At 42.6% G+C, this 72,089-nt stretch overlaps 1 protein-coding gene across 3 annotated transcripts; it reads left to right on the plus strand.

Annotated features, from left to right (window-relative positions):
• The first annotated feature begins 21,113 nt into the window (after positions 1-21,113).
• Positions 21,114-56,052, plus strand: BMF (Bcl2 modifying factor). 3 transcript variants are annotated; one of them, XM_075129712.1, is made up of 7 exons: positions 21,114-21,264; positions 23,295-23,348; positions 24,376-24,693; positions 25,888-26,051; positions 44,213-44,310; positions 53,383-53,490; positions 54,843-56,052. In XM_075129712.1, the coding sequence occupies exons 3-6, from the start codon at positions 24,381-24,383 to the stop codon at positions 53,393-53,395; spliced, it is 588 nt and encodes a 195-aa protein (XP_074985813.1). In that variant the 5' UTR covers positions 21,114-21,264; positions 23,295-23,348; positions 24,376-24,380; the 3' UTR covers positions 53,396-53,490; positions 54,843-56,052. The 3 variants fall into 3 exon arrangements, with proteins under 3 accessions (XP_074985813.1, XP_074985811.1, XP_074985812.1); XM_075129710.1 differs by lacking the exon at positions 23,295-23,348; XM_075129711.1 differs by lacking the exons at positions 23,295-23,348; positions 54,843-56,052 and having other exon boundaries at positions 53,383-53,497.
• Positions 56,053-72,089: the final 16,037 nt, after the last annotated feature.

Genomic DNA, 72,089 nt, shown 5'->3' on the forward strand with positions numbered 1-72,089 from the left:
GGCCCCCCCTTGCCCAGACACTCCTCCCCCACTCCCAGAGCCCAGGGATCCAGAGGGAGAAACAGCCTGATGCTCAGTCCCAGGTTTGTACAGAGTTTCCTGCCTGTCGCCCTCTCCTTCCCTCAGGGCATGCTGGGAACTGTAGCTGCTGGGAACCCTCTAGTTCCCTCTCCCTCCCCACAGCAGTGTCTTCTATGTTCGGGCTGGGCTCTGCTGAATCCAGTGGCCCCTAGTGGCAGCTATCAACATTGCAGCTCATTTCTGTCCGGGGAAAAGGAAATTCTGCATGCACAATGTTAATTTCTGCAAAATTCTGCATTGCGCAGGGTCGCAGAATTCCCCCAGGACTAAAACTTGTTTTTGTCAGTGAAGTAAGTCTCTCATGAAAACTGGGATCATATTCTGTAGACTAAGAAGGTGTATTTCTACACATACAAGCTCCAACTAGAACAGAGATCACTGAGAGAATTGATTCGATGGAATGTCCAGTTCTATTCTAGATGAAGTCTGCTGTTGAAGGAGAGCAGCAGTGGGACCAAGGGTCCACTTCAGATCAAATCACAGATGTCAATAAGAGGACAGCATTGTGGGAGCAGCTTGTGAGGTACAGAGAGGGTAAACTGAAGCACATGGTACAGTGTGCTTGAATCCCAGCAGCACACATCTGCTTCACAGATCTGGCACAGCCCTAGACCTCCAACCAAAGTTTGTTTTAGCTCCCATGAGAGTACCTCAGAGGAGAGTCCAATAAAAGTAGAGTTCACTTCAAAACTGTGTATAGACAATGATATTGGAATAACATGAGGTGGAGCAGGAATTTTTCTGTATTTGGAATAGAAGTTCTTGCTAACTCAGTTTTCCCAGACTAAGTAAAGCTCAACCCTCATATACACCTCCTGCCCAGCATTACTTGAACTTGCCCAATAACTGAAGGAATGTTGCTTTTGGTAGAAGCCTGGGATTTTTAGAGCAACTCTTTCTAAATCTCCAGCTTTTCAAAGTCTGTGCACCAGCCCACCCTGCCTGCTTTGGACATAAGAATAAAAAACAAAATATTGTATAACACCCATGACTCATGTCTTGCTTACCCAACTGATCACACAATCTGATTGTTTCTGCCACCCTACCCTCATATTTGTCATGGGATGCATAAACAGGGGAATCTCGAATAGTAGAGAGATTATTTTACTTCTATATTTGGCACTGGTGTGACTACTTCTGGAATACTGTGTCCAGGTCTGGTGCCCACAATTCAAGAAGGATGTGGTACAGAGAGAGAGAGAGAGTTCGGAGAAGAGCCACAAGACTGATTAAAGGTTTAGAAAACATGCCTTACACTGACAGACTCACGGAGCTTAATCTATTTAGTTTAACAAAGAGAAGATTAAAAGGTGACTTGATCACAGTCTATAAGTACCTACATGGGGAACAAATATTTAATAATGGACTCTTCAATCTAGCAGAAAAAGATATAACATATTCCATGGCTGGAAGTTGAAGCGAGACAAATTCAGATTAGAAATAAGGTATAAATATTTAACAGTGAGAGTAATTGTGATCAACTGCCGGAGAGTGTGATCAACAGGGAGCCGCACTTAGGGTCTATGGGAGCTGCCACTGGCTCATGGGCCTTACAGTGAAGAACACTGCCGTAGAGGCTCGTGCATTTAGCTGCAGCGATCCTAGGTTTGATCTTTCCCGATGACAACTGAGGTCTGTTGACATTACAAGTGGGGGCTCAACTGGGAAGTCTCTGAAGCGCAGGATGTGCTTCCTCAGCTAGGGGAAGTATGTAACCACACACCTCCTGGGTGTGATGCTCTGTCCCCCTCTAATGGCACCTAGACCACTTCAGATTAATGAGTCTGCTACAGCCTTAGCTAATAGTCACATGACTTTTAGTTCACGCAGTAGAGACTCATGCATTTAGCTCCAGAGATCCCAGGTTCGATCCTGGCTGCTGACGACTGGGATCTGTCAGTGTTACACTTGCAATAAAATCATGAGAGCTGACAACATTGTGTAGCTGCTTACTAGGTTATATAGCCATTTACATCTGTACAAAGTGGGTATAAAATGCAACTGGATCAGAACATAGGTGTAAGTAACATAAGAAGATGAATGGTCCACTGGCTAGGATGCTGGCCTCACACTTGGGAGACCTGGCTTCAAGTCACTTCTCTATCACAGACTTCCTGTGTAACATCAGACAACTAACAGGTTTGCCTCAGTTTCCCCATCTGTAAACTGGGGATAATAGCACTTCCCTTCCACATAAGGAGTGTTGTGAGGATCAATACATTAAACATTGCAAGTAATTCAGATCCTACTGTAAGATGTGGAGACTCAGGGTTTGGCTAGATTAGGCAATCACAGACTCAATAACTGACCGTTAAAAGTTCCAGATGTTCATCTAAACCAAAAACTGCTCCTCATGTTAAAAATGACTCAGGAAGCCACAAAGTAACAGGCACTCATTTTTTTTAATGCAAAACAAAATCTCAGCTAGTAAAGTCTGCCAAACATTGGAAGCTCTGTTGGGCTTCGTAATGGGTTGCCATGTGTCACAGATGGTTATTGCTTCCGGGGCAGGATCTACTTGTTGGGCCAGATTCAATGTTTACTCACACTAATGTAAAGTCAATGTAATGCAACCCCCTGCTCCAGATTACCTAAACCTCCAAATGCCAGAAGCTGAGAATGGATGACACGGGATAGATCACTTGAAATTGCCCTGTTCTGTTCATTCCCTCTGAAGCACCTGGATGGGTCACTGTCAGAGACAGGATACTGATCTAGGAGGACCATTGGTCTGACCCAGTAAGGCCATTCTTATGTTCTTAACTTCTTTGAGTTCATTGGAGTTATTCTTGATTTATACTAGTATAAGTGAAAGAGACTCAGGCCTAAGATGACCAGATAGCAAGTATGAAAATCCAATATCGGGACTGTCCCTATAAAATTGGAACATGTGGTCACCCCACTGGTCACCCTGCTCAGGCCCCTTCTTCTTCTAGAGAGTAAGGAAAATGGTTGGGACAGAATGTTAGAGAAAGCACAGATCAAAATGCAGCAAAATATCCAAGAAACATATGTTACAATGAATTTTAAGGAAAACTTGTTTGTCTTTTAAAAAATATTCTGTTCTGAAATATTTTTCTAGTGTTGATTACAAAAGTAAAGTAGCTACAATAGCACTAACACCTTTATTGAGGTGTAGTGTAAAGCTGCAGGGCTGATGCGAATTGGTGGGCTCTCAATTTACCTCTCTTCCCCCAAGAGTCAGTAATGATTGTGGGTTACAACTATATAGTGAAGAAGGATATGGAGAGAAAAGATTTCAATAGTCAGTTCACATGGTTCAGTATGGCTTCAAAAGATACCAAATTTAATGAAGGCTAATAGGAAAAATGCCAACAGACCTTGACAACCATAGGGCCTGATCCTGCGAAGTGATGACTATTTCATTGAGCTCAGGGCTATATTATAGCATTACCCCTCCAAACAGTTCACTCTATGTTCTGCAAGGAAAGGAAACCACAGAGCTTTGGTTTTGTAAAACTGTCAACTGAGATTTTGCTTTGCAAAACCAAACCCCAGAGTAATGTAGAGCCAGGTCCTGTTTTCTAATCAAACCTCCAAAGTTTTTGTGGATTCACAAAACGGTCCCAGTTTTGACTCATCTGTTGAAATCAGCTTCCTCACTGTGACTACCAAAAAGGTGAGCCAACCCAGTCCTGACCTGCAAGCCTGTCTGATAAAAGGCCTGAATCAATCCTGCCTACCCAATTCTGAGGCAAAGTGGACACTGGTCCTATTCTCTATGGTACGGGCACACAGTTTGTCTATATGCTATATGGCTACGTAAATATTCTTAATGTGAGACTCTGAACATGACCAGAATTCTGAGAGAAATCTCATCTGTGTCCATGTCTCTCTATCTGGTTAGAATGAATCCTTGGTGCTGGCGCTTCTCACCAGTCACAGACAAGCTCTAGAGAAACAGCTCATTTGATTGACAGCTCATTAGAAACTGCAAGACCGGCGAAACCCAAACTACAGACCATCTCTTTCTCTCTCTCTCTCCCTCTCTTTCCCCCTCCCCTCATCTGTCTAGTCTGGGAGTCGTGCTGGTCAGCACTGGCCTGAGTGGAACAAAGAACTCAGGAGACACAGGAGGAAAACAACATCAAATTTTAATAGCGTTCTAGAAAGGCTGGGTGTAATGGATCAGGGCCAAGGGCTCCCCCGCCCCTTCTGCCTAGATGCTTATATTTACTTACCATATATAGACATGCAGAGAGCATAGATTGTGCCATGCTGCACGTACACACGTGTGTACACACGTGAATACACAAAATCCTAGCTTATATATTCTGGAAGGCACAGTGCTATATAAACCCACCTAAAAATAAAGAGTTATGTATAATACAGGCATGGAGCAAATACAATGTTAATAGAGGAGGCAGCGGTAACTTTGGATGAGGTCACACAATGGGCCAAATTCATCCCTGGTGTAAGGCAGGGAGTTACACTTGGGGTGAATTTAGTTCAGTGTGTCTGTCTACAGTATATTATCAAAGCTTGTTTATGCAAATCCTATTTATCCATCATGAGATCATAATCCCCCATATTTAGAAGACTTCTACTAGTGATAAGCCTCTCAAGTCCTGAACCCATTAACTAGAATGCAGTTTCTTCACCTCCCTCAAGGATCCTCCAAGGATCTCCCAGCTCACTCTAAGGCTCCTGCTCTTCAGGGGAGAATGAAGCTCCCTCTGGAACATACCAACTCTAAAACTGAGTAAACAATTCATAACCTATAATGTGATGCATTATGTCATTTTTTCTATTCAGGGGATGTCCCTGCAATGGCCTCAAATGGACTTGTTATTTGAAATTATTCGGTAGCATTTTCCACAATTTTCCTTTACTCCTTAGCATGGTACTTGAGTTACGTTGCTTAGTTGTGATTGGTTCCCAAAGATACATGGTATGGTTTCTATTCTTGACTGCATGAGTGTAAGTCATCTACTGTAGTCAGGTTTCTGGTATAAATTCTCAGAGAAGAGGAAATTATAATCCACCCTCCACGAGTATTCAAATGCATGAGCTTCATCTTCTGAGAGTTTTTGTGTTAGAAAAACTGAATCATACAACTATTAGCAGACAAGAATTAAGTAAAGAAAGTAGACACAAATGGGCCACAAACACAGCCAAACTGAATTTGTTTAAAAATATTAGTGAATATTTGTAGATTTATTTATTTTTTGCAAGATTCTCCCAGCTTTAGTCAACACAGTGAAAACTGAAAGAGAACTTCAAAATAGAGCAAACAAGTTGAGGGGACTAGAGGATAAATGTTGTAAGACTATTTAAGCTTAGAAAGGCTGTGACTCTAATGGAATGTAGGTAGAATATTTGCACAGACTACATAGAATTAATGGAGGTATTAATCTGTGAAAGGGATGGAGTGAGAATGCATGTGTTATTGTGGCACTGCATTCATTGGTAAAATCTGTGACCATGAGCCTGATTCTCCTTTCAGACTAGTGTAAATCAGGATTCACGGAAGTCAGTACAGTTACCCTGCTATAAATCTCCGGTAAGTGAGAAGATTATCAGGCCCTTTATTCCAAATCTAGGAAAAATTACCTTTCCAGTGACATAATCATAACAATAAGGTTTTGTACTTATATATCACCTTTCATCTTTAGATTTCAAAGAGCTTCACAAAGGTTGGTAGGTAAAATTATCCCCATTTTACAGATGGAGGAACCAAGGCTTGAAGAGGTGATGTGACTTGTCTAAGATCACATAGAGGTTCAGTAACAAAGCTCAGAAAAGAACCCAGGTCTCCTGATTCCCACTCCCTTGCTCTAGCCATTGGACACACTAGGCCTGATTCTCCCCTCACCTACACCAGTGACTTCATATCTGACTGTTCAGAATCATCCCCAAGTTATTGTACATTAAGATAAAGTACTAAGCACTATGGACTTAGATGCTGTAAGGTCTTTGCATGCAGAACTCCATTTACTTCAGTGTTTGCAGGATTGGGCCCTCCAAGAAGAGCAGGTGGTTTATAACTATTTTAAAAGGATTTATACATGTGTTTGGAGGACAACAAACTTTCCAAAACTAGGGGGCACAGCTACAGTACTGACTCAGTACAAAGAGAGAGCTTAACCTTCCTCCAGTCTTAAAATACACCCCTTTCCTTAGTAACTGCTCCCCAAGTTCATATGAATCAAACTGCAAGTGCTTTTGGATTTTTGTCATTTAGCTTTCCTAGAGCACTATGCAACACAAAGGAAAGTAGGATTCTACAGGTACCCGGCATCTTAATGGGGTTTCAGACAGAAGCCATCTTATCGCTCAATTGTAATTTCTCTTTAAAAAGAAATATATTATTCTACAGTAAAGATCCAAACATTCCAGCTTACAATAGTGTTGCTACAGAAGCTTGGACCAGTAGACTATTGGAATATTTTTTTAAAGGTTTGATATTAGAGGCAGCATTATCTATTGAACTGAGCACAGGGCTGCGAGCCAGAAATCCCTACATTAGTGTTATTATTTATTTGGTTTTGGTAGCACTCAGACTTTGCTAGGTGCTTTCCAGACATTTGAGTGCTTGCTTCTGGAAGCTCACAATCTAGGGACAGACAAATCCTAGATAGAGGCTAGAGGAAGGAGAATCACCAAACACTGTGTACTTTCTAATCCTGGTTCTACCACAGAGCCATTAAGTGGTCAAGTCAGTTAAATCACTTATGGTGCTTAGATATTAAGGTGATAGGAACCTTAAAAAAATTCAGATAGATACAGCCTAATTTTCAAAAGTGGTTAACTATTTTGGGTGCCCAATTAAAGCATCCAAATATGGAGGCCCAGAATAAGTGGCCACTACTGAAGATTTAACCTCTCTGCCTCAGTTGCCACATCTGTAAAATGGAGATAAGATATTTGCGTCACTACCTCACATGGACACTGTGAGGTTTCACTAATGTTTGTAAAGTGCTTTGAAGATGGAAAGCACTAAGTATTATCATTAACCCAGATGATTATCATTGGAAGTGAGCATCTCCCAACCTCATCTCTGGAAAAATTATTGGGAGTAAGGGAAAGGTTATGTGAAAAATTGAGCAGATGGAGGGAGAAAAGGGAGATGACCAGGAAAAAAGGGGGTTGAAAGGACAAAAAATTACAGAAGAGAAGAGAGACAGCAGGAGAAAACAGAGAAAAAGACACAGGAGAGAAAAACTGAGAGAAAACTCTATGAGAAAGGGAGAAAGAACAAAGAATGTGAAAATGTATCTGGCCAGAAATAGTCCCTAATGTTAGTCCCCAGGAGTAGTTCTGCTTCATGATGGATGAGGTCAGGTGTCAACAAGTGCAGGAGCAAGCAGGGAAGCCAGATTGCTTCACAAAAGGCAGGCAAGCGGAATAAACAATTTGTGAGTAATAAAGCAGAAGGAGAAGTTTCTACATTTTATTGTCATTTACAATTATCTCTGCCCCCAACATTACCACCTAGCAGTGGGATTCAAAACACCGTCTGATTTGACTTCTTCCTTGGCATCACTTCTTTCCTGTCCTATTTCCTTTGGAATCAGCTGTAACTCCACAGTCTGTTTAAAGCCCCCTGCCAAGGCTTTAGTGAATGCTGCCCACAAGTGCCTATGCAGCTTTCAGCCTTCCTCTGAACTGTAGAAAAGAGTCAAAAATGTTCTTGTTTTGTTCTAGGCCCGTTCGTGCTCCAGAAGTTCGGGGCCAGATTTTCAAACATGGATGTGCATGTTTGTACGTGTCCAAACTGCACACCTGAAAACTCATATAACCCCACATTTTTGCACCTATGTGCTGGGCAATTTGCACACGCATATTTGAAAATATGACCTTTTGGGTTTTGCTACATTTCTTTGATGTGGCTCTTTGCAAATGCAGCAAGGTTTTCATTTGCAAAATATTTTTTGCCTAGAAATGTATATTTTGAAAATGTCATGTTTTCTTCTAAATGAAACTCCCTTTTTGAATGGTGGTAGGCTCATTCTCCATTCCAAGATGGCCCTACTTTTAAGCAAGAACCCCTCAACATTTCATTGTTCTTGTCACAAAAATGGATCATTTTTAAAATTCAGATCAAAACATGAAAACCACTTTGGAGGGTTTCACATTTCATTGTGAATTTTCCACACGATTCTACGGTCCTCTCAAATTACTAGCATATATCTGGATCTGTACATCCACAACAGTGAGCAGTAAGAAGGGAAGGAGTTCAAATGAAGATCACCTCCCATTCCTCAGTCACCACGTTTGGTAAATCTCGATGACAACAATAATATTTTGTACTTTCATAAGACCTATCATCAGAGGATCTCAATGTGCTTTTATATCAGCAGTGTTCTGTACTGTACCACGCAAAGGTTTGGAGTATTATTATCAGCCCCATGTTACAGATGGCAAAACTGAGGCACAAAGCAATTAAGTGACTTTTCAAGATCACACAGCGAAACAGTGGCAAAGCGCAGAACAGAACCTACATCTCCTGACCCCAGGGCCCTGTGTTTTAACCAACAGACAATGCTTCCTGCATGGGGAAACTTCACTTCCATCACTGGACATGTTTTAAGATTTGCATGACAGAGATGAGGAAATGAAAAGAGATTGAAAGAAAGAAGCAGGCCCAGTGAACCTCTTGCCAGATTTAAGGAGGAGTCTTTACTTGGGTTTTGTAAGAGGATCTCCTCGTCTCTTTAATAAATAAAGAATTTGGGTGACACAGGACCTTCTTGTCTCCAATGGAGGACATTTTTTCCCTGGGAACCTGAAGCTCAGTTATTAAAAATGAAAATCTGTCTCACCCTTTCAACCCACTTCCTAGAAACATCAGGTAGTATAAAGGGAAGAGGAAGAAAGGAGCCAAAGCGAAGGACCTTTTTCTGATGAAAGCATTGCTGCCATTGGGATCTCAGCATCAGAAGTGCAGCACCTGAGTACAGAGGGGAATGGGTAAGCTATGATATTTAGCATATTTCATGTAAGAAATATCCAGTTTCCTTTTATATATACGGTATAGCACAGGGGCTGCTGATAAGAAGCTTCAGTATTATAATTCAAAGAAAAACTTTTTGAAATTTCTAGCAAATCTGCTGCTTATTCCTCTTGGTCTGTGTGAGGCTCGAAGTTTTCATGAGGGGGGAAAGGTTTCATAAGGAGTTGGTGAATATTAGCTGCAAACATTCAGGCAGGAGAATTCTGAGATTTCATTTTTGATCTGTGTTTTTTTTTAATTTTGTTTTTCAAGTTTATTTTCCAGGATTGGGGATTTTTGTAGGAAAACAGTTTCCTCTAAAAATGAAGGGTCTGATCCTTCTCACATAGAAGTTTAAGGGGAGACTTCAGTGGGAGCAGGATTAAGCCCCTAGTTTTTTGCTAATCCTATTAATTATCTGTCTGAGAGAAAATTATACTCAATTTACATTGAAAAAGGTGGATAAAATCATTATTGTACACAAAAATTCAAAGGAACAAAATGAGAATCTCTCCCTATGCCACTTCAGAAATAGATATAGTGTCTTAATAATCAACCTTTAAAACCTCTATTATAATAAAATCTTCTACACTACATAGAGTAAATACTGCAATTAGCTAAAAGCAATAGACACTTTTAAAAAATGGTTCTAAGGGATGCCCATAGGTGATGAAAAAGAGAAGATAATTTTACATGGACAAATATAGGTCCTACAAAGCCTTAAGCAAATTCTCCTGTGACTGGTTTGCAGGATTGGGCCTATAGACTATGCAACAGGCTGGATGCCCTCCTTTGTGAAATTGTCAGGAAAACACAGGATCATTGCAACAAAATCAAACCATGACATATTTCTTTTCATCTTCATTTTAAAGAAACAGACCAGAAATGTTAATCATCTGGCAGGTATCAGAGATAGATGATTCCTTCAGAATATTAGCAGGACTGGGCAATAATGGTTCTATTTTTACTTTGCTGTCTCACTTTGGCTTTGATTTTATTGTCTTAGGACCTAATTGTGCATGGTGCTGAATACCCAGAGTGCTCACAAACTTCAGTAGGAAATTAGGGTACTCAGCACTTCCCAGGATCGAGCCTCTATGATTTAATTTTAAATTTACAAGAAGGAATCTACAGCAATGCTGTCATTAATACCCAAAATATATTTTCTGGTATGAATGTTATCGTAGTCAATCTGAAAGCAAATGGTTACCAAAAAAAGCAAAATACTACCATTCTCCTGATTTGTAAAATGGGGATAACATTTCCTTACCCTAACGGGGGGCTGAGGTGAAGTTTAATCCATTAGACCCTGATCTTTCAAACACTTACATATTTTATATACTGTGAGTAGCACTGCGACTAATCAAAATGCATAAAGTTAAGCAGCCACATACGTGTTTATAGGCAAGTGCTATAGATATGCAAAATATTAACTGTTATTATTGTTAATTGACCTGGAGGGAAATAAAGTAGACTGGGGAAATTTAAAAAATCTATTTAAAATATTCCAATTGTTCCCTTTAAGCCTGTCACTGTTCTTAAACCAGATTTTTCTCTCCAACAAGCTTTTCAGTTAGGAAGAATTTTTGGGCCCCCAATTTTACAGAGCTTATGCAGGCAAAACTTCCATGGAAATCAAAGTCCGGGGTACAGCGTCAGGCCCCATATGTTAAGCATTGTCCAAATATGACACCTAACAACAATGTATTTTTCTATATTCAGATGTAAAGAGCCTGATCCTGAGAGGTGCAGAGTGCCTCTGGCAAGTGCTAAGCACCTACAATTCCCATTTTTAATTTTTTATTATTTGTTGTACAGTACCACAGTTAGGGCCTGATCCAACACTCACAGACAGCTGCAGGAGTCTTTCCATTGACTTTAATAAGCATCTAATCAGGCACCTAGAGAGGGAGGATCCAATCCTGCAAACATTTATGCACATGATTATCCTTAATTCAGAAGTAGTTTCTTTGAAATCATGGTAGCAAAGTTAAACCCTTATGTAAGTGTTTGCAGGATTAGGGCATAAAATGAATTTAGCTTGCAGGATTGGGTCCAGACAACAGCAAGGTGGGGACAGAATAGGCTGTCAGATGAGAAAAGAGACAACAGCTAGTAAGAAGGAGAAGTGGGATAGTAAAAAAGGATGAGACAGGTTTAGAGAAGCAGAAGGTAAAGACAGGAGATGGGAAACAGAATGAGATAGATGAGAAAGGGGAGGGGGAAGAATAAACTGCAGTTTATATAATAGTAAGTTAAATGTAAATGAATCGTTTGCAGATTCCAGATTTTTTCCATAGGTGAAGTAAATGATGAGAAATCTTTACTTTCTACAGAAATCAGTAGCATGCTATAGAAATTCTTCTCTATAGAAAGTCTCTACAGAATTGGGCCAGTTCCCTAGAGAAAATGGAATTCTACAGCAGAAGTCTGTGAGAATAGAGAGGAGAGAAAGAATAGGCAGAGGAGGGAAATCAATCTGACCGCAGGGGGCAATGAATGACATGTACCACCCTGACACACACACACACACCACAATCAGAGTTGTATAACTTCCTTCAACAAGTTGCTTTTAGATTTTTTAGGCTGTGAGCTTGCACTGTTGCAGAAGAAGAAGAGAAATGCTGAATGGACATACAAGCTTATGTTTGCCCAGCTGACAATACAAACTGAGGGCCACTGCTCAGGTCTCATTTATCACAGGGCTTTCTGCCTTCCTTGGGACAGAATGAATGGCCTTTCAAGGGGATTTCCATGGCCTTAGAAAAATTAGGGATGCCAACTTCCTAATCACACAAAACTGAACACCCTTGCCCCACCCCTTCCCCAAGGCCCTGCCCCTTCTCTGAGGCCCCACCCCCATTCACTCTATCCCCCCCTCACTCCCTTGCTGGCTCTCGCCCACCCTCACTCACTTTCACCAGGCTGGGCAGGGGGCTGGGGGTGTGGGTTCCGGAGTGGGGCCAGAAATGAGGGGTTCAGAGTGCAGGAGGGGCGCTCCAGGCTGGGGCAGGGGGTTGGAGTGGGGAGGGGGGGAAGGGCTCCAGCTGGGGGTGCAGACTCCGGGGTGGGGCCAGGGATGAGAGGTTTGGGGTACAGGAGGGGGCTCTGGGCTGGGACTGAGGGGTTCAGAGTGCAGGAGGGGGCTCAGGGCTGGTGTAGGGGGTTGGGGTGTGGGAGGGGATGAGGGGTGTGGGCTCTGGAAGGGAGTTTGGGTGTGGGAGGGGCTCAGGGCTGGTGTAGGGGGTTGGGGTGTGGGAGGGGATGAGGGGTGTGGGCTCTGGAAGGGAGTTTGGGTGTGGGAGGGGGCTCAGGGCTGGGGGGTGGAGTAAGGGCTCTGGAGGGGGGAGTTAGGGTTCTGACCTGGGACAGGGGGTTGGGGTGGGCTCTGGGAGGGAGTTAGAGTGCAGGAGGAGGTTCCAACCTGGGGCAGGGGATTGGGATGTGGGAGGCGGTTCAGGGTGTGGGCTCCAGCCAGATGGTGCTTACCTCAGGCGGCTTCCAGTCAGCAGTGCAGCGAGGCTAAGGCAGGCTCCCTGCCTGCCCTGGCTCCACGAGGCTCCTGGAAGCGGTGGCATGTCCCCCCTCCGGCTCGTGGGTGGAAGGGTCAGGGGGCTCTGCGCACTGCCCACGCCCACAGACGCTGCCCATGCCAGCAGGCGCTGCCCCTGCAACTCACACTGACCACAATTCCCAACCAATGGGAGCTGCAGAGCTGGCGCTCAGGGCTCAGGCAGCGCACGGACCCCTGTGGTTGCCTGTGCGCCCAGGAGCCGGACTTGCAGGCTACTTCCGGAAGCCATGCGGAGCCAGAGCAGGCAGGGAGCCTGCCTTAGCCCGCTGCACCGCCAACTGGACTTTTAGCGGTGCTGACCAGAACTGACAGGGTTCTGGTCAAAAACCAGATGCCTGGCCACCCTAGGAAGAAAAGAGTGTTTTTATTTTGCTGTCAGAAACATTTAAAGAGACAGAAGCCCCTGAGACCTATGTCTTTTAAAATGTGGCTACGTTCAGAAAAAGGCCCAACAGAAACACCATCTCAGTGAATGTTTATTCTCTGTAAATGACTTCATTATCAAACTTGCTCAGTTCAAAGTGAGCAACACTTTTTTCTATCTATCAGCAAGCCATGCTGAACCCAATGAACCCTGCAGTCTAATACAGACCAAACTCCCTTACCTGGGATGGAAGTTTAGCTTGTGTGAGGATTGCATGATCAGGGTCAAAGCCTGAAAATCAAGCTTGGTTTTTTTCTGCTTCCCACAACACAAGTAACAAAGATTCTGAAATGACAGAACTCAGATGGCAATTTGATTGTGATAAGGCAGAGCATAACAGTATTTGCCAACCCCAAGCAATCAAAAATCATGGTCCAGACCCACTAAAATCATGAAATTTCTTTAAAAATCAAGAGATATTTTAAAAAATAATGGGGCGGTATTTGCCTTCTGATTTCTGAGTGCTTTAAGCTACACTCAGTTCATGTTTTCAAGCTTCTCACCACAGCCGTGAGGGCTAAACAGTTCTTTATGTCAATGGAAGCTGAGATGCACATGCAATCTCTTGATTCCAGTAGGTGGGGCTTGAAGAATAAACACCAAATCACAAGCCATGCAATAAAAACATGAAACTTAGTCACACTGATTAATATAATATAATAATAACATTACTTATTACTTAACAGATAATAAAGCACCAATAAGTTTGGCCCAATCCAAATGGCATTGATAGCTTCAGGTCCTGCTCCTGCAAGCTCACCTGAGTGAGAGGACCTGTGTGCCGGCATGGAGCCCCACTGAAGTAAGGATCCACCCATGCAGAGCAGCTTGCAGGACTGGGGCCTAAGAATACAACTTATTCTGCAATTATTTTGTGCTGACAGTAGTATCAACATGTTTATTGTATTAAAATAAGCAGAAATGGCTCTGAAGATACATCATGGAATAGATATGGGCAGTAGATATATAAAAAAGCTGTTCTCCCACCACTTTTCTAAGCGTCACAGCAGTCTACCACTGAATGATTGTTCTCCACTGGTCAGAATGGAATTTTGGGACATTTTTCCCTACAAATGTCTCAGGGACGCCATCACACATGATTTCAGATAAACCTCCGTGTATAAAAATACCATCATGTACGTTAATGAGCAGAAATTACTGACAGAATGTCTACCCCAGGGGGTCCAGTTCCCAGGTAAGGAGTTTGTCTCAGTGCTATTGTGGCAGCTCGATTAGCAGAATGCAGCAAGGTCACTGGTATAACTTGCCCTCAGTTCACAAATTTCCATTTCAGACTCTCTGTCTCTGTCTTGGTTTCGGTCTATTTACTCGGAGCCATTTCTTAACAATGTCTAATTTCCTCAAGGAATCCCTCTGAGTCCATTCTCTCAGATACGCTGCCATATCTTTTTTTTAAATCACTGAAAGGCACAAATATCCTTCCCGAGCTTTATAACCATCTAGCTGGATTATAGACATGAATTTCAGTTACCATACATTTTTGCACTGCTGGGGTTCCAAAAGTGCAGCCTTGGGGGATCTAAAATGTGGCCCCCTAACCGCCTTCACCCACAAGATGAGGGTAAAGTAGATTGATACTGTTTTTTACTGCTAATAAGAACAATCAACAAGCATTTTTTATCATGGAAGATACAAGCTATGGGAATTGTGGTGCATTCATTTTTTATTTATATCACTGCACATGCAAATTAGATGCATCCCTCAGGTGTCTGGCAAGTTGCTAATGTCTGACAGTTGGTGTCGCAAAATTTGTACATCTCTAATAAATAGAAAGCTTTATGTTGCTGTTTTGTAGCAGTTTCCTCCAGGTTGTCTGATTTTCTAAGGTGGGGAAGTAGGCTTAATTAAATTAGGATTCAGTCCTTTATTGAAAATAAAAGGAATCAGTCCTTTCTCTTTCTTACTTGATAAGGATACACAACCCAAGCAGAGGTGCCTTAATCCCGCTGTAATGAGGAGCAGGATCAACCCTTCATCAGGCAAATAAAAGACTATGGAATGGACTTTGGAACTGGAGCCATAAAGAAATGTATCAGTGTTTCTTGGAGAGAGTGCACATTATTAGCACATAGATCTAGCCATGTCACTTGTAAATAGCCTCTCAAAAATCACTGAGAGTCTGGAGCGTTAAACCAAGGGGAATGTTATATTAAGATCTCACAGTAACTTGCCTCACCTTTCTGATAATCGGTTCCCAATCTAACCCGTCTCCTGAGTTTAGGTTACAAACCTCAATAACTCTGTGGCAGTCTTGACAGCAATTAACATTACTCAGCAGCCAGCTGGGTTTTAAAATCTCCCTTCCAAGTGATCTTGTTACCTAGGTTTTAAAGACAGCATGACACGGTCATTTTGTATCTAGGGGTCTGATCCTGCACTTTTGAAATCAATAGGAGTTTTACTATTGACTTCTATGGAAGCAGGAGCACACTCCAGGAAAGCAATCCTACAAGCAAGTAAAACAATAGTAAACTGCTGACTGTCTCCCAAATCCCAAAGTCTTTTCCTACCTGGTTTTGATATTGTTATGGGAAACAAAGGATGGAGGGGGGTTGCCCAAAGGTACCTTCTGAGAGCTTTTCCTCGGAAATTAAGCCCCCTTTTTCCTCCTGATTATTTAGTTTTGCATATTATGCACAAGTATCACAACAGTGTATTTCAGTGTTTCTCTTACCCTACTGTTGGAGCACTCAGACTTCAAAAGCCTATGGGAGTCTCATAAGTCATTTAAAACAAACAAACAATGGTTTTGTCTGAAAATAACTAGCTGCTGTTGGACTCTCACATCACTTTCAAACCCAGCCAACAAATTCCCAGCTCATCTGTTATAAGGACTCTACTGTCAGAGTCAGAACCACTGCCATGGAAGTGGCGGGCAGTGCAGGGTCCTAAGCACAGTGGGGTTTGAACAGTAAGATTGAATGAATGTAAAAATGAAAACATGATTTTTGGAAAAAACTGTTTCTCTGTAGTGTCTCTTTGCACCCTGTTCCCCTAAAATTACACAGTGTATTTATTGCTTTACATGCGTTAGAGATGTGAAAGACTTACTACTTCTAGTGACTCCATTCTCCTACTTAACCAACCATAGCAGTGGTTCTCAACCTTTTGGGGTTCAGGACCCATTTGTAAATGTTTATGGCCTATCATGACCCAGTAAATAGTCTGGGGGTTGAGGCCCTGGGGTGGTTTTGATTGGAGCCCACCCCCCAGAGGGGGGTGGGATTGGGTCCTGCAAGCCACTCACCCCACAGTAGCAGCTCCTGTACTGCGGGGCTGGCTGGGCTTGGCTCTCCGTTCCAGGCATTGCAACCTCGAGGGTTGCAGCGCCACTCAGGTTTGACCCCACCACCCTTGCTAGACCAAATTTGAGTGAGTGGAATTGTGACCTGGCTCATGGGATTGCAGTGCTATTCACTCAAATTTGGCCTACGTGGACTTTCATCATCATGACCTGAGTGGTGCTGGGACCCCACAGGTTGCAATGCCTGGAGCAGGAAGGCAAGATCAGCCAGTCCCACGGGACAGGAGCCACAGGAACTGCCACATGACCCTTTGAAACATTCTGGTGACCCACTTTTGGGTCCTGACCCAGGAATTGAGAAACCCTGCTCTGGAGAATATTCTTGAGCAGTCCAGTCTAGTTGGGAGGCAACATGGTCTAGTTGATAGGGCACTGAACTAATAGTCAGGAGATCTGCATTCTCTTCCCAACTCTGCAGCTGACCTGCTGTGCTACTTCACCTGCCATCCTTTGTCTGTCTTCTCTATTTCGACTGAAAGCTTTTCAGGGCAGGAGCTGTCTGTTACTACTTGTCTATACAGCACCTGGAACAATGGGGCCCTGTTCTTGGTTGAGGTCTGTAAGTGCAATACAAATAATAATAATAATAATAATAATAGCTTTAAATGACTCAGGTAGTAGGCTCAGGGCTTCCACCACTTCCTTTGGGAGATTATTCAACACTCTAAGAGATCTCATTCTTAAGAATTTTCTTCCCAACGTTCAACCAAGATCTGGCTTTGGTTTAATTTCATGTCACTGTTTTTTTTTTTGGGGGGGTGGGGGTTGGGGCGGGGAGAGTTGGAGGATTTTTTTTTTCAGTATTCTTAAATCACAGGAATACTGACTATTTCTTGCGTGTGTGTGTAACTCTGGTAGTTTGGTTGTAAGAAATTTCCATTAAAAATAAACAGGGGGAAAAAACAAAACCCCAGAATAACTCGCTGAATGATGAAAGCGTCTTAAGGAATTCCCAGACTTCTCCAATAGGCGAAGAACAGGGCTTCAGCCTCATCTCCCCCCTCCCCTCCCGCCACCGCTAACGTACAGATGGCATACAGGCTCTTCCATATAACTGCAAAATGTAGCAGGTCTGATTCTGATCTCACATCAGTTTTATGCTGTAAACAGCAAGATGAGGCCTGGCATGTATTATCTGCTTACATCTCATGAAAGTTTATTGACTTCGGGGGAGTTCCCCTTTCTGAGTGGGTAGACTGGCTAGGATAAGCATGATGAGAGAGAAAGGAAGTGGAGCCCTCTACACACTGACCTGAGAGCCCAGCAGTTACATTTTGTACCATGCAGTGTATCTGGAGAGCCCCGTATTCATGATATGGGTGGAGGCAGCAGTTCTCTGCAGCAAGCCCTGAGGGCCGATTTCTCTACTGCCCGCCTCTGGCCCCTAGAAAATACCCTCAGCACAGAAGGCCACACAGGTCAGCATACAGGGTAGGTTGGAGGTGGGCCAAGAGGAAACAGCTGTGCCAAAGCATTGCCTGCACATGAGCTATTATTCAAGGGGGCCCTTATCTACACTGGGAGCAAGGCAGGTCCCCAGATGGGCCCAGAATAAAGGGAATGCAATGGTAGTCCGAAGCCACTTTTCCCCTGAAGTTTGCTATGCTGAGCTGAGTGCAGAAATGGAGTACCAGAGACTGGGTCCCTAATTGCTATCCTTGGCTAGAAAACTCTGCTAAAAGGATGGATTGATTCACACCTGCTGCAGACAGTGTTGTGTCCTGGTACAAAGGAGGTCAAAGGTCCCAAAGGAAAAGCACCACATATCAGAAGGCCTTTAATCACCTCCTCCAAAGACTTGAACATTGTTCTTGACTGGAGGTTTAGAATTTTCCACAAGAAGCCCTTGCTGCCAAAAGTATGTAAAAGGACAAAAGCACTCCAGGTGTAATGTGGAATTGGGGAGATATCAGTGGCAATCCATTCCTTCATAACTTGGGCCTGATTTTCAAAGGGGCTAAACACGTCACAGTTCCCACTAAGTTCAAATGGGGTTGTGAATGCTCAACATTTCTGAAAATCAGGCTTAAGGTATGTCAAGTTGGATACCCAAAAGCTGAGATACCTCAAGTAGGGTGACCATTCATCCTGTTTTGGCTGGGACAGTCCCTTTTTTAAGCCCTGTCCCAGCTGTTCGGATTTTTTTGGCAAAAGAGGGCATTTGTCGTGGCAAGAGCAAAGGGGACAAATGCCCACATTTGTCAAAAAAGTGAGGTGTGGAGCGAAGGAACGTGCAGGGGCTGATCAGCAATGCCAGCCTGGTGTGGGGAGTGGGGGAGGCAGAGCTGGAACAACCTGTAACAGCATTGCGTGGTGGGGGGGAGGTGGGTAGGCAGGGCTGGGGCGAGTGGCTTGGGCCAGCCCCACGAAGGCTGGGGGAAGAATTTGGGTCAGCCCCATGTGGTGTCCTGTTTTCCCTTTGGGAAATATGGTCACCCTATATCTCAAGCCACTATCGACTTTTAAAAATATTGGCCTTGACTTTTTGGTGTCTCAGTTTCCCCATCTGTAAGAATGGGAATACTATTTATTAGTGCTGTCAAGTGATTAAAAAAATTAATCGCGCTTAATCGCGCTATTAATCACACTGTTAAACAATAATAGAATACTATTTATTTAAATATTTTTGGATGTTTTCTACATTTTCAAATATATTGATTTCAATTACAACACCAAATACAAAGTGTACAGTGCTCACTTTATATTTATTTTTGATTACAAGTATTTGCACTATAAACCCCCCCCCAAAATAGAATTTTTCAATTAATCTAATACAAGTACCATAGTGTAATCTCTTTATCAAAAAGTTGAACTTAGAAATGTAGAATTATGTAAAAAAAACCCAAAAAACAAACCTGCATTCAAAAACAAAAAAAAAATGTAAAAGTTTAGAGCCTGCAAGTCAACTCTGTCCTACTTCTTGTTCAGCCAGTCACTCAGACAAATAAGTTTGTTTACATTTGCAGAAGATAATGCTGCTTGCTTTTTGTAAATGTCATCTGAAAGTGAGAACAGGCATTTGCATGACACTGTTGTAGCCCAAGTTGCAAGATCTTTACATGCCAGATGTGCTAAAGAATCATATGTCCCTTTGTGCTTCAACCACCATTCCAGGGGACATACATCCATGGTGATGATGGGTTCTGGTCGATAACAATCCAAAGCAGTGCAGACCAATGCATGTTCATTTTCATTATCTGAGTCAGCAGAAGGTTAATTTTCTTTTATGGTGGTTCGGGTTCTGTAGTTTCCACGTCGGAGTGTTGCCCTTTTAAGGCTTCTGAAAGCATGTTCCACACCTCATCCCTCTCAGATTTTGGAAGGCACTTCAGATTCTTAAACCTTGGGTCAAGTGCTGTAGCTATCTTTAGAAATCTCACATTCGTACTTTCTTTGCATTTTGTGAAATCTGCAGTGAAAGTGTTCTTAAAATGAACAACATGTGCTGGGTCCTCATCTGAGACTGCTATAACATGAAATATATGGCAGAATGCAGGTAAAACAGAGCAGGGAACATACAATTCTCTCCCAAGGAGTTCAGTCACAAATGTAACTAATGCATTATTTTTTAACAAGCATGGAAGCATGTCCTCTGGAATGGTGGCAGAAGCAAGAAGGGGCATGTGAATGTTTAGCATACCTGGCACGTAAATACCTTGCAGTGCTGGCTACAAAAGTCCCATGCAAATGCCTGTTCTCATTTTCTGGTGACACTGTAAATAAGAAGAGGGCAGCGTTATCTCCTGTAAATGTAAACATACTTGTTTGTCTTAGCGACTGGTGAACAAGAAGTAGGACTGAGTGGACTTGTAGGCTCTGAAGTTTTATATTGTTTTGGTTTTGAGTGCAGTTATGTAACAAAAAAAATCTACATTTGTAAGTTTCACTTTCACAACAAGGAGATTGCACTACAGTACTTGTATGAGGTGAACTTAAAAATACTGTTTCTTTTGTTTATCATTTTTACTGTCCAAATATTTGTAATAAAAATAATAGACACTGATTTAAATTACAACATATATGAAAATGCAGAAAAACATCCAAAATATTTCATAAATTTCAATGGGTATTCTATTGTTTAACAGTGTAATTAAAACCGTGATTAATTTTTTAAATCATGATTTACTTTTTTTAGTTAATCGAGTGAGTTAACTGTGATTAATCCACAGCCTTACTATTTATGCCTCTTTCCATGGTACGTCAACATCCGTGGATGACTGCAAGGTATTACCATTGTTGTAGCAACCCCTGTCAGTTTGATGTCATTCCCTAATCTTACAAGCATACTCTCTGCTCCATTAGCCAAGTCATTAATGAAAAATAATGAATAGTACCTGACCTAGGACTGACCCCTGCAGGGCCCCGCTAGATACACCCTCCCAGTTCGATGAGGATGGTCTTTCAACCACTTGCGCACCCCACCTTATAGTAGTTTCAGCTAGACCACGTTTCCCTGCTTTGCTTATGAGCCCGTCATAGAGGACTGTGTCAAAGACCTTATCACAAGTCTTCCTGGCCCTGCAACCCCCCGGGCTAGCTGTAGCATAACAGCAGACGGAGCCTCCCTTCACCAGCCCTGCTGTGCATTGTGCGCTTCATGAGGGGCTGGGGATTTGCCCTGCCTCCCTTACTCTGGTTTACATGGAAGGCTGCACATCAGCGTCTGTCCCTGCTGCGGAGGCAGCGCGGGGGGGGGGCGCTCTTTCCGTATTGGCTGGTTGGCGTGTACGTCACTGGGGGGCGGGGCTCCTATCAGCTGTTTGGGGGATGCCAGGAAGCAAGTGTATTTTGGAAACAATGCGGCGCGGCGGCGCCTGAGGCTGCAGCTTGGGGACTCCTCGCTCTGCCCGGACTCGGCGCCCGCGCCCCTCCGGCGGTGCCCTGCCCTGCCTCCCCTGCCACAGGTGAGTGCCCGCCGGGCCGGGGGCTGCTGCCGGCCGCCTTCCCGCTGCGGGCATGGAGCGGAGCGCGCCTCAGCTCTACCGCGGAAGGTGCTCCCGGGCGGGTCAGTCAGGAGGTCCCTTTTCACCCCGTGCTCCCCGGCTCCTGCCCTATCCGGGGGGCAGAGACCCCGCACGCTCATGGCAGCGGCTCCGGAGCTGCTGCTGCTGCATGGGGGCTCAGTCCTGGCGGGGTCTGACCTAGCAGCCCGCCTCTGGTCCAGGCGGGGCTGGCTGGAAGGGGGCCGTGGATCAGGAGCCCGAGGGTGGTGGGGAGAGAGCGAGCCTGTGGCAGCTTCTCTCTCTGGTGCCTCTTGGCTGGGCTTGGGGCCGAAATCGAGCCATCCCGGTTGCAGCAGTTTGTGCCATAAGGGCCAGGAGTCAGGTAGGGACTGAGAAGGGTCGGGACCTGCACTTAAACCCATGGGGTTTGCAGTTACCCGCCTGGAGCGGGTGCCTTCCGTTCTCCCCGGTCTGGGTCCTGGAGACCCCAACCCTCATCACCTCAGCATGGAGAAATCCGCACTCTGTTGGTACCGTTTAGTTCTTCTAGTTCACTACGCTGAGTGACCTTCTTCCCCCATCCAGGAAATGGCTTCCCCTGTTGGCATCAGGGAGATATTTATATTGTCCCCAACTGAGCCTGGGTGACATCTGTTTCTCTCTGTTCTGTGAGCTCATGAACCCCAAACTGGTGAGGGGGAACCTTCTTGCCAGTTACTCTCTGACTATAAACTGTACCTCTTTCACCAGAAAAATATTTGCAGTATCCTCAGTCCTAGTCATCTTGGTATCTGATTTACTTAAAATAAATAAAACTCCTCTTCTGTTGAGTTTCCTCAACCTGATGTGATCACTTCCTTATAGTTAGATTCATGCAAGTAGCTGTTGAAAAATACTTGTGCCTCTTTGGCAGTGAGCTAATTCAGTGAATTGATCACAAAGCAATTATTCGGGCACTTGCCAAAGGCAGAGACTTTTAAAAAATGGTGATTTGCATAAATGTTAATAATCATAAAGAAACAAGTTAGTGCTAGCATTATTCCAAAGCATATTGCTTTTTGGAAACCGTTACCTCTAGTATGAAGTGCCTGTATAAGACCATGGCTCGTACATACAATGCTGAGTACACTTGTGATGCTAGAAATTATGGTAGTGTCCAATAGCCCAGATAATGTGTTTCCACTATTGAATCTCTTCTGGGGTTTAAAGTTTCTGTTTTAAACCTTGCTGGCCTCAAACATTGTATTTAAGTCCTCTGTACGGGTATAACTTTGCAGTACGTAAGCCCACAAAGGGAAGGAAATGAAGGAAAGAAATATGGTAGTCCTAAACTTAGACCAGCCAACTTTGTTTTGGGAAGCAGGCAGAGGCATGTGTTTGTTGAACCCTCCCTCTGTTTTTACTGTCTGCTTATCTTGAGAGTAGCCTCTGATACTGTAATGTATAAGAATTCCACTGTCAGTGTGCTCAGGCTTTCTCAGATAGCAGGTTTTCTTGTCTCCTCAGGAGAAAGCAGTAGGCAGATAGAAGGTATGATACTCCATGCATTTGTGCTCCCACAGTCATAAACAACCCTTGCAAACTCTGATTTGTTTGGTGCATCTCCCTTTGAGAAACTCTATTTTTGCTGTTCTTGTTTTTGAAGGAGCTAGCAAACTTTATTTTGGGGTCACGAAGAAATTAAGTGGCTTTAGGGTAGGTGATGCTCTGGACTTGTCAAATGTCTTCTTCTTTGGGCCTCAGAACAAAGCATGAGCTCATCTTGGCCCACCAGAATAGGATGTGGACTAAGATTTCTGACTGTTCTAAAGCCCCTTTTGTTAAATGTTTTGTGTACCTAGTAAACTTCCTGGCTTTGGGGTTTGTCACATTTAGCTTTTTGTACCAAATGTAGCTATAACTCGAGTTATACATTTAAATGCTATTTGCAGTTGTAACCTCTTTTTGAGAGTGGAAAACCTTATTCCTTCCCATCTCTGTATCTTCTTTAGGACAGTGGTGTCCTGAGTTCATATTTACATGGGAGGAGGTACATGTGGAGAACGGTGAGGGAAGTACTGGATAGATTGTCTTTTTATTTCCTTTAAGCGTAGGATTCCTTTTACTAGTCTGCCATTCTGTTAAGTTTTGGTCAAAACCAGAGCAAAGGAGATGTGAAGAGTTGAACTTCACTTCCTTGTTAAAAACTGGGTGGAAATCCTGGGGATGGATCTCTTAGGAGACTGTCTTCAAATAGGGTTAGATGCACAGATAACAGGAAAGGATTGCTGGATTCTTTGGCCAGGCTGCTTCTACTTATCCTGTGTTAGCAGAAGCTCTAAAAGAGTGGTTTTCATTTTCCTACCCTCTTTTGCCTGGTGTTAGGACATAATGGGGCTCAGGAATATACTTTGACGTGTATAAAAGCACTGCTTGCGATACTGACCTGACCAAACACTCACTGACTTCTGTAATTCTAGGGTGAACTAAAGGAAGGGTGTTTTGGATAGATTCTGTAGTAGTGAAGGGTACATGGGGGTAGTGGGGCTGCATGAGTTTTGGGCATTTGCTTGGTTAGGTTGTGGGGCAGGGAATGAAGTAACCAGGGGTTATGGAGTGTTTGACAGAAAGCAGTATTGACAAGACTTATGGTTTAATGGCAAGTCTCTTACTATTTGGTGTAACCTAAAGGTTCTGAAATCAGAAGGCAAATGTAAAGATTCCCAAAATGTATGTGTGTGTGGAGGGGGGTGGCTATGCAGGTTGGATTTGCTTTTTAAAACAATGTCCCTCTGTCTCACCATGACTATTCTTTTATTGGGGAGGGAGCAGTCTTTAAGACTTCCAACCATATGTGGAGCCTTTTTGGCTTGCAGAGCTGTCTCTTCAAGGGCTCCAGAACTTGACCACAAGGTCTTAATCATCAGCTTATTTCTGATCTTTTCAGGTCATGTACGCTTTGTTTTAGGAGGAAAAAGCTTGGGGAAGTAGGGAGAACTGTGTGTTCCTGGATGGAATTGGGGGTGAGGGGGTTATTCTGGACTGCACTCTGGTTGTATCTTAGCCATTTTTTCAAGTGTTCATTTGTTGCAGGAGCAATGGATCCCCCCAGCTACCTAGAAGAGGACTATTCCAGCTTGGACGGGCTGGACGATGACGTGTTTCACTCTGACTTTGGACTCACAGGTCAGCCTGGTGAGATGACCCCTCCTGGCATTTTCACACAGAACCAATCCTACAGCTGCCTGCTGGGGAGGTTTCAACTGTTCCCACTCACACACTGCTGTGGTCCAGGTATCAGGCATGCTGAGCAGCAGGACAAGGCAACCCAAACACTCAGTCCATCCTCTTCCACTCAGGATGTCATGTTGCCATGTGGAGTCACTGAAGAGCCCCAGAGACTCTTCTATGGTAAGAGCACTCCAGCATCACTAGCTTTGCAGAAGGGAAAACTGCCCCTCTAGCGCTTCCCCTCTTTCTCCCACTGGACAAGAGAGGGTTACTTATTCTGCTGCACCTGAAAGAAAGACAGCTCTCTCTGCTTCTCACCCTTGCCTACTCACTGCAGGAGCTGTCCCTTTTCTCACTGCTTCTGCCATCCGTTAAACACCAGCTCCTCTCCCCCCCCCCCCCCAACTCCATTATAAAGCAGTTGAAGTTCTTGCTAGACACCTACAGCAGCACTTAAGGCTGAGACCCTCCTGCAGGCTTCAGAGGGCGATCAAGTGCTTCCCTCGCCTCAGTGCACATTCTGCCAATTTGCCTGCAAAGAGTTAAATCTTCCCTTTCTCCAGGCTGCCCAGGTGAATCTTGTCATGTGGATGGGACTGCATGAGTGTTGTCAGTGCAGAGACAGTAAACACAGAGGTTCAAATGTTGAGAGTCTTTTGTTGGGCTCTTGGCTGAGAAAAAAGTTGTCGGATAAATAACATGAACAGACAGTTTTTCAGTGGTAAAGAGGTAATTGGCCTGAATTTCTATTAAAGCTGAATTGGCGACATGAATCATTCCTGACTTACATTTCAGGTTTTAAAAAAAAAAAAGCCATTCTCTCCCCCCACCAACAACTTTGAGTCAAATTCTGCCTTTGTATCCTCACATGTGGCACCTGTTATAAAGTGTATCCCAAGGTGAAACTTGGTCCTAAATGCTGGGCGGTTATGAGTGATGCCTGATTTGGAAGCTGCAGCAAGGATTATGCCAGGAGATTATTGATGTTTAGGAGGGACATAGGTACTGCATAGGTGTAAGACTGTCATTCCAGATAAAATCCCAACGTTGACTGAACTATAAACAAGCCTGATCCATGTGTGAGAGCTTTCCCTATCTCAGTGTGGTTTTTTTCTTTCAGGTCACTCGGTTATGGGAGGAACATAATACACTCTGCTGGATCAATGTAAATCTACTTAAAACTCTGAGTGAATGTTTTACTGAATACTTAGTATGATTAGTCATTGTTTAGGCTGCAGAAACTGGACTTTAGCCTGAGTCAGAAGTTTGCAGTTACACAGGTTTTCCTTCATGATGTGTAATGGTGAGAAGGGGAACCAGGCTTTAAGCTGGGAGACCAAGCCATTGAGCCTTCTCATCTCTAATGTCTTGCAGGGAATGCTGGGTACCGTTTACATGTCCCCCCAGTTGGCTTTGCATTGAATCCACATCTCCAAGAGGAGCCTCGGGAAGGTCAACGGGAAGCACGTGCTGAGGTTCAGATTGCAAGGAAGTTACAGTGCATTGCAGACCAGTTCCACAGGCTCCACATACAGAGGGTAGGCGCTCTTTTTGGGGGGAGAAGGGGATTTGGTTATCCAGGTATGGCATCCAGGAGCCTCTGGCTCATCTGACCCTTCACCTCCCATCTCTGTTTAGTCATTGTCCATGCTGAATACACACTTGTGCCACTTGTTGTGGCTAGAGTCTGCACCGTGAGCCAATCCTAATCGAAGTCTGTCATATTTTGGCTAATTTCCATGCCGCAAAAGGAATCTGTATGACACCATTCCGCCCTGCCTTCTAATCTCTGAGTAAGAGGGAACTAGAAGTCCCTGATCATCCAGGGTTTAGAATGGGCATGTCCAAAGTGCAGCCCAGAGCTGCCCTCCTCTTTGACATGAAGGTAGCTAACAGAGTGCACAGGCTCTAACGTGCAATACCTCATCATGATTTGAGCAGACTTCCACTAAGATCAAGGAGTGCTACATGCTGGGACTGGTAGCTGCTGATGCCTTCCTGTGGTCTTCAGAGGGCGAATGCTTCCCTCACCCCAGTGGAGTCATTTAAAGGTGGGCGCTGCTTTGGTCTTACTCAAGTTAGGTGAGGAATTTAGCTCCTGTAGAGTTGCTGGGATGGCCCTCGGTTGGGCAAAGTTTGGGTTCACTTAACTTTTGGAGATGAATGACCCAACAGCAGAATTATTAAGGGAATGTTCTAGAAAGATCAACTGAAGAAATGTGAAAGTTGGCTGTCTGGACTGTAGGATGTCATTCTGACATCAGAAATACCATATCACAAGTTATTTTTGTGCATTGTTTGTTTATTTCCCCCCCTTCTAAATAGCACTCTCTTACTAGCTGTCCCTGTCTCACTGCGTGCTTGCTTCTTACAGCAAAGGGAAGGGTAACGATCTTTGCTGTCAGGGAAGCAGTGGAACTGGTTGTAACTTGACCCTTTCCATCTGGGGAGTGTAGCTATCCGATGTCTTTGTCAGGGAAATGCATCCAAGAATGCCCCCCTCAAAAAAACAAAAACAAACCCAATAGAAAATCTTGGCCTGTTCCCTCCCCTCTCCCCCAGGCAAGAAGCGTGTGCTGCTATGGCACTGAGAGAGCCATGCGACTGACTGCAGTGCAGGACATAGGTGGGGAATGACTGAGCCAGGAGAATAGAATTGAATCGGGTGTCAGCCAAGCTTGTGGGAGAGTTAGTAAACAAAAGCATCCGCCTGCACTACCAGCTCCTGCAGCCAGCCAAGGAGGAGCTCCTGTGTCTTTGTTTGAACTGGAAGGACAGACAGTTGAAAAGGAGGGGGAGCTGTTCAACCATTTAAAAAACAAAACCAAAAACAGGTGTGAGAAATCTCAGCCAGTGGTTCTGCAGGACTTGACACTGGGATAGGTATTGACATTTAGAACTGCTCAGGGATTCTTTTCCTTGGGAGAGGGGTAGTACTGAGCCCTTGTGTTAATGTGGAGCTGTGCCTTCGACCACATAGAGTTTTAATGTCCTATCTGTGCCAATGCATTCTCTTCCCTACTGACCCTGCATGGAGGACTTCCTTTGGCTGTTGGCACAATCCATAAATAAAGTCCTGTGCTCTTCTGTGCCTGCTGTTTAAAGGGCAGTTAGTGCCTAGAGACACACGAGCTGGCTCATGATGGGCTGTGGTTTGTCCTTTGGGGCAGTGGAAGGGGCAATCTCTGAGAATAGGAAACCTGAGCTGCCATTTATCTGTAAAGCTTCTATTTTGCTGTGAAACTAACCCCAAAACTGGGCGCCCTGTTTCAACAACTCAGAGTCTTGGTCACAGCCCACGATTCCAGGGTTATAACAGGAAACATTTAGAATATCATAGCATAGTCACAACCATACCTCCTGAACACCTGGAACAAAGAATAGAGCCAGTGGGATGTTCTTCCAACAGATATGAGTGTTTGGTGGATCCTGAGCTGGCAAAATAGGTGCCAGTTGCTGCACGAGTATGTAGGAAAAACTTCCAGTACTGGAGTTATTTGTCCTTTTAGCTGTTTGGCATATTCAGGCTTTTTATGCCTTCATTTGATGCAGTGATATATTCAAATAAAATAATTGCGTCTTCATCCCCAGTATGGAGTTACTACAATGATGTGATAAGTTTCAGAGGAACAGCCGTGTTAGTCTGTATTCGCAAAAAGAAAAGGAGTACTTGTGGCACCTTAGAGACTAACCAATTTATTTGAGCATAAGCTTTCGTGAGCTATAGCTCACTTCATCGGATGCATACTGTGGAGAGTACAGAAGATCTTTTTATACACACAAACCATGAAAAAATGGGTGTTTACCACTACAAAAGGTTTTCTCTCCCCCCACCCCACTCTCCTGCTGGTAATAGCTTATCTAAAGTGATCACTCTCCTTACAATGTGTATGATAATCAAGTTGGGCCATTTCCAGCACAAATCCAGGTTTGTGCTGGATTTGAGAAAACCTGGATTTGTGCTGGAAATGGCCCAACTTGATTATAATCTGTAGCTACAGGGAGCGGGCTGGGCTCAGCTGAGCTGCTATAGAAGGCTCTGAAGTTGCTCCTGCAGGAAGCAGGACCTCCAGGGAGTGGTAGACTACAAGGGGGACACCAGGAAAACCAGTGTGGGAGTCGATGCTCTGGAATAAAGCAGGGCAAGACTTAAAGGTGCCTCATACAGTGCTAAGTTTCAGAGGAACAGAACAGAGGGTGAGAAAACCTGGATTTGTGCTGGAAATGGCCCACCTGTTGATCACTTTAGATAAGCTATTACCAGCAGGACAGTGGGGTGGGAGGAGGTATTGTTTCATATTCTCTGTGTGTATATAAAGTCTGCTGCAGTTTCCACGGTATACATCTGATGAAGTGAGCTGTAGCTCACGAAAGCTCATGCTCAAATAAATTGGTTAGTCTCTAAGGTGCCACAAGTACTCCTTTTCTTTTTGCGAATACAGACTAACACGGCTGTTCCTCTGAAACTTAGCACTGTATGAGGCACCTTTAAGTCTTGCCCTGCTTTATTCCAGAGCATCGACTCCCACACTGGTTTTCCTGGTGTCCCCCTTGTAGTCTACCACTCCCTGGAGGTCCTGCTTCCTGCAGGAGCAACTTCAGAGCCTTGTATAGCAGCTCAGCTGAGCCCAGCCCGCTCCCTGTAGCTACAGATTATAATCAAGTTGGGCCATTTCCAGCACAAATCCAGGTTTTCTCAAATCCAGCACAAACCTGGATTTGTGCTGGAAATGGCCCAACTTGATTATCATACACATTGTAAGGAGAGTGATCACTTTAGATAAGCTATTACCAGCAGGAGAGTGGGGTGGGGGGAGAGAAAACCTTTTGTAGTGGTAAACACCCATTTTTTCATGGTTTGTGTGTATAAAAAGATCTTCTGTACTCTCCACAGTATGCATCCGATGAAGTGAGCTGTAGCTCACGAAAGCTTATGCTCAAATAAATTGGTTAGTCTCTAAGGTGCCACAAGTACTCCTTTTCTTTTTACAGTGATGTGATATTATGTAGCACTTCATGGTTTTACTCTTCAAAGTGCTTTTCAAATGTGGGCTACTATAGAAAATATTTCCACATGCAGGCTCTGCTACTTAGAATTGCTATGGTCAGTCCATGGTTCTGCAGGGCCCTTTTCAAACTATGCACAAGGGACCTTTAGTTCTCTCCTCACTCTTGCATGCCCCATAGTGCCCTCCATTTGTTTAAGGCTCCATACCTTCTGGTAATCTCACCTCTTACCCCCCGCCCCCCAATGCCCCCACCATGTACCAAGAAACCAGGAGGTGGAGCTAAAACGCAACTTTCTGTGTGCAGGAGAGACACTGGAGAACTCTCTTCTGGTTTACTGGAGGTAGACTGGACATGAATGGGAAATCTGGGATGTTGCTGTGATTGGTAGGTTGCGTGCACACATATATGCTGTGCTGCTCGTGTGTGAGCACCTAAGTCACTTAAACCTGAGTTTTACTTGCTGCGATAACTCAGTGGAACACTTTAGCAATTTCCCACTGAAAAGGCACTTACTGAACAGGCTGCAATTTTGTGGGGTCCAGTTTTATTCTATCCCTCCCTCATCCCTTAAATCCAACATTGGCTACTGTGGACAACTGTAAGATCATGTCACAGAAGGTAAAATTGTCTCTTTAGGAGTAAAGACCTAGTAGCCCAGGACAGTTCTGGGCTTTATTCCAAGTGGAGCCACTGACTAGCTACATGTCCTCAGACAAGTTTCTTGACCTCTTTGTGCTCCAATCAAGTCAGCTGGAAGACTGGGTTAAAAAAAGCAGCACCTCAATGAGAACCAGATGTTGAATCAGAGCTGAGCTATCTGGGTAAATAAGTACATTACAACCAACAACAAAGCCCCCTTCAAACACATCGGAAATCCCACCGTTGATTTAGGTGTGCTGACCATGTTCAGAAAACAATGGGACCTAGCAATAGAAATTTATTGCTACCCTATTTGGAAATTCCCCATGTATGTTAACAAATTGTCTTGATCTAATTGTGAGGAAGAAAACTGTGATTGGCCTGAGCATTGGCCCTGTGTATGAAACGTTTAGGACTAGATCCATACTGGTTGTGGGCAGGTCTCTGGAAATGAGCCCATTGCAGTAAAATTAAAAACAGCAAAATAAATTCTTCCTCCTGAAAACTTTCCACTTGAAAGTGAAACTTGTCATGTTTCACATATGTTTTTTCTTATACAAATTCATCATCTGAAGCCTTTCTTGAAACATTTTGGATTATCCATCCATTAGGGAGTCTGTGGTCTAAGACCCTCCAGTATAGGCTGTAGGCACAGGACATTGTCCAAGATTTATCCATCCCTTTCTGCATCACAGTTGCTCACGTGTCTAGTGATTTTTTTTTTTAAATTTTTTTACTAAACATTTTTCATCAAAAATCCTGATATGTCAAAACTGAAACTGTTCTGGATCATTTTCAACAAATTTCCAATTTGGGGGATTTTTTTTTCAAAAGTTACCAAATTGTCAAAACATTCTACTTTAACACTTTCAAAATGAAAAGGTTAATTTTTGGTTCAAAACTGCTATAAATATAATATAAAATATTTTTAGAAATATAATATATAGAAAAAAGCTTGAAATTAAATTTTTTTTAATGTTATCAAAATCCTTCAACATATTTTGATCTTTTTTTTTTTTTTTTTTGGAGGGGTGGGGGTTTGTTTTTGTTTTGCAAACATTGGAGACTTTGACTTTGTCTTGATTTGGGATGGGGGAAATTCTAGACCTCTCAAAATTCTCTTAGGATAGGGAAACTGTTTCCTGCTCTGTTCTAATTGCCAATGAAGCAGTGAGTAGAGGGTAAGAAAAGGCCTCGCTATGGGAAAATTGAGAGTTCTACATAAGTAACTGCAACAAAGGTTTAGCTTGGGATAAAAAGGGCCTAAGGGGGTGTCCTGGGGAACTCTGGAATAGCAATGGGATTGCAGCCTAATTATATGGTGCTTCCCCCACAGTAAAATGAAATAATAGTGCAGGACACCTCAAATGATGTGGGATGAATTTCAGAAAGTGGAGGAAGTAACCAGGGGACAGCCATTTTAGAGTTGATTCTAGCCAGCTGGGAGGAATTGGTTGCAAATCTGAAGCAGGAAGGCAGTTTGAGTAACGTGATCATGAATTTATAGATTTCATGATTCTAAACAAAGACAGGAGTGAGAGCTGCAGAATTAGGACAAAGGACTTGAAAAAAGCAGACTTAAATGAACTTGGAGAACTGTTAAGTAAAGTCCCATGGAAAGAAAATCTAAGGGATAAAAGAGTTCTGGAGAGCTGGCAGTTTCTCAAGGAGACCATATTAAATGCACAGCTGCCAACTATTCTGATGTAAAGGAAAGATAGGAAGAAGAGAGAAAGGCCAACATGGCTCCATCAGGAGATCTTTAATTTTCCAAAAAGTGAAATCACGGAAGAATTGCTAGGGAGGAGTACAAAAGAATAGCACATGCATGTAGAGACAAAATCAGAGAGACCAAGGCACAAAATGAGTTACACCTAGCAAGGGACATTAAATAACCTCTTCCTTGTTGCCTTTAAATACATTAGGAGAAAGAAAAAGATGAAGGAAAGAGTAGGTCCTCTACTTAGTGAAGAAGGAAAATTGTTAATTGATGACATCAGGAAGGCTGAGATGTTTAATATCTATTTTGCCTCAATCTTTACTAAAAAGGTTAATGGTGACCAGATACTCAATACAATATAAACAACAAGGGGGAAGGAATGCAAACCGAAATAGGGATAACAGGTTAATTAAGTTAATGTATTGAAGTTGGAAGACCCTGATTAAATTCACCATAGGATACTTAAGGAAATAGCTGAAACAATCTCAGAACACTAGCTATTATCTTTGGGAATTCATGGAGGATGGGTGGGGTCCCAGAGGACTGGAGAAGGAAAAACATAGTACCTGTCTTTTAAATAGAAGACCAAAGGGGACCTGGGGATTTATAGAGCAGTCAGCCTAATTTGATACCTTGAAAGATATTGGGACGAATTATTAAATGATCAACTTCTAAGCACCTGGAGGATAAGACATTTTTACAGAATAGCCAACAGAGATTTGGCAAGAACAAATCATCCTAAACCAACCTAATTTCTTTCTTTGACTGAGTTACTGGCCTAGTAGATGGAGGGAGCAATAGACATAAATCTTGATTTTTTGTAAGGCTTTTGACACAGTAATACATGACATTCTCATAAGCAAACTAGGGAAATGCAGTCTAGATTAAATTACTATAAAGTGGGTGTATAACTGGTTGATAGACCATACTCCGAGTAGTTATCAATAGTTTGCTGTCAGACTGGAATGGCATATCTAGTAGGATTCTGCAAGGGTCAGTCCTGAGTCTGGGACTAGAAAATGTTTTCATTAATGACTTGGATAATGGAGCAGAGAGTGTGCTTATAAAATGTGCAGATGACACAAAGCTGATTGCGTACACTTTGGAAGATAGGATTAATATTCGAAATGACCTTAACAAATGAGGGAATTGGTCTTAAATCGACTGGTTAGGTGGTAGTATTGCTGAAAAGGATCTGAGGGTTATAGTGGATAAACTGAATACGAGTCAACAATCTGATGCAGTTGTGAAAAAGGCTAATATTCTGGGGTGTGTTAGCAGTGTCATATGTAGGACACCGGCAGTAAATCTGCTTTACTCAGCACTGGTGAGGCCTATGCTGGAGAATTGTGTCCAGTTCTGGGTGCCACACTTCAGGAAAGATGTGGAAAAACTGGAGAAATTCCAGAGGAGAGCAAAAAAAATCAGAAAAGGTTTAGAGAGCCTGACCCAGGAGGAAAGGCTTAAAAAAAAAAAATAAAAAAAAACCAACCGGGCATATTTAGTCTTGAGAAAAGAAGACTGAGCAGGGACTTGATAACATATTTGGAGACTTAAGGACTGTTACATAGAGGATGTGCTCAATTGTTTTCCATGTCTGCTGAAGTAGCACAAGGAAAAATGAGTTTAATCTGCTGCAAGGGAGATTTAGATTACATATTAGGAAAAACTGTCTAACTACAAGGGTAGTTAAGCTCTGGAACAGGTTTCCAAGGGAAGTTGTAGAATCCCCTTCACTGGAGCTTTTTAAGAACAGGTTGGACAAACACCTCTCAGGGATGGTCTAGAAGATTTGCTTGGTCCTGCCTCAGTGCAAGAGGCTGAAGTTGATGACCTCTCAGGGTCCCTTCCAGCCCTACATTTCTGTGATTCTATAAACAGTGCAGGACACCTCAAATGATGTGGGATGAATTGTACTCACATTGCCTACAGCCTTGTTTTGTGATAAATAACTTACAATTTTTTTTGTGCTACCATAGGACCCCAAGGCACTCTATAAACTGAAGTGCATCCCTTTAAGAGTCATTGGGGACAATGGTCACCAGTAACTCAGCGCTTTTCAGTCATTACCACACCGTGGCATCTGAGATACTGCAGCTATTTCTTACTCTAAAAGTAGTAATATCTCATTTTACAAAGGGGGATACAAAGGTAGTGACTTGCCCAAGGTGGCAGAATGACGGAGCAGACCACTGAATAGGACCCAAGAGCTCTGGTTCCAGTCCCTTGCTCTGACTGCTAGATCTCACTGAGATCTCTCTAGGGATGGGGGTGATGTTTGGGTTGATTATTAATTGAGGAAGAAAGCAGGGGGTGTATGTGTACAAGCACATTTGTATGTCAATTAAACTCTCTAGTGAAGAGACAAAGTGAGAAACGCAAACTAAATTCCTCCTTGCTCCTGAAGAATATCCTATTAACTCTTTATGATCTTTTAGTAACTATTCTTGTCACTGGCAAAGGGAACTTGGTTTATTTACAAACAAACATTTTCTTTACTCTGCTGTATGCTGTCCCTTTAAAGCAGCAGAGCTGCTTTTATTCACCCTGATTAGGCTATGTGATGTAATGCAACCCCGTGATGAAAGGGAGCTGCACCTCTGGCAGCACAATGAAAAGTCTCCGGAGCCGACAGCTTCCCCTTGCAGGAGGGCTTGCAACTTCCAGGTTCAGAGAGAGTATGCGTGAGAGATGGGTCAGTTCAGCAGTGTTTGCTCTGCAGCCAGCTCTGTTTACATCACTCTCTATATTTAGCCTCTGAGTCATCAGAACTGCTGACAAGAAGCTGAACTACCCACAGGCTCCAGTTCTGCACCTGATTGCTTGTCTTTGTGCGTTTCCAGTGGAGTGGGGGCGTGTTGCTCTGTTCAAAGTTCCATTTCAGTCTCTTTGGGTATTTTCTTGCAGTAGATCTGAAAGGTTTACTTTTACCTCCTCTTCTACTTAATGTCAATATCTAGAAATAGGGAGACTAGTCCTGCCCCCTCTACCCACTGTCTTCATCAGATACAGAAACTCCTTTGTAACTTCACCCTTTGTGAGGAAAGGATCTGTATAAAACAAAAGTCAGGCGAACCCTGATGCATATGCAGTAGAATGGATTATGAACAAGGTAAACCTAGAAAACAGGACTCTAGTAGCTAATCTTTAAGGTCTGGGTTAAGCCATAGTTCTCCTGACAACCAGCACCATGTCTCCAAATGGGAGGTTTAGTTTGTTTCACCCCAAATCAAATCAGTTTTATTCCAACCTTTTAGTAAGTTTAGTACTAAGTAAATTAGAAAATCTGCCTCCACTTTGACTGAAATTCTCCATGTGGGAGTACTCTGCTGATGTGGAGAGCAAAGGCATATTGGGCAGGCAGCACCCCACATGCTAGATTGGGACACTTTTTCAGAGAAGAGAAATTTTCCCACATCTCCTAGGGTTCAGTTTAGGGAGGATGCGGTGGGAGTGTCAGTCCTTAGCTGACACTTCTTGTCAGGGAAGGAACTTAGGGAGGGTTTTGGCATTTTGGACCCCTGCAACGGATTTAGAGTAACTTGTAAAGGAATCCTGTCCCAATCTGTATAGATGGTGGCTATGACTTAGGGTCTCGAGGGCTATGGGCATAAAGCAGCAGCAGATGGAAAGATCCCATGAGTCTTGAAGAGCCTTTATTCTCCCTCCACCCTGAATAGAAAACACAACTAAATAACCTTGCCAGGTTGCATAGGATAGGAAGCCCTGGGGCCTGGGAAAGTACTGGCCAGCAGTTGCCCTTTCCAAGTTGAAAGTCAGTCAGTTGTTGCCATGGTTTTTGTCTGCTTCCACTTCCTGTAGGCTCAGCTCAAAGAGGAAGGCACAAGTAAATGGTGGTGGTTGTTTTGAGTTAAAAAAAGTCAAGAAATGATTAACCTGCCAAACCTTCCCCCAAGCTGGAGAACCTGTCTTTTTAATAAAGGTAGTTACTTGCCACTCCTGGCATCCCCTTTGTGGTGAGCGTTGGTGTTATTCCTTCCACTGCTCCTGCAGTTGGGCGTCTCTTCAACTTGTTTCCATGTGTCTCCTCCATCCCTGCATTTTGAACCCCCAAATGTTTAGTGGCTTTCTCTCTGTATGTTAACTGGCTTCTGATTTGTGCATAATAAGAACCAGACAGTGCTTGTGACTACTTCTCCCTCTTCCACAAATTTAATTTCTGCATGATGGTGCCATGGTGTCCATTATAGGAAGGATCTATCTTGCCTTCCTTTCAGAAATGCTGCATTAATTTAGATGGAGTAAGTGGCCCAAATGTGTTAACATGACAGTCCCTGTCCAACGTTAAACAGTGTTTAACAAGGTTTAGGGCTTGGTACACAGAGACCTCAGCCTGCTTAGTACCATGGCAAACATGCCATTAAAAATCTTTTTTAACCTTTTATTAAAGATAAAGAAAAGAAGGGAAAACAGTTGAAGCATTTGAAATTAAATAAGGCTTTATTTTAACACCCTCCCTTTTTTCCCCAGCCCTGTTAACTGGAGAGAGTTTTTAGAAAGAAAAACTGTCAGATAGTCTTAGATCAAAGAGACAAGGAGTACTTGTGGCACCTTAGAGACTAACCAATTTAAGTTAGTCTCTAAGGTGCCACAAGTACTCCTTTTCTTTTTGCGAATACAGACTAACGGCTGCTCCTCTGAAACCTGTCTTAGATCAGTGGTTCTCAACATTTTTTCGTTTGCGGATGCCTTTGGAAATTTTGAATGGAGGTGTGGACCCCTTTGGAAACTTATTGTCTGTATGTATAGTTGAATTCTGTTGTTACTTTTCAGTCTGTCTTTTGCGGACCACTAAGACATAATCCGCAGACCCCCAGCAGTTGGGGGACCACAGGTTGAGAACCACTGTTTTAGATGGTATCTAAGATGGTAATAACTGTCCTTGTGGGGGGGGGGGGGGAAGAGAAGTAGTGAGTTGAGATAGCAGCAATTACAACAGCTCCAGCCTGCGGCTAGAGTCCAATCCTGGTGTATCCCAGGTGGTGGTTGGGATTCAGCTGGAGCTGGTAGAGGTGGTGATGTCATCTGGGTTCCTCCCTGGCTTGGTCTGGTCAGGACATTTCTCAGGATCTGGGTGACAAAGGCCTGGGTGTGGTGGGAGTGGCAGCAATGTTGATGAAGCTCACTCTGGTAGCCTTCATCTGTTCTTCCTTATTTTTCCCCACAAAGTGTCTTTCTTTAAGGAACCAAAAAGGGAGTGATGGGTGAAATAGCCCATCCTCTCATTATTTTGTCCACCAGTTAGGCTTAATATCTGACATGCCAATTTTGGCTTATTAATTTCTGGACCCATTTTCTTGTTTCCCAAGGGTGATTTTAACACAATCCTTGAGTTACATTAGAATCATAGAATATCAGGGTTGGAAGGGACCTCAGGAGGTCATCTAGTCCAACCCCCTGCTCAAAGCAGGACCAATCCCCAATTAAATCATCCCAGCCAGCCCTTTTGGTTTAGATTGTCTTCCTCTCTTTTTCATACTGTGACGTGTTGGATCACAGAAACCCCCTTGGGGCTGCCAACTGATGTGTCAAGACTACTACTGCCCCTGTTTTCCCTGCCAGCTTGAGACTGCAGCACCCTGTCTTGCTGAGCCAGACACACCAGTCTGCTCCAACACAGACCCAGGGTCTGAACCACGTGCCCCAAAGCTGCAGAATAACTGAAAGCAACTTAGGAAGTGTTCCTGTCTGACACTCAGATGCCCAACTCCCAATGGGGTCCAAACCCCAAATAAATTCATTTTGCCCTGTATAAAGCTTATACAGGGTAAACTCCTAAATTGTTTGCCCTCTAGAACACTGATAGATGCACAGCTGTTTGCCCCCCCCCCCAGGTATTAATACATACTCTGGGTTAATTAATAAGTAAAAAGTGATTTTTATCAAATACAGAAAGTAGGATTTAAGTGGTTCCAGGTAGTAACAGATGGAACAAAATAAATTACCAAGCAAAATAAAATAAAACACGCAAGTCTAAGTCTAGTACAGTAATAAAACTGAATACAGATCAGATCTCACCCTCAGAGATGTTTCTTTCACAGACTGGACACCTTCCTAGTCTGGGCACAATCCTTTCCCCTGGTACAGCCCTTGTTCCAGCTCAGGTGGGAGCTAGGGGATTTCTCATGATGGCCACTCCCTTTGTTCTCTTCCACCCACTTATATATCTTTTGCATAAGGTGGGAATCCTTTGTCCCTCTGGGTTCCCACCCCTCCTTCTCAATGGAAAAGCACCAGGTTAAAGATGGATTCCAGTTCAGGTGACATGATCACATGTCACTGTAAGACTTCATTATCCACTTGCCAGCCCACAGGTATACAGGAAGACTTACAAGTAAAACAGAGCCATCTGCAGGTAATTATCCTGGTTAATGGGAGCCATTAAGATTCCAAACTACCATTAATGGCCCACACTTTGCATAATTACAATAGGCCCTCAATTATATTTCATATTTCTAATTTTAGATACAAAAATGATACATTTATACAAATAGGATGACCACACTCAGCAGATTATAAGCTTTGTAATGATACCTTACAAGAGACCTTCTGCATGAAACATATTCCAGTTACATTATATTCATACTCATTAGCATATTTTTATAAAATCATATAGAGTGCAATGTCACACATACCTTTTCCCATCAATGTTTTTTATTATAGGTTATTGTGACATCTTATGAACTGTCACATACTTGTTACAGTTGAGCTCATAATTAGAGTAAATTTGCAGGCAGTAAAAATTACAGTAAATTTGCAATTATCACAACACAATCCTATTCTGAGTGTGGCAGCAAGAGAATGGAGCTCCTTCTAAATCAGTCAATTTTCTCTCTCTCCCACTATTTTTACTTTTTCGCAGGTGTATTATTCCCTAGTCATTAGGAGCTCACGAGGTTGTAGTGTGACTTCCTTTGTCCCCTCCCGTCATTTCCTTTTCTAGCTGGTTTCAGAGTAGCAGCAGTGTTAGTCTGTATCCGCAGAAAGAACAGGAGGACTTGTGGCACCTTAGAGACTAACCAATTTATTAGAGCCTAAGCTTGCGTGCGCGTGCGCGCTCTCTCTATAGATAGATAGATATATAAATAAAATACAAACACACAGATAAGTTGTAAGTTACTATACAAACTGTGAGAGGCTAACTAGTTAATTAGTACTTTTGTAGATTATCACTACAAAAGTTTTTTTTCTCCTGCTGATGATAGCTCATCTTAACTAATTAGCCTCTTACAGTTTGTATGGTAACTTCCAACTTATCTGTGTCTGTCTGTTCCATTCTGTGCATCCAATGAAGTGGGCTGTAGCTCACGAAAGCTTATGCTCTAATAAATTTGTTAGGCTCTAAAGTGCCACAAGTACTCCTGTTCTTTTTTCAGCTGGGACATCATCCATGATTTCTGTTGCCTTGGGGAATGTGACTTCCCAGTCTTACTAAACTCAAATCTGTTTTGGGGTAGCACAAATGTGCCTCTAGCCACCTGGAACTAAATGTAGCTTTCAACAGTGAGTCAACAACTGCTCCTCGGTTGCAAGTGTTTTTTGCTTCTTTGCAAGAAGTAGCAACTTTTTGCCAAGATTTGTATTGGCCATTAAAAAGGGACGGTCTAATACTCCTAGACACACATCCACTGATGTTCCTGTTTACCAGTGTTGCCACTTACTACCAAATCTTTGTCCCACTGACTTCAACAAAAGTCTTTGTCCCACTGACTTTGGCCACTGACTCTGGTGGGAACAGAATTTGGTCCTTGAAGAACCACTTGGGGTAAGAACTATGAAGCAAAGCAGAGAGCGACTGACACCCATACTGTGAACAAAGGTACATGGTCTTCTACAAAAGGTACCACCAATGGTACTTTCTCTAAAGAAATGTATGTGTGAGACAGTTTGTTTTGTAAGGAAGGAATCCACAGCTGCTTCTCCAGCATGGGGAAAAAAAAAACAACCTCTTCATCTACCAATCAGCTGCTACCTGTGATTCTAAGAGCCACATCCAAAGTGACGCATTTTGTCTTTAACTGTGTATCACATCCCCTGAAATCATCTTGAGCCACAGACTTGTATCCAAGGGCAGAATATGAATAAAAGTGCTTTGACACAAGAACTGGGATGCCGATTGGTTGGTTGACAGATGTTTTTATATATGAGACATATCACTTATTGTGCACACTGTGCAACACCCAGTAGGATATTGATTATCGAAAACATCTGTTGCCAATTCTTGTCCCTATTCCATTTTTGGCACACTTCCTCCCTCCCATCATGGCTATTATGTTCTTTATTAACTTGTTTATGTAAAGGCATCCTGGCTGATATGAGCATGGTTCTGGGAATGGAATTTAGGTTTGTTAGCTGACTGTTGCTATATAGCACACATTTCTCGTAAAATTACCTTTCTTGTGACTTACTGAAACATCCATGATAACAGCTTGGACAGAGAGTCTCATAAGGATATCCTCCTTAAAAGGCTGCAGCTACAACAGGAAGCTGTTTCATCTGCCTCAAACTTTGTGTGTCACTTGCTGACTTACTCTAGTGTATAACTCTCGTCTGCTTTAGTCACAGGCTAGTTCCCTTCTAGAGTCATTAACAGTTTATATTTCCCTAATATTTTCTCCCAGAGTAAGGTTACGAAATGAATTACTTTTGGCAGGGATATTGTGGGCTAGAATCAGACTTGGGAAGAATATAAATCCTGCACCACGAGGTAGTGATGGGTAAATCTCAAGGCTGTGTGACTGAGAAATCCAACTGGAAATCTCATGAACCGGCTCTCCTGATATTTCTGGTCCTTTCTGGCAGGCAAGCAGTACCTTGGAAAAAATCCTCTCTTGTGATATTTGAGTATTTTGCTCCCAGTTCTGGCAGAGGCATGTTACTTGAATTTGAAAAGTTACTTGAACTTACTGAAACTTCCAAGAAGGTCCTATTCAGGTTTGGGTAAGTTCTTTTTCTGAACTGGCTTTTCCATCCTTACTGCTGAGATCATCTGCTATCTTCCCTCCATGTCTCTTGTCTCACATTTAAATTGATACCGTTGATTTTTATCTGACATTCATCCTGTCACTGAGGAAGTGATGCTCTTGAATCTGACTAAATTGGAAAATATAAAAAGACAGTGAGGTCTAGAGCACGGGGACTCTAAAGACCTGGGTTCTATGCCTAGCTCTGCTGCTGGCGTGCTGGGTGACCTTGGGCAAGTCATTTCACCTCTCTGTGCCTTAATTTCCCCATGTGTGAATTGGGAATAATGATACCAACTTCTTTGTAACACACTGAGATCTGCTGATGAAAAGCTTGGTGGCGTTATTTATTTTATTAGAGGGAGAAGGTGAAGAGCAAAATAAGGGAAGAGGGGGAGTGCAAATACTAAGTATGTGCCCTTCTTTTGCTGCTTTGACATAAAAAAAGGCTTGAGAGTTTTTTGTTAATAATTTAATACAGGGTTTTTTTGCACATTACCTACTCTGATTTTTTCCCCCACCTTTGTTTTGCACTAAGATGGCGTTTTCCTAGTGTTTAACTCAAATGGGTATCAATGAAAACAAACACAGAACAGAATATGGATAAAATAACTTCCTTGCTCAATCAGGTTTCACTTCTTTAGTTCTTGTGATGTCAGATTCTACTAGCTCTCCAGCTGTCCAGTGAGTCTTCCAAGGTAAAAAAGGCCTGAATTTCTGATGTATAAAAAGTAAGTAGGAAAAGCCATTTTTTGGTGGGAGGAAATAATTTCAGATTTCCTTTGCCCATCATAATAAAGCACAAACACATAATTTTTTTTCTTCTGAAGTTTGCCTATTGAGCTGTGGGAAAGTGAGAAGATAAACATTTAGAAACATAATACATTGCATAAGAAACTCGAGCAAAACTCAAGGCAACCTCCTACCTGAAATAGGGCAGCAGTGTATGGGACTTGGTTTCATATGTACGCTAACCATTTGTGCCCATGTAAATGTATAGCAGTATAAATTGCATGCACTTTAAACTAGTGCACCTCTTGCCCCAAACTAAGCACTTTGACAAATGTCACTTGAGCAGAAGGGAAAGGAGTGCCACCAGTTAAACTGCTCTATGTTCCAAATTTATTTTTGAGACAACTTAAGGCTATCTCTTAAATTTCTCTCCAGATTTCTTAAAGACCAGCCTATTTGTTTGGTCACAAATACAACGAAGTAATAAATCTTGATGAACATATGAAATCTGCCTGCATTTCCTTTGGAGCATCTTTAGTATTTGCACCAGCTCTTTCCCATAGTTTGCTAAGTGGTGGAGATGGGGAAAATCTATTGCACCTTCATATATACTACAGTATGCTTACGGCAGGCTACTCTGAAGACCTTATTTATAATGCATTTGGGTTGGTGGTCTCAAATGAGTTGGTGAAAACATGTTTTCTGGATATGCTGTCAGGAGTCTTGGTTGCACATGCGTGTCAGAATAGGTTCTGAAATGTGGCTTGGGGTAGGGGAAGGAAGAGAGAGATCTCCAAAGTTTCTGACAAAAAGGAATGTAGGGTTGGTTATAAGAATAAAGGGAAACCAAAAGCATCTGCCTCCTTAAGAACATTTTAGGGGTTCATTATGACATTAACCCAACACTAGAAGATAGTATTGTCAAGAGTTGCATGGTGGGAATGTTCTCACCTATGAATGTAACCACACTCTGGGGCAGGTTGCTTGTGGATTTTAAGCCTGGGGCTGTTTGGAACAAATGATGCCAGTCTCCCGAATGGCTGTCGTGGGCCATGTTCTGAACAGAAAGACATTGGCACATTGTAATTAGAACAGTGTAAACCCTCCTAAATCTGGGGACACATTTAAGTCTTGTGGAGAAGAATAAAATATTGAACGAACTGCTGCTGGGTTAGGGAATCCAGCGCATATACTTTCCAAGGCCTAATTTGAGTGCATTTGAGGTTCACGTTGCACCTTTTCTGCAGTTCTAGTCTCCGGAAAGCATGAGCACAATATAAAGAGTTTATTGGAATGTTTTGGATATTTCTCTTGAAACAATTCTAGTATGCAAACTACAGCTAAGGTGTTCTCTCTTTTTCTAGCTCATGCTTATGTGAATTTGCCCTGTTGGACTAATTAAAGTTGAAACACCTTGTTCATATAGAGTGCTTCAGTACTCTGTAATGCTCTCATATGCTAAGGTGAAGTTGCTGTAAACCAGCTTTCTATTCCTTGTCTGCTTGGAATTTTTTTTTTTAAATGGTCACTAGCTTGGCTTAACAAATAGGTAATTCTGGATGAGAAAACAAGAACTGGCCTTTTAATTGAAGGTTGGTTAGGGATGTGAAATAGTATCCCAGATTGTGCAGTGTAAAGAGAAACCCACCTGTTTGTATGAGATGCCATTAAAGAACAAGGGGGGGGGGGTATAATGGAGAATACTTTCAGAGAGGTGATTACATATAACAAAAGAGGGGACAGCATTCCTTCCCAAAAGCAGCATTATGAGGTCTGATGTCCCCTGAAACTTAACTTTCAAACTTCATTGCTTGACAGTGGGACCTGAAATAACCTCTTGCTTTTTTCTTTCTTTGTTTCTTTTTCTCTTTTCTCTTTTCTTTTTTCTTTTTTTTTTTGGGTAAGTATGTTCTTGCTTAAGGTTTAATTGGCTCCAGTCGGTAGGAAAGGGCTCCAAGGCTGATTATTTATGGCTTACTGTCAAAAGTAGCTATAAAAAGGGCAGTATTATCTTGGAGATGCTGGGAAGGAAAATGTGATGGGGGGGAGGGAGTGGGGGAGTGTGTGCGCGCACGAGTGTTTTCTTGTACTGGATGAAATCAGAGTTTTGCTGCCTCAGCAGTGTGGTTTAAATTGAAGATTAACCCTTTGACCTTCACGGTGTCAAATCACTTACAGATGGATCACCAGTTACTTTTTTTTTTCCACTTTTGGGGTGAAGAAGGGGGGTAACTTTTTTTTAAGAAAGTTGTTTGTTCATGCAGCTGGGCCTTTTGAGAGGCTCAGAAGCCCATCTGATTAAAAACAGCACTTGGCTAAACTCTGCAAAATCCTGCAAGCAAAAAAAGGTTTAATCCTCTTGTGCACAATGCATAAGGGTCTGCTCTTTTTTTTTTTTTTTTAAATTCTAATGTTAGAGCTATAATTATTTCTGGAGAACTTATCATTCTCCCCACCCCCTACCTCTTTTCCCCTCCTTTCCCCCCCCCTTGTCGTGCTGATGGGATTAAAGTGTCTGCTCTTGAAAAGTAACTGAGTTTTTATTGGAAAAGATAAGTGGTATGTTGCAATTGTAAAATATAAATAACCTTGTTTCAATCATTCTCCTTTACAGCATCAGCAGAACAGAAATCAAGTGTGGTGGCAGATCCTTCTCTTCCTACATAACTTGGCCTTAAATGTGGAGGCGAACAGGAACCACGTAGGTCAGAGGTGAGACTCCTCCACCTGTTCCAGGTCACATCCAGCCTGCAGGGAGCACTGAACAAACACTGGTCTGGGGGAGAGAGACATGCACACCGCGGGCCGGATGTGAGGACCTTGTCAAACTCTTACTCATCTTCTCAAGCTTTTTTTTTTTTTCCCTCCCCCCCCAGGGACTCTTCTTTACTGCTTCGTGCCTGATGAGGCTGGGAGCGCTTGTCCAACACTGTTGAAGGAAAGTCTTAGAACTTAGATGTGTTTGGTAAAGCTTGCTGCTGATTCCCCAAATCAGTAACCTCTATGCAAGTGAGGCAGGTAGTAGACAAACAGGTTCCTCTGCTCTGTTTTTGTTTTTTAATTGATAGAATGCAGCATTTTGTAATTTTGGCTGCTAGTTAATGATGGTGTCTGGGACTGATGGCTCTAAATGTACTTTGGGCTACTTCCGGATTAGAGACTCTTGACTCCTCTATGGGATAACTTTGAAAAAAGTTCTTTTTAGAAACAATTACACTTAAGTAGTTTATGTACAGCAGCAGGTGGGTCACTGTTTGTTTATTTCCCTGAATTTTATTACCAGGGAGATATGTAAAAATCTAGCTTTGTTTAATGACTTAATTGGCCCAACTTGGGCCATTCTTCACATGAAGTCGCTCTTTGTCATTGCCACTAATAGATGGAATTGTTTCTGTTAGAGTCCAGAATCTTTCAGAAGATGATGGTGACTCTTCAGTATCTTTGTGCAAAGGGCTGTTTGGTCCTGTACACTATATACTGTCCCCATAAACCAGGATAGAGCTGTTAAAGATGGAATATAATCTAAGCATCATTCTTCTGGAATTGTTAATCTGTATATTTTTGTTAGTGCTCTGGTGGATTTTTCCCCCCTCCCTATCATATGCGCTGTTAAGAAGATTCAGATCCCAAGCATCTGATACGTTTGCTTCATGATTTGACTAGGAGATTAGTTAGTAATTACTTTGAACCCCTACACTGCAGGTTTGTACAAGTGATCGGTCTATTCTAATGAGTAATACTGGAAGTGATATTCGTGTACACTGACAACAGAAATACTACTTGGAGTGATAGTTCATTGTCATTGACTTGTGACTGTCTGGTGTTTTTAAATCTGTTTGGGTGCCACTCTTGGAACAGGGATGGGGAACTACCTACCCCAAAAATTTGGGTTTCGTTTGTTTATGAAGTGTGAAATACTAAGGGAAAAGAATATAGACTCTGCTTTCCACAGACTGTTTCCATACTTGCCCAGAGCTAATTCTAAATCACAAATTATAAAACTAACACTAGGAAAAATCTTTCTGGACAGTTGCCCTTCAGTCCTGCTACAGCTGTCAACACAGAGGGGTTCTGGAGCTCCTGGTCTGCTTTGAAGCCTAATGAACAGTAAAGAATCACTGTATTGGAAGAGTTTTCTTGCACATTCTCCTTCCCCTCCACTTCCCCTCCCCCCCCGCCTTTATTTTTTCTTGCCCTTCAAGTCTGTTTCCATCTCGGACATTTGTAATGACCCAGTTCCCATGTACCCTCAGTAACCCCATTAAAGTGCCTGGTAATGACTTGTAGCACATATTTGTATTTGGATGCTTCCCCTCTATTTCTCAATCCCATCTCTTGACTGGCATTCTGCTTTTTCATGGCAGGAGTTGTCTAGCCCTCTCCAAACCAGCTCCCAGGACCCTCTCCGCTTACATAGCTCTGCTGCGATCGTTCAGTACAAATGGGGTTCCTCATGCAAACTGACTTTTTTTTTTTTTCCACCCCCTAGCTAAAGCTACATTATGCAGAGTAATGTGTTCCTCTGGGATGGTCAGGAGTTCAGAACAATGATTCTTAAGTTAGCTTTGTTTCATTTTAGTTAAGCACGTGCACTATGGAGTTATGCAGTGGGATGTGAGTGGTACCTGTCATTGATTACTTTGTAGCGGTACTGGAAGCTGCTCCCTATTTCCTGAAATACCTTCCATGGCTCTGCAAAACAGAGTCACTTGGGGTGTGTGGTGCCTGGAGAACAGGGGTTTAAATAGGAAGCAAGCCTGAGGAGTGGGGCAAGCACAGACTGGATTGAGGGGAGTGAGCCCTCAGAATCTGGACCTTGGGGAGAGCCCCCTTAGAACTGAAGGTGTAGCATAGGCAGCAGGTGGAGCCCCCCTTTGGGGAAGTTAACCCCTGGCTCCATCCCTTCTGCCTGCAGCTGGAGCCCCAAGACCCTGTTGTCCTCCTCCCTGCCGCAGCCCAGAGCCACAAGACCCCTGCCCAGAGAAGCCCCAGGCATGCCCCTACCTTGGCCGGAGGAGCCCCGGGCTAGCTGCAGCCATGCCTCCACTCCCCTCCCCAGACCCAAGCAGCCTGGAGGAAAAGCGTCTCTTCAAAGATGCTTTTGATATGCCCCATGCAGGTTCTGGGGCAGCTGATGAGGCAGTATGTGCTATTCAGCTTCCTGGGTTCATCAGTAATTTCCCTGGAATCCAGAGAGATTACTGATAACCCAGGAAGCTGAACAGCACATACTGCCGGAACCTGCATGGGGCATAATAAAGCAAAAACGTCGCTGCCAAACCCCACAACTGGGGGTCCGGTTGCTGTGGCAGTGCCAGGGGAGGCCTATTATACCTATCGCTCATGAGGTGTAGGCTTGTCAAGGAAACTGAGGGAGAGGGGAGTGGAGCTTTAGAGGTTGCAGTGGGGAAGGAATGAAATAAAGCTGTTAACCAGTATGGCGCAGACATAGGTAATGCACACTCATTTCCCTACTGATTGGCTGAAATCCTTTCAACCGTCACAGAGGGGTCAGATTAATAACAGTCTTATGAAGTGTGCAAAAATTGGGCAAGCCCATCTGATTTTAGAACACTACTTCATCACCATATCAAGAAATCAAACTAGCATCATCTTTCTTCCTTAAATTCCAGCCTGGTCAGTTAATCCGAAAAGCAAATAAGTCTCCCTGGACTGCTCAGCCAACCACGACAGAAGTGTAAAATGGAATAGCAAGTTTGGTATAGGCACTTAATGATGGTCTGCCCTCATTAGCTTATTCTATAATAACACCCTTCTTAGTGGGGGGAATAAATTGCTGAAATAGTTTTGTAGTCCATCTAACTGTACAGAATTGTTTGGCTCACTGAGAGAGGGAGCCTTTCCTGGCCATGATGTCCACTGCTAGCAATGGATTTATCAAAACTGTCTCTTCCAAGGTCTTAAATTAGAATTCACTTGTTCTTGTATTTACACTGAAGGCTGGATTATAAACCAGACTTCACTGTAGATACAGGACTAGTCCTAGACAAAGTCTGACTCCTGCAACATGCTGCCTTTAACTAGAGGTTTGACAACCACTGATGTTTTTCTTTAACATCTCATATTTGCATATCTTGGAGAAAGGAACCAGGGTTCTATCAACCCTAAACCTAAGGATCTTAATCTACTTCTTTGATGTCCAGGGGGATTCTGCTGTTGACTTCAAAGGGAGCAGGATTTGGTCACTACTTTTACCAGCTCATCATCTTCAGGAAATAATGGATTGTTATGTAGCATTGTCCCCTTCCATTGCCCATATGGAACATGTGCCCATTGTTCCATATGGGAACATATCAGGTACATTCAAGGGGTGGTTTTACTAACAGCCCTACTTTGGTTAAAGGGAAGGCTCATATTAATTACTATGAGCAACCTTGACAGGATATAATGCCCTTGATTCATCTCTGCAATGCCCATTCACACTAATGGGAGTTCTGCAGGTGGGTCAAGTGATACAGAGTATTAAGAGCTGACAGCAAAGCTATTCATAGTCATTCCAAAGAATATTGTTTTTAAATTGGCATTTGTGGTCATTTAAAAAAAAAACAAAAACCCAACACCTCCCTGTTGCTTTTGATTTGTTTCAGAAAGAAAAAAATACCTCAAGGAATTGGTGAGAGAGTGTTCAAGATCTCTTACAATTCCTAAAAAGCTCTTATGATCATTATTTCTTTGGTTTGTACACATTCACACAGGTAGTACACCACTTAGTTCTTGCCGATAAGGAAAAGCAGAAAAAGACTAAACACATTGAATGCACTGGAATGTAATTGTGTGTATGCCTGTATGTGTCTGTGTGTTTACATAAAAAGGCAGTCTGACATCCTCCCCCACCCCCCCTTTTTTCTTCCACACCTCCCACCCCCTTCCCCCACAGATGGGAGGGTCTCTTCCTATGAATCCCATGCTGGAAGTTGGTTTCTGGGAAGTGAAACTTAAATCTGTAGAGTTTTTTAAAAGCCATTTTCCAGTTCTGTCTTCAGATGATTTGCTGCCTTTGGGGAGTGGAGGGAGGGGGTGGGAAGTGTAGATCTTTAAACTGTTTTAAATTTTATTATGAAGATTTTGCATGTACAAAGTTATCTTTAAAAATCAAGTGGAGTCTCCCTGATTTGTGGATTCATCCCCAGGAGAGCATCGCCACAGACTCTTCAGCTCCAGGGAGACTACTTTAGGCCTGCACCCCTCAGAAGACCACTCCAGTTTGGTTATACTACTCTGAGGAAAGGTTGAGGGTAGAAGGTGGATGTAACACTTCTCCCTTCTCACTGATGTGTTGTAGTCACATGATGTAAGAAGACAAACATGGCTATGATCTTACTAAATGGGTGCTTAAAGTTAGGCTCCTAGTGGGGGATTTTCAAAAGCACCTAAGAGAGTTTGGTGCTTTTGAAAATCCTGACACTAAATATGGACTTTTGGTGCCCAAAGTTAGACTACTTAAAAAAAAAAAAAAACAACCCCCCTCCTCCCAACTTGAATGTATCTCTTTCTTTTCCAAATCCTCTTCCTTTCCTTCTGTGGTATCAGAAATGTATTCAAATCTCCTCTGCATTTCTCTTTAAAGATCCATAGATGAGCATATTTTGACGTGCAGCTTCATTTCCCCCTGGACTTTTCTACTCTTGTTGGAGAGGTTTCATTTTTAAACTTTGGAGTAATTAATTGCCTCCAGTGGCTGCCTTGGAGAATCAAAAAGATGAGGGGGAGAGAGGTTCTCAATGTATTGTTTAAAATGCTTTTAACCTTTCATAGAGTGTCCCTGCTGAATGAATCTTATGTTCTCCCAGCTGAAGAAGTACAGCCGATGCTCTCCTGTGAAATCTTTGTCTAGACTAGTCCTGAAGTGCACACGCCCTCTCTGCCATGGACTGAGACCCAGTGAGAATGTAGCATTTTGTTTATCTTGGCTGTGTGCCTCCAGGACTCCTGCCTGTAGTGATGGTGACTGGGAGGAGCTCCTTTTTTGTATCTGTGCAGTATATTTACTCTGTGCTTTCTCTCTGGTGCTTTTTAATACTTGGAATTTTTTTCTAATAACTGGTACAATTTTTAATAAAATTGTTAAATGCTATGTATTCTGTTCTTTTGCTTTTTGTATGGTTTAATGGCTGTATGACACTCCATTCTAGTGATCCGAACCTTCACAAATTGCCCAATAGGCCTGTAATTTGGTAAAATAATATGGAAGTACAACTTTGGTTGGTAAACTTTGTAAATGGCTGGTAGATCCATGTGTATACTCCCTGTTACCTACCCCATACCAACCTCTGCAGCTAAACCAAGATTTTCCTTTAATATGCTGTCTTTGTACAGGGGAAAAAAACAGGTTTTTCTAAGCCCACTGGTGACTGAATTATGAAATACGTGAAATATGAAGCTTTTGAGGCTGTATTATCACCACAGTACACTGGGCTTTACAAGGCTGTTGCTAATAGGTGCTGCACAGCTAAACTTTCCACTTCCATCCACAAAGCTGAAAATTGTATCTTAACACAGGTAACAATATGCTGCCTCCAGACTCTTAAAATGTGGCTTCTACTGGCTGTTTTTTGTACTTCCTATGCAAGCTCATTCAAAGCTGATCAGCTGCAGGTTTTTATGGATGATTAACAAATGTATTCGCATTAATCTACCAAGGAAGATGTAGGTCTATACTACTAATTATGTATATTTTATGCAAATGAACGGTGACTCTAAGGGATAAGATGGTGTCACTGGTCCTAGTTGAGCTCCCTCTTCTGGCTACTCCCTAGACTGCTGTGAGGGAACAGAGCCTCCTGCTGCCTAGGTGTCTGTCTCCAGAGCCTGACTGGAGCTCAGCCACTGCCCCTAGGCACATACTTGAGGTACAGACCATTTCTCTAGTACCCCCTCTTGAGAGCTGGAACACTGGTGTTCACTTGCCTAGAGTGCTGACCCTTCAGACTCTTCTGCAGCTTATGCACCCGCTTCTGGAAGCCCAGCAAAAGTGAGTGTCTTCTGGGTTACCATTTAACTCTCTCTGGAGACACGTGGCAGTTGTGAAGCATACAACACACGCAGACACTTTGACCAGAATCTAACACATTATTACTTCTTTACTTAATCACCTGAGAAATAGACAGAGTATAGATCATTTAGAAAACAAACATTCTAAATGCGGTGCTCCTCACTACTTCACCCTTTCCTTGCGGGACCAACTGTGTTCAGGCTGTAGGAGAGACTCTCATCGGGCCCCTACATATTGTTGAGTTGCTTCTCCCTCCTCTTAAATAGGAGAAAAATGGCCATTTGAGTAAAGCAGTTCCTGCCCTCTTAACTTTTTAGCCCCTTTATCAGATGTCCTGCTCAGCCTCCCCAGGTGATCTGACCCCTGCCAGGTGGTTTTGTTGCCAGTGACCTTCCCTGACAAACCAGTTCTCTAGGATAGAAACCAGCACTTTGCCCTTTCTGAGTAGGGGACCAGCATGATTTAACAACCCTCTCTTGTTAGGCCTTTGCCACTACTGCAGTTGGAATTTTGGTCCGACATGGAGGTGAAAAGACAATAGAAGACAAAGGACCACTTTTACAATAAGAGTTTTCAGCTTGGTAAAGATACATAGAGAATTCATAATCTCTCACAGAATTCACGAATTGTACAGATTCCCCAGGTTATCACAGATGGTAATGAATCTTCTCCCCCCCGCCCCGTTGCAAAGTCAAATTCCTGATTTCACTGAGCTAGTAAATGCACACTTATATTTGGGACCCTGATGTGTACCCCTCTGTGGAATTCAATTTTATTGAGTTCCTGTAAATAATTGGAGGAAATATTTCCATTGAATAATGGTAACCAGTCCAGGCAGGACAATGTATGAGTTTAATAATTTTAGTATACTTCATTAAAGCAATATTACTAGTGAGATTTTAATCTCCAAAAGGCTTAGGAAACTGAGTTAATATTCCCACTACAATGTTAAGTTGTCTTGTTTTGGTGTATGCCTTACAATAGGGTCTTTCATTTCCTGAACACATGATGTATGCAGTAATATGAAAAGCAACATGCACATCTAAAATTATAGAAAAAAAGTACAATTTATTTTCATTGTATTAGATTTGCTGAGAAATGTGTCCCCTGCCCAGTGTCATGTGATTATGAAAGAGCTTATTGTAATATACTCGTACAAGGGGACAGAGGTAAGATTGATGCAGCTGGGGGAATTAACTCTGAATTTCCTGACTCTTGTATGATTAAAATCTGAATTTTTTCATAATTATTTTATTAAAGTAAAATGTGGCCTTTAAAAACTAACTGTATGGTCTTAGCACTGACACGTAGCTGGAACAGCTGAAAGGGCTTTTACCTAACAGGAAACATAGGCTGGTGCACAAATGGCTGGAACAAAATCCTTCCTTGGAGATCTCCCAAAGGACTAAACCCAGCTTTGCTTAAGTTATGAAATTAGATGCTATCACAGCCTGTAGTCATATGACTGCAGCCAAGTGAGGTTTTTTTTTTTTTTAACTGTATACATTAGAACCTGGGGTGAAGAGAGATGATAAGATCAAGCATCAAAACCAAATCCAACATGCTCACACACAGGAGTACTCCCAGGATCAACAACAACAAGGTGGAGATTTCCTCCTCAGATCCTGACTAGACTTAAACGTGCATACTAATCAAAATTAGACAGAAGCAGAGTCCCTCGCACAGTCTGCTTCCAGCCACTGTCCCTTCACTTGTAACGGGGTGGGGGCAATCGCGATATGTTCTTCCTAGGACGTATTTGCACCATAGTAACAGCTTTTAAAAAAATGTGTTTTAGTTTCATACCATTAACCTTAAATGGTATGCTTTAGTGATGAGATAAATAGTTTAAGTTAGGTTAGTGCTGTAGGAAAGTGTTTATTAAGAAGTGTTCGGCCTACCTATAAATAAAATGAGGATAAATACGCTGTTCTGATGCTCAAAGTTCTTCTCTCCTTACACTACCAGATCCATAAAGCACTATATTCCCCTTAACTTCAGCAAAAAGAGGCACTGGAAGAATCTACTGCACTTAGTGGACTATGATTAAACATCCAGAAATTTTCAAAATTTAATACCTTGATATATGGCTAAAGTACTGGTCCTTGCTGAGCATGATTTACATGAATGCTGCCCAAATCAAGCTTCTGTCTGCTTACACATCTGAATCATTCAGAAATAGATTGGTATTTAAAAGATACTTTAGAAAATCCATTCATTTCTGGTCTAGCACCAAGTCTTTTATGTTTATTTGGTTTGGGGGGGGGTCCAAAAAGTCAGTTTTTGAGACAGACCTAACTGACTGGGAAACAGTGGCTTAAAATGGGAGAGCTTCAACTGCATTGTCTCATTCAAGCAAACAAAAAAACAGCCAGGGACATTTTTAACCATGGGCAACAGAAGTGGCTTGGCCCCTCTGCTTTTGGGGGCGTCACACAAGCTGAGCAATTTTCCATCACAGGTGAGGAGCAGAGGCAACTTGCCAACTAATTTCCTCCTTTCTGGCAGGTCAGGACAGCTGTTTCTGTTTGAATGATTATACATATACTTGCTGAACAGTAGGAGTTTGCTTAATGTCATATCATGACAAAGTCCCTGCCTCAAGGAGCTTCCAATACAAGCTAGGGAGCATTCAATACGTGTACAATACCATGTGATTGGAGAATGAAGTGGTATGTCTGAAAATGGAGGAGACTTTATATAAACATTTGTACATATTGCTAATTAGCATTAAAATGCTGCATGAAAACAAATATGCTTCCTTCCAACAGGGATTTGAATTAAAAAGTGGATGATAGTTCAGTGCTAATACCTACTTGTTGTTATATGCTACTGATGGGTGTTTGCTACTACTTTGACTTCCTTCACATCTGATGCAGGTATTGCTTTTTGTTATTTTGAGGTCCTGATGTCTGTCTGTCCCTTTAACAAAATTAAGTGTCTGACATCAATATAAATGTTCCATATGAAAGGTCTTTAAACCTTGATTTCTCCTAAATGATTTAATTCTCTCCTCTCTAAAATTATAATGGTCTCTTTTCTTTCCCTATTGAAATCTGTGTCAGCATTCTCCCTCTCTGTTTTGCCTCAGGACTCTTGATGTATACAAAGGATCCTCTGTTTTTTCACTCTTAGTCACATGCTTAACCTCAATGCTGTAAACTAAACATCCACCCTCTGTGGCTGGAGATGACCCTATTTATGTCTGTAGCTCAAATCAAAACAGCAACAGTTGTGAAAACTGTGTATGATGGAGACAACTAGCTTTTAGTAAACGGACAACACATCTCGATTTTTGGATAACTAAATGAGTTCCAGAGTTTATGGGAAACTTCAAACAGAAATAATAAGCAGGAGATGGCTAATGGGTTATATAAGGAAAAAGTTCTTTTGAGTCATTTTCCTTTACCACCCCTGGCGTTTATTGAAGATGATTTATTAGCATAGTTCTTCTGTGTGTTTGTTTTTAGGCAGTGTGAATTCTGTTTGAGACAGTGAAGTGACAGCCATGTTCAGGGGTGACTACTTTTAAATTCTTTAGTTAATTAACCACTGGTGAAAGGTGCCAGAATGATAGGTCTGAAGCATGAAGTCTTCTGTATCAACAGAGCAGGCAAAGCCCGTCAGTTATAGTTCAGGTTTCCTCCTCATACTGCCCTCCTAAAGTGCCACTCAACCCTGAGATGGCAGGACCATCTGTGTATATGAAGGGCTTTGGTTTCAGTACTCAGTCACTCTTCAACCTTTATGCTAAGACTGCCAACAAGGGTGCCAATTGTGGGGGGGCTTTTCATAAGGTGTACACTTGTCCATTGGGAACTGGCTGAGATGACAATCATATTTCACAAAGGCCATTCAACAGCCAACAGATGGTAACGTTTGGGGATAGCTTGGGTGGGAAAAGAAACATTTTATAGAGGAAGTGGGTCATAAACAACTGAAAAGCCTGAAGTCATGTTTAGTTCCAGGCAGAGAGAACACAAAAGGACTTATAATGTCCACATACAAAGGACTATCGTTTTTTTCTCTGTGTTTAATTCCCACTCATATTAATTAATAAGACCTCAAAAATAGACAAGGATCCTTCTCAGTGAGTGGTTCTTGCTCTTTTGCTACAACCTCTAAAGGTAGTGGGGAAGAGAAACATTCCTACAAAACACTCAAAGTTCTTCCAGTACAATCCCTTTCTTCCTCCTTACAGTCATCTAAAATGCTTTACCTTTTCTTTCAGAATTTGGCAAGAGTGCCAAGAAAAAACATGTCTGTATGTTTTTAAAAAAGGATTTCAACAATCTCCTCAAGATCTCCTCTCTGTGACCCCATTCGCAGTTGCTGGCGGCTGTTTTACAGGCAAATTTTCTTGGCCACTCAGAATTTGTACCCTCTAGCACAATTCTTAGACCTGCTTTTCTTTAGTCAGGAATTCCTGAGGCTCTTCAGAAGGGTGAGAACAAATAACTTGCTCTGTCTTCTCCTCTGAGTCCTGATACAGACAGGCCGCTTCTGACAGTATTAGGTCATGTAGTCCATCCGCCTGTCAGTGCAGGCATGTTCCCTACAGCATATTCTCCAGTGCTTTGATTAGTCTAATTTTAAATGTCCCAAGTGACTGGCTTTCCACTACTTCCCTAGAGAGACTGTTCCACAACCTAATAAATCTCACTGACAGGATTTTTTCCCCAATATTCATCCTACATTTTCTCTTTCTTAATTGTATTCCACTACCCTAGTTATTTGCCCTTGTACCACCTTGTAAAGAGACAATACACTAAGCAACTGTTATAGCTAATACATGCTAATAGCCTGATCCAAAGTCCATTGAAATCTATGGAAAAACTCCCATTAACTTCAATGGGCATTGGTTCAGGCTCTAGAAAATCAGATCTACCTGGCCTATTCACCTCTGTGACAGATTAGTTTATGTCTGTCCATGTGTGGAGAAAATATTGGTAATATGGTTATGAACAATATGCATAAGTTAGTTTTCTCACTCACCTTGTACTGCTACTTATTGAGTCTGAAAGGGTTAATTTCTCCCTGAGGAGAAGGGGTAGTGAGGCATAGCTGTATGTCATGTGAACCTGTCTGGATTAGATTTGGAACTGGTTATATTCTCAAGAACTGACTGGAATCAACACAGATGAATGGAGTGTGCTGGAGAGACAATAGAAGCTCCAACAACCAAACATTAGCTTTTAATGACTGGGAAAGGAAGGCAAGCTGAACATGGGAAGACAGCAGGGGCTGCAACTTGGGACAAATGGGCCAGGTGTGAACAGACTGTGTTTTAAGTTTCCGGCTACCCAAGCAGATACACCAGGTGAGAGGGAGACAGAAGATGAATCCCAGGAGACTATGGAACAGTGGGGTAATATGTGGGGCAAACTGACTTAAGCTTTGCTTTACCATTCAAACCTGCACTCTTAAATATTGTGCTACAGCTGACTAATAAATGCTGACTTGTTTATGAGGTTGCTGCTGTTACTTACTGGTTGCATTGCTCCCTGAAGGAGTAAAATTTGTAGCAGGAGTTTGAACTCATTTGGACTGGCTGTAAAGCCCCCGTGAGCAACAGGCATACTGAACCCAGAAAGCCCAGTCTTGAAGTAATGTAGCCACATGGCTTGCCCTCATAAAAAGCTAAGCCAAGAGCTTTGCAAATAATAGGGGTATTCACAAAGAAACTCATAATGGTCCCTTCTGACCTTAGTATCTATGAAACTGTGTAAAGTCTGGGGCATTGCACACCCCTGTAATTCCATGACAATATGTCTGTATCAAACTACAAATCCCATTTTGTTTTGTGAACACCATTTTGACTTTAAAGTACACTGTACTTTCACTGTTGCCCATTTAACCTCCATCTTGAATTGGGCTTTCACGAGGTGTTAGCAGAGGGCTAACAATGGAGAGCAATCAGGAATTGTTAACCTGGATGATCTTCCATTCAAATTCCTACGACAATGAGTTGGCTATCTGCCCCCCAAGGAACCAGTTGTCCCAGGTGGGCATGTAACCACAGCAACAAAATACCTGATGAGTGACTTTGAAGCCACTCAGGAGAATCACCTGATGAGGGACTGGAACTTTTTATACAAGGAAGGCTCTCTCACTGGCCATTTGGGTGGAGACGAGAACACAAGGCTGTGCAGGTGCTTAGAAAGAATCCTGGACTTCCTAGAAGACACTGACTGAGACCCAAAGGGCTCTCTGGACACTGGAGGGAAGGTTTTGTCTACAGGTATTTATTATTACTCCCTGGATCTGTGTATCTCTTGTGCTTAAGCGTGTGTTAAGGTGTGATTGGTTTAGAAATTCCTTTGCAAAGTCTGTGTCCCCTTTGCTTTCACTGTCTCATAGTTCCTGAAGGAGGATACAGTAATTTTTTGGGTCCACAGCTTCAGTGGAGCTCTGGGAACATGCAAGAGCCACTGTGGAGGCTTGGGAGAGCTGGCCCTAGTTTCAGAGTGTAGACAGTTGGACTGCAGAGTCTCATCTTTTAGGAAAGCATGCTAGAGGATTGACACTGTGAAAGTGCATGTTGAGACCCAGAGACTGAGGCAGAGCCCAGACTCTACCCATCCCTAGCCATCCTAAGATGTGAGACCCAGGAGTGGGATCAAAATACAGTAACCTGAACAGTGTCCACTAGGGGGAGCACAACGTAATTGCCAACTGTGTCTGATTTTCCCTTATGGCTGTAGTCCTACCTGGGACTACACTAATAATGTGATATCTAATACAGCACAAGGCCTTCATTCTATCTTCTTAGCAATCATGACTCAATTCACATGAGTAGAGGGCTCAAGTGAAACTGAACTGTGCCCACAAACAATGGTAAACTAATATCTATCACTCCCCATCTCACTCAAAAGCCACTTTAAAATGTCCTTCTATTTTAAGACCTAAAGGTCTATAGCCACAGCTTTCACCTTATTCCTGAGCTAAATGTCATTTCTCTAGACAGCCTCACACACAAAAATAACACTACCCAGCTACGAAAAAATAGGCAGTTCTTAATACATCTTTGAGCAAGTTACGCCACAGTGATGCTGCATTTCAGAGCCTGGATTGGAACAGCAAGAGTTCTCCTCCGCTGCATTGTCCAGATCCAAATCCCTGCTGTCGGAAATTGCACAGCTTCAGTGGTTATTTCAGAGAGGGTCTATTGAATCCTTGAAACTGTACAAGATGTGCCCTGGATTTATTTCTTATTAAATATGCATGTAATACTTACTCTTGGGTGTGCCCCTTCTAAGCTAGGTCTGGGGATGCAGAAGGGGGTTGCATTGCACACAGGTGCTGGCATGCAACTATTCTTCACCCTTGGTGATGATGAAGGTTGCCTTGTGGTACAGATATGCTTATTATATAGTCCTTGGAGCACGGCGCTTTTACACCATTCCCTACATGTACCGTATATCTTTATGCAAACCACACTAAGTGTGGCTCTCTCAAACCTCAGTGTGGCACAGAGGCTAATGAGTCTGCTATAGCCTTTGGGCAATGAAAGTCTCTTTTGGCTTGGGCAGCAGAAGCTCATTCTTCTACATCCAGAGATCCTGTGTTCAATCCCCACTGCCACTAACCAACCTGGAGTATTGGGTTATAAGTGGTGTCCCACCTTGGAATATGAGTTGGGTTGAACCTTGGAGTGAGCTTCTCTGGCTAGGGGAAATGTGTAACCCCTGCCCACACAGAGGCTGGACCACATGGGGGTTTGAACTAACAGGGCTGGATCTTTCAGCTTAGACAGTAAAGGCTTATTCTCTTTGATCTGTTGTTCCCTGGGTTTGATTCCTGTTTCTGATGACCCATCCAGGAGCATCATGTTAAACTTGGAATGCCACTGATGTCCCAAATAGGCTGAAATCTCTTGATTAAAGGAAGGGTGTTTGGGCTGGGTCGCTCACCATATATGGTAATATGGTGCAGCCGTTAAAGAATACATGGGCAAAGGAAAGCTAGGTTTATTCCTGGATCTGATAGTGTTGTGTGATAGAGTAAGTGACTTGCAGTAAGTTATCTGTGCCTCAGTTTAGCCATCTGTGAATACTGATTTATTGATATCCCAGGTGAGGCTTAATCCCTTAGTGTGCAGGGAGCTTTGAAAGTCTCAAATGGAAGATGCTCTATAAAGATAAAGTAGTATTACTATAGTACAGGGGCTGGCAAACCTTTGAGAAGTGGCGTGCCAAGTCTTCATTAATTTAAGGTTTCACGTGCCAGTAATAAATTTTACATTTACAGGGCCCCCCCGACAGAACCCCAGGCTGGCAGCGGGCTGAGTGGGCTGGCAGCCAGTACCCCGGCTGGGAGGGGGCTGGGCAGCTGGAACCCCAGACCAGCAGCGAGGTGAGCGGGGCCAGCGGCTGGTATCCCACGCCGGCAGCAGGCTGACAGGGGCCAACGGCCGGAACCCGGCAGCGGGCTGAGAGGGGTGGTGGACAGAACCCCAGGCTGGCAGCAGCTCACCCGCTGCCAGTCTGGGGTTCCACTGGCTCCTGCCAGCCGGGGTCCTGTCCGCTGGCCCCGCTCAGCCTGCTGCCACTCTGGGGTTCTGTTCGTCGGCTGAGTGGGGCTGGCGGCTGGGACCCCGGCTGGCAGCAGTGTGCCAGTAAAAATCGGCTCGTGTGCTGCCTTTGTCACGTGTGCCGCAGGTTGCCGACCCCTGCTATAGTACTTGGCACTTCCTTGCCTTAGAGGTGGGTTTTTATTTCTAATGTCTTGTCTCCTGAGAGGCAAGGGCCCCATGTGGTGCAGGTGAGGGCCACTTCTTTACTTTGCCAGGTAGTGCTTAAGGGGATATATTGATCGGTTCAGCAGCTTCTACAAGCCTAGCAGAGAAGCTGGAGGAATGTATGCTACATACAGTACAGAAAACTGCTCTCAGTGGTAATTGGCCTATTCTAGGACCTAAGCCCTTTACCTTTACAAGGAAAGGTGCACCAACAATTCAGAAACATAATTTCTTTTCAACAAATCTAGTGAAGACTTTAGCAAAAGTATGAAGTCCTGTATTTATCCTCAGAGCAAATGCTACACAGATAGCTGAAGTGCAAACTTCCTTAGCACCCCCCACAAAAAGATGTGGTCAAATTGGAGAAAGTCCAGAGGAGAGCAACAAAAATGATTAAAAGTCTAGCAAACATGAGCGATGAGTAAAGATCGAAAAACTTGGGTTTGTTTAAAGTCTGGAGAAGAGACGACCGGATAACAATTTTCAAGGACATAAAAGGTTGTTACAAGAAGGTGGGTGAAAAATTGTTCTTGTTAAACTTTGAGGACAGGACAAGAAGCAATGGGCTTACATTGCAGCAAGGAAGGTTAGGTCTTCTTAACTGTCGGGGTAGTTAAACACTGGAATTAATTGCCTAGGGAGGTTGTGGAATCTCCCTCATTGGAGATTTTTAAGAACAGGTTAGACAACACCTGTCAATAATGGTCTAGTTATTATGTAGTCCTGCTTTGAGTGCGGGGAAGTGGACTAGATGACCTATTATCCCTTCCAGTCCTACACTTCTATGATAATGCAACTTTGGCCCTGGCTGCAGGCAATCTTGCAATGATGCAAAAACTCTGGCCTTCACATAATTTTGAGGAAGCAAAAATCTCAAGAGAGACTTCACCATGCCTGAGAGACCATGAGTTCTAGTCCTAATTCTCACACTGCCTGATGTTTATATTTGAATATCCATCAAAACCTTATTATAAGCCACTATCTCATACCCTGAAGAGTAACTATCATTCATCCATTTCAGTATAAGATAACTGAGATCACTTCAAAGGAGCTAGGAACAGAATCCAAATCTGAGCCTCTTTGCCACATAGTTTTTCAGAAGGAAAATACCAAATTAGGTGTTTCTGTAACTCACACTAACACAATGCGCTTCTGTGTTTAGCAACAAACCACATGTAACAGTTTGACTCTCCTAGTGCTCCCAAGAGAGCTTCTTTAATTCAAGTGGTAGAGGTTCATGTTTTTATATCCAGATATCCCAGATTCACTCCAGGGAGATGACTCAAAGATGAGCGTGTTACATTTGGTTATGCTGTTTGTAGTTACTAGACTACAACCTGCTGAGCCAAGAATCCTGGTGCCCAGTATTCCATTAAATCTTTCCCAATAAACTTAGGAGAGTTGACAACCTGTAATTCTCTCTCTCTCTCTCTCCTCCACCCACACACACATACTGGGCAGGAAGGGCACAAGGTGGTCAAAACATTTTTTTAAATCAAGTTTTCTGAGCAAATAATGATTTATTTATTTATTTATTTATTTGGAGTCTGACTCATGATTTTTGAACTTTTGCTAATCTGCCAATATGTCTCAATCTTGGTCTACTGAGATCAGCTTTAGGTACAGAAGCAGTTTAGTTTTCATGCTGGTTCAATCCTTGGTTTGTCTTCTGTCTACAAGGATACCACTTAGTGGCAAATGTGGTGGTATTTGTGATCTGGACACATCTACAGAGAACTGTACTAAAACACCAACTCATGTCAGAGGCTACCAAACGTTAGACAGCTAGTAGCTACTTTAGGTCCTTACCAGCCTTGGCTAGTTTTGAATATGTCCTCAACAGATAAATGCACCAAGACCCCATGCAGTGCTATTTCTGCCCCTACTTGTTTTGTTAATCAAGTGCCTGGGATAGTGTTCTCGGTGCTGAGAAGACACAGTCCCTGCCCCAAAGTGCTTACAATGCAAAATTAGACAGGAGTCAGCCCCGAATAGTGATTAATGTGACTTGGGAGGTGGGGGGCATAGAGAGCAGGAGCTTGAAGATACAAAAGATGGTCCTATAGGTACTTAGGTTTGTTATGTGCACATCCTGTTGGTCCCACCTGCTCTGCAGGTGTGTGCATTTTCTTTTGTAACCTGTGTTCAGAAATGGGCTTCATACAGGTGTCCAATGTGAGCCAAGTGACCAGAGCCTTGTTACCAATTTTTCAACAATACTTTTCAAAAATTTCTCCTGCATCAGAAATTATAACATTTCTGCACACACAAATTACGGGTTCTCCTTGAGTCATACTGCTAGAATGTCCATGCATAATAATGGCAATGTGGCTGTCCTTTTTTTAGCTCTGAGGGAGACAAATATATTGAATATTTTGAGACCAACATATTACTCATTAGAAGTAATAATGTAATGACTGAGAAACAGGTGGCTCCAAATCTTCACTTATTGGAAGAACTGAGACAATATCTTTAAATCTAAAGGAAGTGTTTAATAAATCAGTGTTTTGGGAAGGTATTTTCCTGAAGCTTCTATATTTTAGGAGCACAAAGTTTTCATTCTGATTTAAAGCCCTATAATTTTTTTCTGCTGCCTGACCATCCTGCTCTGAGGTCTCCGTGTTACCATTCTATTCAAGTCATCTCCTCTCTGTAGATGCTAGTCTCTCCTTCTTACTCAGCAGCTCTGGATGTTCCTTTCTAGCTGACTAGAAATCCAGATTCCCTTTCAGGCTCCAGTTCTGTAATAGGTCTTTTTTTCTCAACCTCCCGTTCTGTAATTTAGGCTAAAACAGGACTCCATGTTTTTGTTGCTTTGGTCAACCACTATCCAGCTGTCCTATCTTGCCAAAGTCTCTTATAAGAATTTCATAAAATCACAGAAATGTAGGTGTGACATTATCCAGGGAACAATCTGGACCATTGAACAGCTGTGTCCCCTTAATTCTCTAGCCTGGGTTGCCTTTTACACTGCTTTGCTGTCAGAACATATACAAGTGGCCTGCTCACACAGCCTTCACCAAGCAAATTCACTCCCAGATAAATACATGAGCACTCTGAACATTACTCATGAATTACATAAAGGGTGACACCCACAAATTCTTAGTTCCAGCCTTGTCCCCCACAGAAATGTGTGTCTTGTACAGTCCGGCACACTACTAAACAATGCAAGCTCATAGAAAGTCTGTCATTTCATCAAAGGAAAATGATATATGCACCAGCCTTGTTATCCCAAATGGAGTTTCCCCACACTCTCTAAATCAAACATGCTGGTTAGGATAAAACAACAAGAAAGATATTAACTATCTTTATTAACTACAGAAAGATAGATTTTAAGAGATTGCAATGATGATGCATAAAATTCAGGTTTGGTTACAATGGAAAATAAAAGGAAAACACAAGCTAATACCTAACTTAACAAGCTAAGTGATCTTAAAAGCAAAAGGTTTTGTTTCACCATATACAGTAAATTTCATAGGCTGCTTTCAGCTTGGGGCCTCTCCCTATTAGCTCAGTTCTTTGAGAGTCGTTGATGTCATGAGGAGAGAGGTGAATGGAAGGCCACTGTCTCTCATTCTTATACCAGTGTCCCCTCTTTCAGGATTACCCCTAGCTGGGGTACAGGTGAGAAGTAGTCTCTTGTGGACATGAGGTCTGAACTATCCCTGTGATGAAATATAAATTTCTTCCTGTGATGAGGTGTACATTTCTTGTGTACACCTTCCCATGTGGCTGGAGAATGGCTGCTTAACACCTGGCTTGGGTGCTAGTGTGTCTTTCTTTCTTTCTGAACAACTGGTCCGGGCCTACTTTCTTAACCTTGGAGCATGTTATAATAATGATACATTGCAGAATCTTATAACTTCACACACAATGTTGATACACACATTTTACCAGGACAATAATTATCAGCAGATTATGACTTTTCAAATGATACATCACTAGGCATAACTTTTATACAAAGTATCATAGTCTTGTAAAAGTGGGCAATAAAATAGTACAGACCGTCACAGTATGACTGGAAGGGACCTCAATACATCATCTACTCTAGCCCCCTACGTTGTGGTAGGACCGAGTAAACTTGGACCATCCATCCCTTACAGGTGTTTGTCTAATTTGTTTTTTAAAACTTCCAGTGATGGGAATTCCACAACCTCCCTTGGAAGCCTATTCCAGAGCTTAACTACCATTAGAGTTAGAAAGTTTTCCTAACATCTAACTTAAATCTGCTTTGCTATCTTGCCGTGTGTATTTTCAGTGGACATGGAGAACAACTGATCACTGTCCTCTTTATAACAACCCTTAACATATCTAAAGACTGTTATCAAGTCCCCCTTGGTCTTCTTTTCTTAAGACTAACTATACCCAGGGTTTTAACCTTTCTTCGTAAGTCAGGTTTTCTAAACCTTTTTTCATTTTTGTTGCTCTCCTCTGGACTCTCTCCAATTTGTCCATTTCTTACCTAAAGTGTGGCACCTAGAACTGGACACAATAGTGCAACTGAGTCCTCACTAGTGCAGAGTAGAGTGGGACAATTACCTCCTGTGTCTTTCATACGACACTCCTGTTAATGCACCCTAGAATGATATTGGCCTTTCTCACAGCTGTCTCACATTGTTGACTCAGATTCAATTTGTGATCCACTATAACCCCCAGATCCTTTTCAGTAATACTACCACCTAGACAGTTATTCCCCATTTTGTATTTGTGCACTGATTTTATTTTTCCTTCTAAAGTGAAGTACTTTGCTCTTGTCTTTATTGAATTTCATCTTGTTGAATTCAGACCAATTCTTCAATTTGTCCAGGTCATTTTGAATTCTAACCCTGTCCTCCCAAATGCTTGCAACAGCTCCCAGGTTGGTGTCATCTGCAAATTTTAGAAGCATTCTCTCCACTCCATTATCCAAGTAATTAATGAAAATATTTACTAGTCCCAGACTCAGGACTGACCCTTGCAGGACCACACTGGATACATCCTCCCAAATTGACAGCAAACCATTGAAAACTACTCTTTGAGTACAGTTTTTCAACTAATTGTGGAGCCACTTCATAGTAATTTCATCTAGACACATTTATCAAGTTTGCTTATGAGAATGTCATATGGGACTGTGTAAAATAGTAAAAATAGTAAAATAAAGCAATATCATTTACTGCTTCCCCCCATCTGCGAGGCCAGTAACACTGTCAAAGAAGAAAATTCGGTTGGTTTGGCATGATTTTATTCTTGACAAATCCATGCTGGCTATTCCTTATAACCCTATTATCCCCCAGGTGCTTACAAATTGATTGTTTAATAATTTGTTCCAGTATCTTTCCAGGTATTGAAGTTAGGCAGACGAGTCTATAATGTCCTGGGTCCTCTTTGGTCCCCCTTTAAAAGACAACTATGTTTGCCCTTCTCAGTCTTCTGGGACCTCACCTGTCCTCCAGAGTTCTCAAATATAATTGCTAATAGTTCTAAGAATACTTCAGCTAGTTTCTTAAGTACTCTCAGGTGAATTTCAACTTGACTTTCGAACTTGAATACATCTAACTTATCTATATATCCTTTAACTTGTTCTTTCCCTATTTTAGCTTGCATTCCTTCCCTCTTGTTAATATTAATTGTGTTGAGTATCTGGGAGCCATTAACCTTTTTAATGAAGACTGAAGCAAAATAGGCATTAAACACCTCAACCTTCTTGATGTCATTAGCTCTCCTTCCCCCCTAAGTAGGGGACTGTGACAGAATGCTGAGATCTGGATCAGCACTCTGATCACTGTAGCCTCAATTAGTTCCCCAGTTAGAGCTGATTGAATAATTAGTGAATCAGGAGAGACTGTGGAGGAAAGGAACTAATTAGCCCTCAGCTGAATAACCTGATAAAAAGACAGTAAGGCAGTCTTACAGGAGGGAGGACAGGACTAGCTGAGCCTCGAATGAAGGAGCTCCCTAGAGAGAAAAGGGGGAGACCTCCTTTCCTCCTACTTCTTTCAGTCCTTGCTAGGGCTCTAGAAGTTAAAATGGTGATATTGTACCCTACTGGTGTTTGTGAACAGGTTTAGAATAAAATATAGCCAACACATAAGACAAAAGTGGGTCTGAGGAAGTTCTGGGGCATCAGAAGACTGGGACAGAGCGTTGCCCTGTCAGAGACCTACACTTTCCTTTGACATTCTCTTGCACCTAATGTATTTAACAAACGTCGTCTCATTGTTTTTAATGTCCCTTGTTAGGTGTAATTCATTTTGTGCCTTAGACTTTCATTTTGTTTCTACATACTTGTGCTATTCTTTGTAGTCCTCTTTAGCAATTTGTCCATGTTTCCAATTTTTGTAGGATTCCTTTTTGATTTTCGGGTAATTAAAGAAGCTCCTGGTGGAGTCATATTGGCTTCTTGCAATTCTTCCTATCTTTCCTTTGCATCAGGATAGTCTGTAGTTGTGTGTTCTTGAGAAACTGCCAGCTGTCCAGAACTCCTTTTTCCCTTTGATTTTATTCTCATAGGAGTTTACCTATCAGTTCTCTGAGTTTGTTGAAATCTGCTTTTTTTTAAAATCCCTTGTCCTTTATTCTGCTGCTTTTACTCCTTCCTTTACTTAGAATCATGAAATCTGTAATTTCGTGATCCCTTTCACCCAAATTGTTAGTAACATGTGACCCTTAGTGCTGGTAACTTCTTTAAAGTATCAGATTGAGGAAGCTGATGTTTGTCTGATTAAGTGCATAGCAAATCATGGAAGGGGGTGTTTTCTCACTAAGCAGAGAGAGATTTGCAACTTCTGATGAAATTTTCAAAAATGATGGCCTTTCATTTCCCCAACTCCTTCTGTGCCTCAACTTCCCCTTAGGGGTCTCTCTCTGAGTTCTCAGTATAGTGGTAGAGAATCTTTGTTGTCTGTAGCAAACTTAGTTATGCTCTTCCTATTACATTTCACAGAATAAGTTTCTGCTCCTACTACCCGTTCTGTGTACTTCATACAGTCTCCTAGAAGATATTAATACAAGAAAGAGCCTTTTTCTAAAACCACTGACTATGGCCTTTGTTCACTGATCAAGACAATGCAGTGTCCTATATAAGGCAAGCCCTACTTAAAGAAAAGTAGAAACTGCAAGAGAACTGGGCATCAGAACTCTATCAGGATTGTATCACCAGCTCTGTCACTGATTCACTTTGTGGCTTAGGAAAGTCACTTAAGCTCAGATGTTTCAGAAAAGTGTGTGTGTGTAATTGTGCCTCTAATTCACATGCATACTTGCTATGATTATATGTGCAATTGTGGTAAGTGCATGTAGAACTGAGGCACACAGGTATACAAATGATCTTGAAAATCTAGGCCTTAACCTCCTTGTCTCAGTTTACCCATATGAAAAATGGCTGTGAAAACATTTAATAATGGAATTGTGAAGCTTCATTAATATTTTAAAATGCCTTGAAAGCCTAGGCTTAAAGGAAAATCATTATTATTTTTACTTCTGCTATTATTTACCATCTTGTTTAGCAAAATATCTTTATCTATTCTTGGTGCACTGAGGTTCAGATTCAACATGATGCTTAATGACTCCTGAGAGCTATTCAGCATCCTTAATCTGCATCTCTCAAGAAGCATCAGCCCATTGCAGGAATTAGTCTCGCACATTTTGGAGATTTTTTTTTAAGTACCATATTTGTGTACCTGCAGAAGAAAACAAATTATACACAAAATGCTAATTCTGTGAACAGCACAGTGAGGGCCAAGGCAGAAGAGATGTGGGTAACCAGCAACATCTGAGACAAAACTAAACACAAATTAAGCCTTTGCACAGCAAATAAAAATTAAGTTAATAAAAGGAACCAGAACACATCAACCCCCTTCCCTCCACCCCCCCCCACACCCACCCATCCCTGGTTGTTTTTTTAAAAGGTCTGACTTTGAAGTGAATTACTGTTTCCAAACTGAAGCAGGTACATTTGCATCAAGCAGAAGCATGAGAATAAAGTCAGCAGTGAAGCAATATTAAAACTGAAGATTACAGACTGGAAATTGGGCTCAATGTAAAATCTTTTTTTAAAAGTTACTGTAACTATAAGCAAGAAGTGAGTGCCAGAGGAAATGAGAATTTAAGAAAATGCAGACATTTTGGCAGGGCTGCAAAACTGAAGGCTTTAAGGGAAGAAAACTCAGAGAACTGAAGGAAATATTAGTTGGAGAAAAGATAGAATTGTAGAAGCATCAAGCTTTGGTGAAAGAAATACGCCTGTACCCAATGCTTTACAATCAAAGGCACATACTGCATGAAAGTAGGCAGCCCTGTCACCAGCTGATCATGGGGGAAAATTTTAAGTGCAAGATTTTTTTTTTAACCATTTGAAGACTAAGCCATTCTGTACCATATAAACACATATGCACATAAAGAGAAGCATTCAGAGGAGTGGTAAAGGTGGGGGGAATCCAGTGATTTAAGGGTTAAGCTGTTGAAATAGTTACCAGACACCATTTCTGTAGAAATGATGAAGTTGAGATTTAGAAGATGTTGAAAGAATTGTGATTCTGAATGGCCAAATACACATTAGTGCCCCTACCTCGACACAAATAAACCACAGCTGCCTGGATAGCATAATTCCCCATGGTCTGAAACTGTATATGTTATTCAGAAGGATCTTCAAAAATAGAAGTAGTACAACGTGAGAGTCGCAGGGAAGCCAGGGATCTAGAGCTGACCCAGCAGGCTGCCACTCACTGCCTGCGCAAGAAAGCGGACCTGGAGCCTACCTTTATCCAATGTAGCGCCAATGAAACGTGCGTTTAGGGTCTGATCCTGCTCTTGTAGATGCTAGCAGCAAAACAGTAGGTGCTCATATGCTACAGTGATTTGCACAGTGTAAGAACCTTAGCAGAATACAACTCCCATTGACTTCCAGGAAAGGTGGGTTGCCCCTTGTTTAGGTACTAGTAGGGTGCCCACCCTTGTGGGCATGGAAGGTGGAATGGTGGGTATCTGGCCTTACATGGGACCACTCCTCAGTCTTTAATATGAAAGCTTTAATCATTCCAGTCTCTGTAGTTAATGAATTGCTGAGCTGTGCACTCAGTACTCCCCTGAGGCACCCATTTCTTTGCTGCTACATGGTTGAGAAATACTCCCTGCTCGGTTCTTTATAACATTTATTTATTATTCTGGTTTAGTCTTTAACTACCCAAGCATCAGCCCATCATTTACCAGCTGTCCACTTCCAAAGCTGCACTCTCTTCACTTCCCAACACTGCACCCACAATGTATTCTCTCCTTATGGGCTGTAAGTGCAGCCCCTGTCTTCGGTCTTATACAAAGCAAACATTACACACTAACTGCTACTTTTGACCTTTGCTTCTGGAACAGACATCTCCTGGCTGACAAACCAGACACAGAAGAAGAGGACATTTCACACCTATGCTAAATCACACTTAATGAAAACTGGTGAGTCTCTTGTTTGGGTCCAGCCAATTATAAGAACTCCCACTTCAGCAACTAGTTCAACCAGATGGTGTACAACCTACTACAGCACAGGACGCATTCTTTTAAAGAACAGATTTTACATGAATGTTGTGTTTGTCAGTCTGGCACCTTTCACATCTCTGCAAGCTGAGTCCTCCCCACAGAACAGGAATGACAAAGGCAAGCTTCCCCACGGTGACCTGTCAATATGCCTCAACCCTGACTTGGAGGGATCACCTCTAGTGAAGAGGGTGACGTTTAGTCGCTATGTCTATTCAGTTATTGTCTTATTTTCTGAGACTACAAACAAGACTTCCAGTTAAAGTCAGTTGTGGTGGTGGTTGTAACATAGGAACAGCTGTTCACTAGGAAATGGACTGCAAATTTTTTCACATCAGATACTAGACAGCCTTCAGATGGTATAGCAGTCTAGGCCAGATCTGAACTAGCAATCTAAAATGAAAGACTCTATATTCCAGCCCCAGTCGCTGAAGCTATTTGGGTTTGCTAGTGAACTTATCATAATGCACTGGCTAAAAATGTATTGTACAGTTGAGCTCCATGGTAGAGAATCAAACCTGTTCAGTGGCCTGTCACAGACACTATGCAAACAAAAGAGAATTTCCTTTGGTCCAAATGGTAGATGCCTGTGCTTTTGGTCCAGACTTCTTTCCTCACTATTGTGCTAAGTTCCAGGATGCCATGCACGTGACAACCAGGATGCAATAAGTGGCCACAATTTTGTAACATTAATGAGAAAAGCAATCACTGAATATGACATGTACAATGATGTCCCCTATATGCAGCTGGTAAAGCACTTTGGGATCCTTCTCAACCAGGGCAGACATCATCTGTGCAAGCCCACTAGGTGTTTGCTTCAACCCACCAGCAACCTCTAACTTGTGTTGACTGAGTTTCTGCCAAATGGGTCTCATATAAGTCCCTGTGTTGGTCAGACATTTGGGGATGCAAAGAAACTGAACCCTGTAGCTCACTCTATGCAGAAGGATCCCAAAGCATTTTATAAACGGCTCTGGGTGGCTTGTAACAGCCGGGATAAAATTCCACCAACCGAGGGGTGGAGGAGGCCCAGAGGCAGATCCCCTATTTCATGGCTTCATCAAGTCTGTTCTGATGTTAGACTCTCAGGCCATCAAGCCTTTGTGGTTGTGCAGGAACAGACCCAATGGCGAACGATTGCTGTGATCGACTGTCTGGCTAAGCGCTGAAGAAGAAGATATAAGGATTCACTATCTGTATGCAGCTACCTCTGGGGTGGTATCCAGTAGCCATTCTGTGTAGAAATGTGCTAACCCCTTCAGAAACCTTGCCCCCACAGACCTCCTGATTGTCTCCCTCTTCCACTGCCACAGATGGAGAACAGAAGAACAGCCATCCTGGGTCAGACCAAAGGTCCATCTAGCCCAGTATCCTGTCTTCCGACAGTGGCCAATGCCAGGTGCTTCAGAGGGAATGAACAGACCAGGCAATCATCAAATGATCCATCCCCTGTTATCCACTTCCAGCTTCTGGCAGTCAGAGCCTAGGGATACCCTGAGCATGGCATTCCATTCCCTGACCATCTTGGCTAACAGCCATTGATGGACCTACTCTCCATGAACTTATCTAATTGTTTTTTGAATCCTTGTTATCGTTTTGGCGTTCACAACATTCCCTGGCAATGAGTTCCACAGGTTAATTGTGCATTATGTTTAGCAGTATTTCCTTCTGTTCATTTTAAACCTGCTGCCTACTGATTTCATTGGGTAACCCCTGGTTCTTGGGTTATGTGAAGGGTAAATAACACTTCCTTATTCACTTCTCCACACCATTCATGATTTTCTAGACATATCCCCCCTCAGTCGTCTCTCTTCCAAGCTGAAAAATCCCAGTCTTTTTAAGAGCTACCTTCACTACTCAGGAAAGTGAGCATCATTTTCAGTTCAATTGCATGTAGTCTTTAATGTGATACACATAAAGACTTTTGTTGTACTCAGGGATGAATTGGCTGGCACAAACAATGCAGGAAAATGCTAGAGCAGCTTATAGTATTAGTTTTCAGAAACCTGTATCCTTTGTCCAATTACCACTCCCTTCCACATACATATTTATAGTTGTCTCTAATGGAAATGCATGTGCAACGTGGTTTGCTGCAATGTCTGAGCATAAAATCTTCTATAAAATACATTTTAAAATCATTTTCCCCTGCTTTCATTCTTTCGTCTCTTTTGTTCAGTCCTATACTACTTCCCCCTTTCCTTCTAAAATCCATGTTGGTGTGTCTTCCTTTTTCTTTCAGAGCCTGTTTTCACTCAGTCCAGTTTTTTTTCTGTTGAAGTTAGTAAAATGTTCCCTCCTGATTTGCTATTTCTAGGACATCAAAACCCATACTAAGCAGTTATTTATTTCTATTTTGGTTTATTTAAAAATAGATCTAGAGCCCTGAGTGCATGTTCAAAAATTAACTAATACAATATACAAATTAGGACCAATGTCCAAAATAATGTAATGTCCTCCCCAATTCACCCCAAACTAGGCTTCCTACATGACTCAGTACAGCCCACCTGTCCCAATCTATCCCAGAAAAAGCATGGGAAATAAAGTGAACTTGCAGCATGCATGAGCTAAAGGTCAACAAATTTGGGCTCAAGTGAACCAGTGGGAGAGGCAAGTTATAGGGCTTGTTTACACTGGCAATTTACTGTGCTGAAACTTTCTCGCTCAGGGGTGTGAAACATCACGCCCCCAAGTGCAGCAAGTTTCAGCGCTGTAAAGCACCTGTGTAGACAGTGTCCCAGTGCTGGGAGCCATGCCCCTCGTGTGGGTGGGTTTTTTAGCGCACTGGGAGAGCTCTCTCCCAGCGCTGCACTGCGACAAACACAAGCCACGTTAAAGCGTTGCCGTCGCAGCACGTTAGCACTGCCAGTGTAGACTAGCCCATAGACTCTACCTCACAGAAGTACCCCTGCCCCCAGACCCCTCCCAGTTAAACTAAGAGGTATGTTGGTACCAGCATCTCAGATAATCTCAACCATTGCAGTATCACGCATCTGAGAGGAACCTAGGAGCTAACTGTTCGGGGGCTTATAAAGCTAAGAATAAACACTTCAGATTACATCCAGAAATGAACAGGGAGCATGAACAGTTCACACAGCACAAGTATAATGTGCTCCACACAGGAAAATACTGGTAAACAAATGAATGGCATTAGCTACTACACATATCTGGGCAGACCGCTTTGGCCTGTGGAAGAACAACAACACAGGAAGCAGCCCTTAGGAGAGTTGCAATGTATAAATA

The sequence above is a fragment of the Caretta caretta genome, chromosome 6 (assembly GCF_965140235.1).
Source record: "Caretta caretta isolate rCarCar2 chromosome 6, rCarCar1.hap1, whole genome shotgun sequence".
In the NCBI taxonomy this organism is placed as follows: domain Eukaryota; kingdom Metazoa; phylum Chordata; order Testudines; family Cheloniidae; genus Caretta; species Caretta caretta.

Bases quoted from the DNA above. Each gene is read 5' to 3' on its own strand.
- BMF (XM_075129712.1), top strand. From the start codon at position 24,381: ATGGATCCCCCCAGCTACCTAGAAGAGGACTATTCCAGCTTGGACGGG. The intron at 24,694-25,887 runs GTAAGAGCACTC...AATGTCTTGCAG, and splicing joins GCCCCAGAGACTCTTCTATG to GGAATGCTGGGTACCGTTTA. The intron at 26,052-44,212 runs GTAGGCGCTCTT...TCTCCTTTACAG, and splicing joins ACAGGCTCCACATACAGAGG to CATCAGCAGAACAGAAATCA.